Source organism: Leopardus geoffroyi, chromosome X (assembly GCF_018350155.1).
Source record: "Leopardus geoffroyi isolate Oge1 chromosome X, O.geoffroyi_Oge1_pat1.0, whole genome shotgun sequence".
Classification (NCBI taxonomy): domain Eukaryota; kingdom Metazoa; phylum Chordata; class Mammalia; order Carnivora; family Felidae; genus Leopardus; species Leopardus geoffroyi.
This window is the reverse complement of record NC_059343.1, coordinates 93,421,386-93,493,474: the sequence shown is the minus strand read 5'-3', so window position 1 is coordinate 93,493,474 and position 72,089 is coordinate 93,421,386. Positions and strand designations below refer to the sequence as shown.

At 40.1% G+C, this 72,089-nt stretch overlaps 1 pseudogene; it reads right to left on the bottom strand.

Annotated features, from left to right (window-relative positions):
- Positions 1-17,514: 17,514 nt before the first annotated feature.
- LOC123594422 lies at positions 17,515-55,367 on the bottom strand (annotated as a pseudogene).
- Between the last annotated feature and the right edge of the window lie 16,722 nt (positions 55,368-72,089).

Here is a 72,089-nt window from a genome sequence, read left to right as displayed (position 1 = left end):
CTACTATTTAGTTTTATCTTTTCTTGTTCCACAAAGCGTCATTATTAGTATTGTTTAAATACTCTGTGAATGTTTATTTTTACCTATAGACTTACCATGTTGCTTTTTCATTATTCCTTCTTGCTTTTCCAACCTTCCATCTTGGGTCATATTTGTTCTGCCTGAAAGATGTTTTTGTTGGGAAGAGAGTTTCAGTTTGTCAGTTTCAGATCTCTTCAAAATTCTATAAATTCAACATAATATTCTAGGTGATTTCTTTTTTAAATCTTGCTTGAGATTAGTTAAGCTTCTTGAACCCATGTGTTGATGTCTTTTTTAATTTTAATTATTATTTTTTTAGAGAGAGAGTGTGAATGAGTGGGGGAGGGGGGCAGAGGGAGTGTAAGAGAGAGAGAGAGAAAGAGAGAGAGAGAGAGCAAGAAAATCCCAAGCAGGCTCCTGGGATCATGACCTGAGCTGAAATCAAGAGATGCTCAACTGACTGAGCCACCCAGGTGCCCCATGTATTGATGCCTTTTAATAGTTTTACAAAAAGCTCAACCGTTGTGTCTTCATGCATTTCCTCTGTGTTACTCTTTTTCTTCTCCTTTTGGATCTGTTTAAATGTATAGTAGATCTTCTCAGTCTGTCCTACAAGTCCATTAACCACTCTTTTATTTCTCATCTCTTTATCTTTTGGGGCTGTATATTTTCTTCAGTTATTTGTTAGAGTTCACTAAATATCTATTTAATTTTGTGTAACTGATTTTTTTTAATTTTATGTTTATTTTTGAGAGAGAGAGAGAGACAGACAGACAGAACGTGAGCAGGGGAGGGGCAGTGAGAGCAGGAGACACAGAATCCGAAGCAGGCTCCAGGCTCTGATTTGTCAGCACAGAGCCCGATGTGGGGCTCGAACTCATAGATTGTGAGATCATGACCCGAGCCGAAGTCAAACACTTAACCACCTAAGCCACCCAGGCACCCCTTGTGTAACCCATTGTTAAAGCCATTCACTACGTTTTCAGTTTCAGTTATAACATATTCCATTTCTATGGGTTCTGTATGGTTTATTTTCCCACCCACTTGTTCTTTACTCACATTTTTAATTCTTTGTTTATTGAAATAGAGAAAACTTCTGAATTTGATAGTTACACAGATTAAGTTTTGTGGATCTTATTCTGTTGTCTGTTGTTTCTACTGGCTCTTACTCATGGTGACTTTTTCCTCTTGAATTCAATGATTTTTTTCCCCTTATTTTCCTTTGACCTCTATCTGTGGAAATTATCATGTGCTTGGGATAAAAGGTGGGTTCCATCAAGAAAGGATAGGAGTTTGGATCTGTCAGGCCCTTGGAGGAACCATCGGTCTGGATTGGCTTTAAAGTAAGTACTCAGCTTTAGGTTTTCCAGGCACTCATGTGTTGTCAATTTGGGCTATAAAACTATTTGAGGGTTAGCTTGCTGTTACAAAATCTCAAGGAAGGATTACCTCAAATTCCCACCAATGTTCATAGCAGATAGTATAGTTTTCTTTGAAGTCTCATGGATAAGGAACAGATTTATTTCTAGTTAAACCTTTAACTGTGAGTATGGCCCTTTGGGATCCAAGCTTTGTGGAAGTATCTCCTGTTAGATTCTCTGTCTTAGGTGGACCAGGGGCTTTGTCTCCTATTCCCTGACCTCCAGAGGGCTGTGTGTAACACATTTGTTAGGTTCGGTAAATGCTCTTAAGGTAAACGTTGGCTTTGGAGAGCTGCTTAGCTCCTTTAGGTCTCTACCTTCATTTGGTCACTGGATGATAATTTCTTATTTTCTTTTCACCTTATGGATGTATTCAAGATTTATAAAGTGTTTTTATTTGTTTTCTGTGAGGGAGTCAGTCTGGGCACCTAGTTTGCCCATTTACAGAAACAAAAATGATAGCCATTTTTTTCCGTGTTGTAATACTCAATTCTGGTAAGAATACAGTGAGACAGATACTCACTATATTATTTTGGTGGCCATATAGACAGGTATACTCTTCCTGGATAATAAAATGTATAAAAAGCCTTATAAATATTTATTGGGGTAAAATAAATGCAATTTTTTTTTATAAATTAGTGAGTTTTGTTTATGGCAGTATGGTTTACAACATGCCATATATAAGAACAATCTAAATATCCTATAGTACAGAAATCGTCAAAGAATGGTATACCTATTATAACTATATTTTAGAATAATATTTTGGGGCATACAAAAATGCTTTAGGCATAATTTTAACTAAAGTATTGAGATAGAAAATTATAGACAAAGCGTTCGATGCTAGAAAAAAGTGTTGAGATGAAATAATTACTTGACATTTTGTTGTCTTCTTGTGCATATATGAGTGCTCTTACAGAAAATTTTTAAATTACCTATCTTCAAAGTACTTTTTAAAATGAATCCTTATTTTTATAAGATAAAAAATAGAGGTTATTTTTCTTTGTTTTTAAAACAGAAGTCTTACACAATAAAACGGTCTTAAATGTTGGTACTCTGAAAAATTGACCTTCCCTAGTGTTTCAACAACACACTTCATTTTGCCAGCATTTAATGATTAAGAATGTCCTTTGTGTAACAGATCACACTTTTAATGAATGATTTGAAAAATTATACCTGATTAAAGGTGATTAAGAAACAGTCTGAAAAAAATGGTCAGTCTGGTGTTTTCGGACATTTTAACAAGCAGAAAGGATTTACTACAAAGGTGATCCCATTGATTATGCAAACGTGCAATCATTAGGTCTGAAAAAAACTTGACCTAAAAAAAAAAAAAAACCCTCTCTTCTGTAGCAAACAGTAAACTTGTACCAACTCCGTGTGCCTCTTCTCTCGCTCTCCCCTTCAATCTCAAAATCTTGTTATAATGATTGCCATGACATGGCCTCAAATATGACTAAATCCTGGTGGCCCTGTCATGTGTGGCACAACTTAGATTTGGGAAGTGTTTGCAATTAGAGTGTGATTAGTCTGTTATGAGCTTTCAAGTACTAAATAGGTCCAATCTATGCAAAGAATGGAATTTCAAATGCCACAGGAGCCATAGAGGACGTACCAAAAGTGGTAGTTTACTGCAAAATGAAAAAGAGAGATAAACTCAATATAATCAAAGAGTGATCCAACTACAACTGACCCTTGGAAAACCTGGGTTAGAAATGTGTGGGCCCACTTATGTATACATCTTTCTTGATAAATAAGGTACAGTGCTATAAATATATTTTATCCTCCTTACGACTTTGTTAATAATACCTTCTTTTCTAATAATACTTTCTTCTCTCTAATAAATTCTGTCTTTTCTCTAATACTTTTGCTTACTTTAAGAATACAACATGATACATAGAAACATTCAAAATATGTGTTAACTAACTGACTATGTTATTGGTAAGGCTTCTGGTCAACAGTAGGCTATTAGTAAAATTTGGGGGGAGTCAAAAATTGTATGTGGATTTTCAATTACATGGGGGGTTTGTACCCCTAAAACCCTGGTTATTCAGGGGTCAACTCTAATTCTACGTATTGATTGCCCAGAGGACCATTTTTAGCATCACAACTTTAGGTGGGCTACCTTTTCCCCCACTGAGAAATACTCTGGTACCAAACATTCTTTTTTACATACGTAAGTTCCATGAAGGCACAGACTGTTTTATTCATTGCTTAGTCTAGAACTGATATTCAGTCAGTAAACACTGGTACAACCTACAGGACTTCATGAGCTCAGATTGGTGGAAGCCAAGGATGTCCATGTTGTAACAACTGTTTAAAAATCTGGGGCGCCTGGGTGGCTCAGTTGGTTAAGTGTCAGACTTCATTTCAGGTCATGACCTCATGGGTCATGAGTTCAAGCCCTACACTGGGCTTTCTACTGTCAGCACAGAGCCCACTTTACAGCCTCTATCTCCTCTCTCTGTCCCTCCCCTGCTTATGCTCTCTCTCTCTCTCCTTCTCTCGCTCTCAAAAATAAACTATAAAAATAAAAATAATGTACATCACTCCTGTATGTATTCTCAATGCCTATTGCATTGCCTAGCACATATTAGGCATTCAATATACATGTTCCTAATATATATATGTATATGTGTATATACATATACATACATATATACACACATATATATACATATATATGCTATGTGCTATGCAATATACATTATATATTGCATATATATATGTTGCATATATATTGCATGTATATATAATATATATATATATATATTGCTATTGCAATTATTCACAAATTCTCCATCTGTCCTTTCCTGTCTGTTCCCACTATCATGGCATAATTCCATGCATGATTTTCAATGAAGTACCTTTAACACCATCCTATAACTTGCCTCAGACATCATCAATGCCAAACTCTGTCTACCTGTTATTCTATCACTAGAATAATAGTCTAAGATGCTATTTTTGTCAGGTCTCTCTCCCGTTAAAATGAAAACCGATAAAACACACTGATGCCTTTCTTTCATCTATAGGACAAAATCCAAAATTTCCAATACGTCAATTTGCATCCAAGACTCTCTAAAATCTAGCCCAAACCTATCTTTTCAATTTTAGCTCTGGAAATTCTCCTGCATCTTTGCTCATAATGTTCTTCGTTACTGGATTATTATACTTACTTTACCCATCAGCTCAAGTTCCATTTTCTCTATGAAGTTCATCCTGATTGCCGCAACCCATTATAAACTCTTCCTCTTACAAAATCCAATCTCACTTAAGTTTTATATTTTTGATACAAAGTATAACCTACCTCGTATTTTTTTAATATATATTTATCTTATTTCAAAATTGTAAACTGAGTACAGGAACATATTTGTTATTTCTTTGCTTCTTTACTCACAGTCCTTGACCAAATATGTGAAAATGGTAGATAAGAACACAATCCTAGAATAGTATTTGAAGACAGTAGATAAGAACACAGATACTTGCTGGTTAATTGGCTCACTCCTCCCTTACCTCCCTTCTATTTATCCAACAAATACTTTGTGTCTATTCTGTGCCTGGCAGTGAGGACATAAAAGTGACAAGAGGGGCACCTGGGTGGCTCAGTCAGTTGAGCGTCCGACTTCGGCTCAGGTCATGATCTCGCAGTTCGTGAGTTCGAGCCCCACGTTGGGCTCTGTGCTGACAGCTCAGGGCCTGGAGCCTGCTTCAGATTCTGTGACTCCCTCTCTCTCTACCCTCCCCCCCGCCCCGCTTGCACTCTGTCTCTCTCTCTCAAAAATGAATAATGTTTAAAAAAAAAATTTTTAAGTGACAAGACATAGTCCTTGATTTCAAGGACTCTACTGTCCAGATCCCTACCACCAAAGAATATGAAATCATCCGCTGATTGTCCAATGGAAGAGGTCTGAATTATAATTTCTTAACCTAATAACCACTGCTGCTTTTGTAGAATTATTTTTCTGTGGACACTTTTAATGTCACATTGTTTAAGGATACCTCTACTTTGAAACAGAGGTTAGAGGTTGAAGCAAAATAAGAGCCACGTAGAAAACTCTAGGCCAGTGGTTCTCAAACTTGGCTGCACATAACGATCCTCTGAGGAGCTCTTAAAAGATACCTAATGCTGGTACCCTAATGTACACCAATTAAATCAGAATGAGAAGAAGGGGCATATCTAGGTATCTACTTTTAAAAGCTTCCCAGGTGGGTCTAATGTGTATCAAAGGGTAAAAACCACTGCTCTCAGCTAAAGTAAAACTGCATTTCCACAAATTACAATTATGTTGAGAAAATAGTAACAAACGTGTAATTTGCATATTCACAGGAAAATAAAATCACGCCATCATATCCATTGGTTTAAACAGCTAAATGAGGTAATATCTCCTAAGGAAACAATTTCCAAAATCTTTACTATTTTTTACCAGTGTGAATAAAGACATGATCAGCTCTATAACATATCAGCTCTATATCTTTATTTTGCTAAATTCAATTATGAAGTGAAGCTCTTTCCACTTATTTTTAAAACACTGGTTTCAACCGAGAGGATCGAACAGTGAAATGTACAGGTCGGCTACGTTACGCAAAGCTTTCTGATTCACTGGGTCTGAGTTGAAGCCCCATAATGTTCATTTGTGACAAATTCTCAGGTGATGCCGATACTGCTGGTCCAAAGATCACTTTGAGAGCCGCTATTCTATATAGAGTAACAGCTCGTACTAGATGTCTGGTAAATAGTCGATCAATTGAATTAAGTCAAATGGTACATTTTGGGGTATAGGAGCCTATAGTATATTGCAATATGTGTAAGAATAGACCATATTGGGGCACCTGGGTGGCTCAGTCGGTTGAGTATCCAACTTCGGCTTAGGTCATGATCTCACAGCTCGAGGCCAGGGAGAGAGGGAGACACGGAATCCAAAGTAGGCTCCAGGCTCTGAGCTGTCAGCACAGAGCCCAATGCGGGGCTTGAACTCACAAACAGTGAGATCAGACCCGAGCCGAAGTCAGACGCTTAACTGACTGAGCCACCCAGGTACCCCTAAATCCCCATGTTTTTCTAATGCACACTAAAATTTGAGAACCAATGGTCTGCTCTCTTATGCATTTGCTTACACTATTGCCTTTTGCTAGATGCCCTTTCTCTCCATCTCTGCAGATATCCTGCCCCTTTCTGCAAACCCTAGCTAAAGACAGCTTCCTCTGAGCAGTCGCCCTTGATTTCATGACTACCACACACACCAGGTGGAATACAGGAAAATACTGGGTGTTCTGGGACAGTTGGAAGGGACCTATAGGATTGGCTCTGAGTTTTGCACACAGAGGTTATACATCTGACTTTGTTTTCAGGAGTGGGAATCTACAAGAGTTGTGAAGAGAGTAAATTCAAAAAGTACTTAACCCTGAATCTCTTGGCCAGAGTAACTATATTTGGGGCAGAGGTATGCTAGACATGCGTGGACAGGAAAGGGGGGGACAGAGGAGAAAAGAAGACCGAATGGCTACACATTGGAGAACTCCACCAGCGCAGTAGGGGAATGAGATGATAACATTCACTGTGGGGCCTTGCTTTAGCCGAGGGGAGGCAAAATAGGCAGCCACCTTACTCAGTGGGTCCTGAGCCTATGATGGGGGCATGGAGAAGTTAAGATCAAAGAGGTGTCAATGACGTCTGAGAGGGCTGGGGGCTATGCGTGGAGCTAATACGTGACAGAGGTCTAACTCTGGATTCAGCAACTTCAAAATCTATGGATCGCCCACACTTGAACAAACCCTTGTAGCCACCTTCCACTCAGCAGCCAATAGAAATTACACGAACTAATGCCACACATAGGATCGGATGACACGTATTTGGAGGAACGGAAGGGACTCTCACGGCTGCATTAAGCACTTTCTTCTACTTTTCATCCTCAACAGTTTACACGAGATAGGCAGCCCATCAACAAATACTTACAGAATGCTTCTGATAGATTTGCTATCACAGGAAAATGGCATCAATCGTCTGTTGTCTTAGAGATCTCATACGATTGTTTAAAATTGCTAAAACACCGGGTTGTTTGTTTGTTTTTTCCTGTAATGAGATTGAACCACAGAAGGGACTTAGAGATCATTTAATTCCATCATTTCATTCTGGACACATGGAATTGACTGAAGGCCAGAGAGATCAACGATTCATTCGTTCCCAGTTTACTATTGGGTGACACAGGCAGCGACTGGATTTCTCGTCTCCGGTCAGTCCTGTGCTTTCTTACATGTGTCAAGAATTAGTGAATATTCTGGCAGCCCATGTCTGTGGAAGTACCAGGCTTGCTGACTTCAGGACCATATACATAGTGGTGCTGAGATGGGGGTATAGTGTCAGGAATTCACATCAATGTGCATTCTGCAGAGCCTTCACATAAAAGATAGAAATAGGAAACTCTTTGCCATATACATTTATATTAATCGGTGCTTGCTGGGTGTAAAATTTATCACCACACCAACAAAAATCGATGGCTAGATTATCTTGCAAGCTAAGAAATACAAACAAGTTTAGTACATCAGTGCACTCTCCAAGTGAGATTTATTCTCTTCATTTGACAACTGACTGGTCACACCTGCTTTCTTTTCCATACTATGCACATGGAATTGTCTTATATAGAAAAGGGCCCACCAGACGTTCAATTAACCCAGCTGTCACACATCTGTTGCTAACTCTATAAATGTGGCAATTTGCTGGTAATTACCCTTCTGATAACAATCAAAAACTTCACACCTCCTTTTTATTTGTGATAGTCTCTTACTTCCTCCATCTAAACTGCTCAATGACTTTGTGATTCAAAGATTTCAGAACATATCTAACTATTTCAGGTTCAACAAATGGACTTGTAAACAAGTCTGGCATCTACATTTAGTCATTTGGAAGCTGATTCTACAAAATTTCATAGTAAGAACCCAGATTAGCCAATAGAGGTCTAAAGTAGTTATTCAACTCCAAACGGGACTATAAACTCACTGTGAAAGCATAAGTAAATTGCACTACTGCTTTGTACCTAAATTTTCTGATTTGTAATATGTGCAGGAAGACTGGGCTCTACTTTACAAAACTTCTGGAACATAGTGTATAATTTCTGTGCTCTGAATGTTTGTGTCCCCATCCCTCAAAATTCTTATTTTGTAAACCTAATGCCCAAGGTAATGGTATTAGGATGAGAAGTCTTTGGGTGAATAAATCATGAAGGCCAAGCCTTCATGGATGGCATTAATTCCCTTATAAAAAGAGGCCCCAGGGGGCGACGGGGTGGTTCAGTCAATTGAGCATTGGACTTCGGCTCAGGTCACGATCTCACAGTTTGTGAGTTCCAGCCCTGCATCAGACTCTGTGCTGACAGCTCAGAGCCTGAAGCCTGCTTGCTTCAGATTCTGTGTCTCCCTCTCTCTCTCCGCCCCTTCCCTGTTCACGCTCTGCCTCCCTCTCTCTCAAAAATAAATAAGCATTAAAAAAAATTAAAAAAAAAAAGAGGCCCAGAAAGCTAGGTCACCCCTTCCACCATATGAAGATATAAGAAGTCTGCAACCTAGAAGAAGTCACTCACTCAACCATGCTGGCTTTCTGATCGCAGACTTCCAGCTTCCAGAATTGTGAGAAAAAAAAAAAAATTACATTGTGTAAAAGCTGCTTGGTCTGTGGTATTTTGTTATAATAGCCCTAAATGGTTAAGACAATAGTTATATAAGTTTCCTGAGACATTAACTAGGTCATGGTAATAGCTTCTCCTGGAAATCTGAAATCTACAAATGTGGTAGCACAGCTGTTTTTCTTAATAATAAATATTACCATTTATTTGCATAGCAGGTTATATTATTCAAAAGGATTCAACCATAAGGCATTAAATACATGCTGTGCCAGACACTGTGCTAAGTGCTAGAAACTATAAACATGATTTAAAAAGGACTACAACCTGGGAATGCAAACTGGTGCAGCCACTCTGGAAAACAGTATGAAGGTTCCTCAAAAAACTAAAAATAGAACTACCCTACGACTCAGCAATTGCACTACTAGGCATTTATCCACGGGATACAGGTGTGCTGTTTCGAAGGGACACATGCACCCCCTTGTTTATAGCAGCACTATCGACAATAGCCAAAGTATGGAAAGAGCCCAAATGTCCATCGATGGATGAATGGATAAAGAAGATGTAGTATATATATACAATGGAGTATTACTCGGCAATCAAAAGGAATGAAATCTTGCCATTTGCAACTACATGGATGGAACCGGAGGGTATTATGCTAACTGAAATTAGTCAGAGAAAGACAACAATCATATGACTTCATTCATATGAGGACTTTAAGAGACAAAACAGATGAACATAAGGCAAGGGAAACAAAAGTAATATAAAACCAGGGAGGGGGACAAAACAGAAGAGACTCATAAATATGGAGAACAAACTGAGGGTTACTGGAGGGGGTGTGGGAGGGGAGATGGGCTAAATGGATAAGGGGCACTAAGGAATCTACTCCTGAAATCATTGTTGCACTTAATGCTAATTTGGATGTAAATTTAAAAAAATAAATAAATAACTAAAAGAAGTTAAAAATTAAAAAAAAAAAAGGACTACACCCTTGCTTTTGGAGTCTTTGAGGCAGCCGCATAAATAAAATACCTATTTCCTGATCAAATTCTGAGCCAGTTGTATTGTCCTATGTAGATCTAGTAGAAAGTTAGATACCAAAATATGAACTTCATTTCTCATAAGACACATGTTCAAGAATATGAGGTTTCTAAAGCCAAGGAGATATCATAATCTGAATCAAAGAATTAATTATACACTTAACCACTTAGCAGGATTAGACCTAGAAAAACAGTCAGTCACTGAAGAACAGAGCAGGCTCCATACTCCTTGTAAGCAGCTGCTCCCAAGGAGGCAGGGCAGAGGAAAGGGCTTCGAGATTCATCCTTAATTTCTACATCCAAAAATCACCAAACGATTTACTCCTAACCCATCCCCAGCGAAGAATGAGTAAGGAATAGAGGCCACGTGTGTTACACTAATGGAGGTCCTTCTACCGGGAAGGAAATATTGGGAGTGGAGAGGAAGCGTTCCCCTACCCTAATACCTGCCCTTCAAGGACCTCATCTCACTGATATTCACAGAAACCCTGAGGGGAGGATACCTGGGTGGCTCAGTGGGTTAAGCATCCAACTTTGCCTCGGGTCATGATCTCTCAGTTCATGAGAGTTCACACACACACACACACCCCCCCCCCATTGGGCTCTGTGCTGACAGCTCAAAGCCTGGAGCCTGCTTCAGATTCTGCGTTTCCCCCTCTCTCTCTCTGCCCACCCCCCACTCATGTGCACGCGCGCTCGCTCGCTCTTGCTTTCTCTCAAAAATAAATTAAAAAAAATTAAAACCAGAAACCCTGAGAGGTAAACAGGAAATTTTTTTACCAGTTTTATGTAAGAGGAAGCCGAGTTCTGGATGAGTCACACAGTGAGGTTGAAATCAAGAGAATAATATCTCAATTCTTTATGGTATGAATTTGGACTTTATGACCAATGAAATGAGATCATGGACTTGTCTATACAGTACTACATTTTTTTTCTCTTGCACGTGAAACACAGGCTTTGATTCCAAATGGTTTTGTGACTAAGGTTTTGACGAAAGCATCTACCATCTTGTGTATAGATGCGGTTATTTACAAATTTGAATTGTCTGCCATCAAAGCAGGTAAGGTTTAAAAAATTGAATGCCACTATTATGAAGTTTTATAGGGAAAGCGGCCAGGCAAAAGTGAGCCAAACAGATAAGGAAGACGAAACAAAACATAGAAGGTAGTTATCTAATGCTCAATATGAAAAAGAATGCTTAATTTGGTCAAGCACGGCATTGCTATAACAGTTACGAGTCGTTAATAGTTACTAAGCATCTGATATTTAAGGTTCTGGTTAAGCACTACTTATGTGCACAATGTCACTTAATTTTTTTTTCTTTTGTTAATATTTATTTTTGAGAGAGGGAGAGAGAGAGAGCCCATGTGCAAGTGATGGAGGGACAGAGAAAGGAGGAGACAGAGGAGAGCCCCGAAGTGAAGCTCGAACTCACAAACCATGAGATCATGACCTGAGCCAAGGTCAAATGCTTAACCTACTGAGCCACCCAGTCACCCCCTTTGTTTATATTTATTCATTTCGAGAAACAGCATGTGAGCACACGCATGAGCAGGGGAGGGGGAGAGAGAGGGGAGAGAGAGAACCCCAAACGGGCTCCATGCTGACAGCCTGCCTTGCACTCTATCAGGATTGGGGGATGCTGAGAGTGTGGAGTCCCACACGGGGTTCCATCTCACGAACCGTGAGATCCTGACCTGAGCCAAAATCAAGAGTTGCACGCTTAACCGACTGAGCCACCCAGGTGCCCTCTCATCACTTAATGTTCACAACACATGTACAAGGAAGTTATTTTTCAGATAAGAAACCAGTAACTTAGATCAAATGAGTTGTCTGTTTTCACATAATCGCTAACATGTGATAGTGTCAGAAGGTGAGCCCGAGACTTCTGACTCCAGAGCCCAAACTCTTAACCAGTACATTTTACTGGTCCTTCAGCTAAGAGCCTAAATTAAATTGCCTCTGGATGCAACACATCCAGTGGGCGACAATAAAATCCATCTAAGACAACACTTTTCAAGTGTATTAAACAGTTATAGGTATACAGGACACAAATATTAAAAAGGCTAGCAAAAAAAAGTTTACAGTGCACAGGTGAGCACACAGGAACATGGCTCCTGAGAGGAGCTGAAATGAAAACGTGATCAAAAGCAAGAGTGAAACCGACAAGCGATCAAAAGCAAGAGTGAAACTGACAAGCACGTGCTAACAATCTGATCTGTTTCAAGATGGGTGAAGCTGCTTCAGGACGTAGTAAATTCTCATCAAGTGAGGGGGGTTTCCACACAGGCTGGATGAACAAATACTTTGTAGATCAAACTGGATTGTGGGGGGCAGGGGGTGCCTGGGTGGCTCGGTCCTTGAGCGTGCGACTTCGGCCCAGGTCATGATCTCTCAGTTCCTGAATTCAAGCCCCACGTCGGGCTCTGTGCTGACAGCTCACAGCCTGGAGCCCGCTTAGGATTCTGTCTCTGTCCTCCCTGCCCCTCCCCCACTCGTACTCTGTGTCTCCCTCTCTCAAAAACAAATAAGACATTTTTAAAAATTAAAAAAAAGGGTTGTGTTAAATAGCATCTACAGTTCCCCCCGATCCTGCAATTCTGTGACTTAGTCAATTTATTTTAAATAGCCACTGTGTGCCTACTACCGAGATAAGCTCCTCTCACAAAAGAGACTAAGACATACCTTCAAGGAGACCGTAGTCTAGAAGACAAATAGCACAAACCCAGAAATGCAGAATGAAGTGTAATATGGCATGGGGGCCAAGATGATCTGCACCTAACTTACACTGGAAGAGGGAATTAAAAAGGGAAATCCGATGTTTCTTAGGGGCAATGCCTAAACTACCCCTGGAAGAAAGAGTACAAATTAGCCAGGTGTTCCACTATCTGTTGCAACGTAACAAAGCATCTCTAAAGCTTAACACAACAAAGACCATATTGTATCTCATGATTTGGGTACTTACTTAGCAGCTGGGTTGGTTGGTAGGCTGCAAGACAGTTGCACTCACATGCCTGGTACCTTAAAGGAGATGGCTTTAAAGACTAGTCTCTGCTAGAACCTTCCTTCTCTCCATGAAGTCTCGGGGGTTCTCCATAAAATCCCTCCAGCAGGGTAAGTGGACTTTTATAAGGTGGCTCACGGCTCCAGGAACTACTGCCCGGAGCGATCAAGGTAGGGGCTGCAAGGCTTCTTATAACAGCCTAAGAAGTCAGGCAGTATTGCGGCCAATACAATTTATTGCTTACACATGAGTCCATGTGGGAGGGAACACGTAAGTGTAGAAACCAGGGAGGCGTGGTTTACTCGAGACCATCGCGGAGACTGGTCACCAGACCAGGCTAAGAGGTTCGGAGATTCTGAGGGTGCAATTTTCCGCTTAAAGGAATAGCATGCACAAAGTAATGCTGCATATAAGAATACATTCTGAGAAACATCAGCAGAGCAGTGCAAAAGGAAACAGAGGGGAGACCCGGGCTGCAGCCGGCTGCCAGCTCCCGAGTCCCGGGCCCCACATAGATGACCTTAAAACTATAAAAGAGGACTCCTTCCAACAGCCTGCTAAAACATGATGAACAAAAACAAAAACAAAAACAAAAACAAAACAAACAAAAAAAACCCATGTTGAGCTACTCTGCAGTTCAAGACTGCAAAGACAGTGGGATAAGCGGCTTCAAATCTATATCAACTTTTACTAAATTTGCTAGCGGCAGAAAAATTACTACCAAGAGAATTGTTAAGAACGGTCAAGAAAGAGTAGAAGTTGAAGACAGCCAGTTAAAATCCTTAACAATATATGGTAAGGAGCAGCTGCTATGCTTGGATAACAAGTAATTCAATGCAACCAATGAACACAAATGTTAACTGTAATAGGTACCATGTGAGGATTAGCAAGAAATTTTTTTCAAGATTTCAAATGAACTTCACTCAGTGTAACTGTATCTAATCTTAACTATTTATAACCACAACTCCTAGGAGCCCCTATTTCAGACATTTTGAGTATGTCGTTTGGACCTCATAGGACTATTTTTTTTTTTTTTTTTGCTTTAAAACTGTTGTAAATCTTTGCCTTTTTCTTTTTTTGTGTTAAATGTAATCCAAGATGGCCATGATTCTTTCATGCATTAATACCAACATGGACCTATTTTCTCACTGTGTTTGCAATGTGAGGCAAGTAGTCTCAATTTGCTATGTAGTTAGCATTGCCAGGATGAATCTGCTACAAAAACAATTTCATTTTTTTCAGTATTTAGTAAACATATTAACGCATTAATGGTAATACATTAATATATCAATACAAATAAATTAATTGCAAATAAATAATACAAATAAATAAATTTAATAATAATAAAATAATTATAGTTTTACTATAAATATATTTAATAAAATAATTATAAAATTTATAGTTATTATAAATTATTAAGTAGTATAAATTGAGGATGTTTTAAAATCATGCATGAATGCCGGCAACTTAGCTTTGACAATTGTTTAAATATATAATGTTAAACTCAGGCTGAAAAAAGTAAAGCTGGTAAACTGGGTCTTTGTTATTTGCCTTAAAAAAATGTGAATGTGTATTTGGTGTATTAAAAAAAAAAATCCTGAGAAACACCATGCCAAGAAGCTGTATAGTGTTGTGCTTAAGAGTGAAGGCTCTAGAGTCAGAATTTAGAGTCAGTTCGTCTCCAGTGCAGATTTTGTATCTTAGAACTAAATTGTCCAAGGTTATTAAATTTAAGTTAATTATTTAAATTAGTTAAATTAAGCATTCAGGTCTGTAGTTTCACCTCAATCATAGTGGCCACATTTCAAATGCTTAATAACCACATGTGGCTAGTGGCTACCATATTGGACAACACAGATATAGAACATCTTCATCACAGAAAGTTCTATTCGACAGCAGTGTGCTAGAAACTCTTTTAATAGACTACTATTTAACTAACTTGCCTCATTAACTCTGTATTCTCATTGCAAAGCATATCAATTGATACCCAGTGCATACTGAAACTCATGGGTAACCACACATTTTTTCACCCCCCCCCAGTTTAATTGCTTATAAAAAGCTAGTTGTATTTGTTCTCAAACCTGTGTATTCCAGTATACTTATAAAGTAATTACATGACTTAGTTTAATTTGTCAACAGATAAAATATGGATGGAAAAAATCTTCTATGCAAATTAAATAAAATGCCTTATTAAGAATCAATAAAGAGAGGCACCTGGGTGGCCCATTCGGTTAAGTGTCTGACTTCGGTTCAGGTCATGATCTCACAGTTTGTGAGTTTGAGCCCTGCGTTGGACTCTGTGCTGAGCGTGGAGCCTGCTTGGGATTCTCTCTTTCTCTCTCTCTCTCTCTCTCTCTCTCTTTCTCTCTGCCCCTCCCATGCTCTTGCTCGTTCTCTCTAAAGTAAATGTAAAAATATATGTAGATATAGATATATTTAGAGAGACGATCAGACATTGTATGCTTCCTAATGGAAGAAGATAATACCACATATAAAGTCCTGAAAAAAATCAAATCTAGATCCAAGATCCAATTACCATATTTATTTTTTTAATGTTTATTTACTTTTGAGAGAGAGAGGTGGAGAGGGACAGGGAGAGGAAGACAGGGGATCCGAAGCAGGGTCTGTGCTGACCGCACAGATGCAGGGCTTGAACCCATGAACGGCAAGATCATGACCTGAGCGGAGGTTGGATGCTTAACCAGCCTAGCCACCCAGGCCCCCTGCCCCCCATTACCATGTTATAGGAAATACAGAGGACAAAGAAACTTGTTAAACTACCCCGTGGGAATGCAATCAGCAAAATCCACACTGTGGGAACTCTACAAGACAAACGACCTGGTTTCTTCAACATATTGCAAAGATAGACAAGCTTATAAGATAGAGCAACCAATCACAATGTGTAGACCTTATTTGGAGCCTAATTCATATAGAATCTGTAAAGTATTAACATGAAAAATTGGAAATCTGGACAATGGCTGACTTTTTGACGTTATTAGGATAATTATTATTAATATTATAGGTGAAGTAATTGTCATGGTAAAAAAAGAGTCTCATTCTTTTAGAGATACATACAGAAATATTTACAGATATGATGATTGAGACTTGCTTAAGTATACTCTGGGAGGGGATAGTGGATGGAGGTATGGATGAAGCATGATGAATCAATTATTATTGGGGCTGTATTATTATTATTATTATTATTATTATTAGGTATATAGGGATTCATTATACTATTCTATCTACCTTTTATATATATTCCAAATTGTCCATAACACAACGTTTTAAAAAGATAATGTGTCATTTTTCTCACCAATTTTTTTCTAAGAGGCCAACTAAGTCCCAATAGCATCAGATGAGGAAAGTGAGCGATGCTTGGGTGGCTCAGTTGGTTAAGCGTCCGACTTTGGATCGGGTCATAATCTCACGGTTGGTGGGTTCGAGCCACGTATAGGGATCTGGGCTGACACCTGGGAGCGCAGCGTCTGCTTCATACTCTGTGTCTCCCTCTCTCTCTCTCTCTGCCACTCCCCCACTTATGCTCTCTCTCTCTGTCTCTCAAAAGTAAACATTTTTTTAAACTTAAAAAAAATGAGGAAAGTGAAAACAAAGCAATATAATAAAGATTAAGAAAGTTCCAGTAGTTTTCCATAATGTCCCCCTCTTAACATCAAACCAAATTTTAAAAAAATATATGTGTGCCTGTTTCAAAAACTGGTTGAAGGCATGAAAGTCTGCCTACTGGGAATTCAGCACTGATTCTGGAATCAGCACTGATTGTAATCCCAGTTTTGTCACAAACTAATTGCATTACCCATGGCCCAAGTACTCAATTTTTTTAAACCTCAGTTTCCTCATCCGTAAAGTAGGAGTAAGAAGAAAAGTACCTGCATTACAAGCTCATTATGAAAATTCAATACTAGAAGCCAATGTAACATGTTGAGCTTGTTTGCCACAGAGCTCACACTGGGACCTAAGAGAACACGCAATGGAAACTGCCGAGTGTGAACGATACGGAGAACAGCTTTGAAGGTCATACCGATAAATTTGGATTTGCTCTATTACATGAATTGGAAGCATTCTAAGCACTTGGGTGAGAGAAAATAAGGTTTGAGGAAATTGATTTTGATGGGACAGTAATAGAAGGTAGAAAAACCCCTTCGTTGTTGCAATTTTCGCAACAAGATGTACACTTATGTGGTGGCTGTAGAAACAGAAAATAAAGGGCATCCAGACATCTGGTGAAGAGGTACTAAGTTACAAATAGCAAGCTGTCTGTTTGACTCCTGACTCCTAATTATCAGGGAGCACCATCTTCAAAGTATTCACCTCAGGTGGGTAGAAACACAGAGGAAAAGAGATGGCAAGAAAGGTGAGGACAAAAGTAGACATCAGTCTCGTGTTTTAAAGACTGTTGCCTATTTTTCACGTTGCTCAGTGCTTACACTAAAGATGTCAGGTGTAGAACTGGACAAAAGAGCAAAGTATCTAATAAGACCTGATTGCTCGAGATGGAGTGAAGGTTCAGGAAGATGCCCAGTGCGGTTTCCTGCAGATGACTGAATTTCTTTTTCTCTTGCCACTCTCAGCTTCCTCCCTTGCCTGGAACTCCCAGCTGTAAACCGAAAAAGTAAGGCAGCTAATTGCTCACAAAGGGAACTACAAGAAAATCTAAAAGTCATTTACAACTTCCGCTGTTAGTCAACAAAATAGACTGTTTTCCTGGGGGAAGCGGCATTCTTTATAAAGTCATAATTTCCTAAGCAAACTGTCTCAGACCACAGCAGTAAGGAATGCGTTCAAGATGCTCATTCCTTCCTAACTCCAGTCATCCCCAGTGTTATTTCTCCCTTTAACACTGAGCAATACTCCAGCTTTTCTTAGATGATAGAGCTGGTCTTGTGGTGTTCGGTTGGGTAGCTTCGAGGTTTCCCTCGGGCTACTTCATCGCTGTTCCCCCTGATCAGCTAATTAAAAGGAAGCTAAAAAAAAAAAAAAAAAAAAAAAAGACAAGCTTTCCACATCTAGACTCCTAAGAGAAGACAGCAGGGAATAGGGTGTTCTGTCCCTGCCAACCGTCCTGATGATAGGTGTCTGCAGGGGACCCCCCACAATTGTGCTCCCAGGATGCCCACTTTCAACAGAAGGTCTATTAACCCTGAAAGCATCATGGGGCTTGATTAATCAAACTGATTTCTTTGGGTAAAATGACTTCCGGGAGCATTAAGCACTGTCATGTGATGCAGAAAAAGACTGAACTACACCCAGCAGAAAAACAATGCTGGATTTTTTTTTTTTTTTTGAAGGGACTGTGAACCTATAAAATGAGCGATTTAGAGCTCACAGCGCAGCTCCTCCCAAATGCACTTCTTTTTTATTTGATCACTTTCTCAGCTGTGTACCTTTACAGCGTATTCAAGTGTAAATCAAATCAGCAAGACAATGAGTTCATTCACAATTCATAGACTGTCCACATCCACGTAAAAAAAAAAAAAAAAAACCCTGCTGCTAATAATAAATAGGAATAATTTCTGCATCCCTCTGAATTCTTTAAGAAAGTATGCTCAAAGGTTGTTTCCTAAACTCTTTTTCTTGTCAAACAATGACACCTTATCAATTTAGATTTCTGAGGAATTTACCATCACTTCATCACTTTAGTTTTGCAAAATCTGTCCCCAAGTAGTTTTTTTTTTTTTAATGTACTAAACACATAACCCTGCTATGAGAACATACCAACACCAGATGGCAGTTGTATGCCACAGCCCCCAAGACTTGAGCTGTAAGATATAAACTGAGACTTGTTTGAGATAAAAGACAAACATTCTTTTGCACCTTGTTCATCTCAAAAGCATATTGTAAACTTAAATAACAGCTAGATCCTGGGGCGCCTGGGTGGCTCAGTCAGTAAAGCGTCGGACTTCAGCTCAGGTCATGATCTCGCGGTCCATGAGTTCGAGCCCCGCGTCAGGCTCCGTGCTGAAGCTTGGAGCCTGGAGCCTGCTTCGGATTCTGTGCCTCCCTCTCTCTCTGCCCCCTGCCCCTGTTCATGTTCTGTCTCTGTCTCTCTTTCAAAAATAAACATTAAAAATAATTAAAAAAAATAACAACTAGATCCTAAAATAATACTTTAGGGCAAATGTCAAACAACTGAATTCCAGAATGCAACTTTATTTACCATTTCTCAAAAGTTACCACACAACCTTCAACCATGTAAGTGTTTGATTAGAATGCTAATCTTCATATCCATTATCACTTGCACTTAACTGCTCTTCCTGATTTTTTTTTTTTTATCTTCAGTATCAGGTTGTTTTGCACCCTCCCCTTGACCTCGTCAAGCATGATAGAGCCTCCCTGCCTAGTTATCCCAGCTAATGAAAGGAACAGTCTTTCTTGTGGTCTCTCCATCATCCTGCAGCTTTCTGATTCTCCTGCCTGCTCTCCCTCTCTTCCTCTTTGCTTAGGGAACATGATTATCGGCAAAAGACTTGAATAGATACTTCTCTGAAGAGAGTACACAAGTGGCCAATAATCAAATGAAAAGATGCTCAATATCTTCAGTCATTAGGAAAATGCAAATTAAAACTACAATGAGGTCCCACTTCACATGCATTAGGATGGCTATAATAAAAAAATATGTGGGAAATAAGCCTTGGCAATGATGTAGACAAATTGGAACTCTCATGCATCGCTGGTAGGAATGTAAAGGAGCGCAATCACGGCAGAAAATAGTTTGGTTGTTCTCACAAAGTTAAACACAGAATTACCATATGATCTGGCAATTCCATTCGTAGGAACACACCCAAGAAATATGAAAGCAGGGACTCAAGGAGATATTTGTACCCACATGTGCAGAGGATCTGAATCGACATTTTCCCAAACACATCCAGATGGCCAACAGACATATGAAAAGATGCTCAATGTCACTCATCATCAAGGAAATACAAATCAAACTACAACGGGATACTGCCTCACACCTGTCAGAATGTCTAAAATCAACAACACAAGGAACAGCAGGTGTTGGAGAGGATGTGGAGAGAGGGGAACCCTCCCGCACTGTTGGTGGGAGTGCAAACTGGTGCAGCCACTCTGGAAAACAGTATGGAGGTTCCTCAAACAGTTAAAAATAGAACTACCCCATGATCCAGTAATCACACTACTGGGTATTTACCCCCAAAATACAAAGCCACTAATTCAAAGGGATACACGCACCCTTATGTTTATTGCAGCATTATTTACAATAGCCAAACTATGAAAGTAGCCCAAGTGTCCATCAACAGACGAATGGATAGAGGAGAAGTAGTAAACACACACACACACACACACACACACACACACACACACACACACACACACAAAATGGAGCAATGGAGTATTATTGAGCCATGAAAAAGAATGATATCTTGCCATCTGCAATGACATGGATGGAGCTAGAGATAAGTCAGAGAACAACAAATACCATATGATTTCACTCATATATGGAACTTAAGAAACAAAACAAACAAACAAAGGAAAATAGAGGCAAACAAACAGACTCTTCACTATAGAAAACAAACTGGTGGTTACCAGAGGGGAGGGCAGGTGGGGGATGGGGGAAACAGGTGATGGGGATTAAGGAGTACACCTGTGGTGGTAAGCACTGAGTGTTGTATAGAAGTGTTGAATTACTATATTGTACGCCTGAAACCAATATAACACTGTATGTTAACGATACTGGACCGAATTTTTTTTTTTTTTAAAAATTAGCAACAAATAAGGAAAAATATTTTAAAGCTTTCTCCCAAACCACTAAATCAGCCTGATTAAGTTACAATTTGATTTAGCATTCACAAAATTATATTACATACTAAACATATGCCTGTTAATCAAAGACTAAAATAATTCCCGGGCAAATGGCACAATGTTAGCATACGCCAAAGCTGACCTTGAAAAATCTTTCAGATATGGCTCAATGCGATTCGAAGTTACATGGGAATATGTTTTCCTAAGGATTTATCAGTGATTCCTCAGTGTATGTTTTTGAAATACAATGTATCTGAGTAGCAACAACAACCACAAAAAGTACCCACAGGCCACTTGCTGATAATGAAAGGCTAAATAGAAATTATCTCGATTTAATGAACAATATGCCACCAAGCAAGAAATTTTGAATAAAGGAAGAGCAAACAGAATTTTACCCGGCAGTATGTATCACAACCAGATTAGTTCAGAATTTGTGCTAATTCAACCCCAGGCTAGGCCAATGTTGATATTTAAGTGTCTACCAAAATGTCTTACCAATGTAAACAAGGGACAGGATTAATCAACTTAAGAGAACAGCAATTTACAAGTTCTTTAGCATATTTACGGTCTACACAGAAATGGATATTACTAATTATAAGTAATTGCCCCAAAGTTGAATTTCCCATAAATAGGAGTATTTAGGGTCTCTCATTATGTAATACAACGTTGTTTATTCTGTGCGTTCCTCTCACTTATCTGAAACATTTTTGGTTTACTGTTTCTCTGGCATGATGCAGTATGTCTTACCTCTCTGAAAACTGTCTGACCGGTGTGGAGCTGGGGGACCCTCTTCCTCAGTCCTAAATCCACTAGCCTGCCTCCCCGGCAGAGAAAAGAACCTGAGTTATTTCCACATCACTCATAATGTATTAATATTGCCTACCATGAACTGGGCACCCAGTTTGCCAAACCACTGCGCTAGTATTTTTCCTATGTTATTTCTAATTCTTCAAACCCTGGGAGACAGACATTGGTATCTATTCGAGAGATTCAAAAACCGAGTCAATAGCAGTTATGTGTCTTTGATCAAGGCTACACAGCACCAAAGCCTGGGCATGGCCATTCTGATACTGTGCCACCTACAAAACACTGGCTTGTTACAATCAGACAAGGTATATGAGGGTTTGTGCTAGTCCCAAAGGCACAAAGACGCATTTCCTTCTGTAAGAATGTATAATTTGAGCTTTTTCCCTTCAAGTGGCCTTGCTCTTTAAATTTTTCTGATTGAGTGCAGTTTGACTGTGAAAGCCTTATAGCTCAAAGGTCCCTCTGCATCCGCAATCTGTAGTTCTCAGGTTAATGTTAGCATGTCTCAGGGGACAGCTTTCTTCCTGATGACCTTGGCAGGAAAAGAAGTTAACCCCCCTCATCAACTCGGTCTGCACACAACACCAAAACATGCGAGTGCCTCAGTTTTTGCTTCAAATATCTCTTTATGTAAATCCCCAGGGCCCAGCCAAGCAGCGTACGGGGTAAAGCAAATGGCTTTGGTGACTGCAGAGAAGAAAAGTTTCCAGGAAGCCACGCATCTCACAAGCTGCCCTCAGCCCTTCTGTCAATGAACAAGCAAAGGAATCAAGAACAGATAAGGAACAAGCAGATAAGGGAATTTCCAGTATAGCCTAAAACAAACTAACAAAGACAGAGATAAGATGTTTGCTGAAAAAATAACCTTTGGATGTCCAAAGGGCTAGCCTTTGACAAAATTGTGAAGGAGGTTGTCTGTTTTCTCTTTTTCTCCCTCTGCATTCACCTCTCCTCGCCTGATTCTACTCCTCCACCCTAGCTAGTCCCGGAACTAATGACAATCCTTGAGTGCATGCCCAAGCCTCAGCGCATGGGGCTGTCTCCTCTCTGCTACCCCCTTCCAGTATTTTATGTTACACCATAGGCTGCCTGGCTGGCTCAGTTGGAAGAACATGCAACTCTGGATCTCGGGGTCGTGAGTTCGAGCCCCACGCTGGGTATAGAGATCACTTTAAAAAGTAGGGGCACCTGGGTGGCTCGGTCAGTTAAGCATCCAACTCTTGATTTCAGCTCCGGTCATGATCTCATGGATGGTGGGTTCAAGCCCCGAGTCAGGATCTGAGCCGACCGCCCAAAGCCTGAGCCTACTTTGCATTCTGTGTCTCCTTCTCTCTCTGCCCCTGCCCTGCTCACATTCTGTCTCCCTCTGTCTCTCAAAAATAAATAAATGTCAAGCATTTTTTTAGTAAATTAAAAACTTTAAAAAAAAAAAAAAAGCATTACCCCTACCAGATTGCACATTTGCATTGCGATGGTGCTTTCGAAAACTTAGACCCGTCTTTCCTCCTAAAGCCATTTGCTTCTTCCCCTTCTTGCATTTGTGAACCCATAAATTCCACCATGGTATTTTTACAACCCCTCCAACAGCCGCGAGAACGTTTTGACTCTAGGAGATAAAGGACTAATGGGCATAAGGGAAGGGGCATCTGTTCGTAAATATTAATGGAGCGATGCTCAAAAGCCCGGTCCTCCCTAACTTGCAGAAGCTTAGAATTTAGCTGGGGGGACAAAATTAACACCTATGAAAAATCAAACAACATAACCAAATATGACCGCCTTCCTGGATTTGATTATTTGAAACACCAGCTGACTCCAGTGGGCTGATGCTATCTAGCAGAGGTACGAGGGCAGAGGGAAAGACCCAAAAGCAGGATCCTCAGAGCATATGGTGACAGTAACTAAATGGTGGAGGGTAAATGAAGCAGTTCAGGGGTCACAAGTACAGTGTGAAAATAAGCCCATAACCACAGCAAGTACTTCCATCAATGCCTGTGTGTGCTAGATTATTCCGGCGGTGAGGGTGCAGGTTCCAGGGAACACATGGGTGAATCACTGTGTGATAAATACCTCCTGAAAGCTGCCTTCCATCATTTTCCTGTGAACACATTGGAAATAGAATTGATGGCTTTTTAATTAATTCTGTGTCTGATATCCAGATGGTAAGTTTAGCAATTACACAAAACAATTTCTTTAGGTTGAAGCTCTGAAACCATGATTTAGTAACTGAATTTGCAAAGAAGATTCTTAAAAGCACAACTTAACAGCAATGGTTCTCAACCGTGGCCAAAAGGGGCTGGAGGGTGTTGAGGAAAGGGACACTTGGAAAGAATTATCTATTATGTTTTTCTTTATCCCTCCAAATACAGGCATAGAAGAAACATCTGCATACATCCTCCTAAATATGGAAATGGTGGTAAAATCATTCCAATGGTCCATTTTCAATTATTTGAATTTCTGTCAAATTTAGGTTAAATATTTATTTCCAAAGTACTCTTCTCTGCCAAGTATAATGTCGTCCACATAGGAGAAATTCAACAAATATTTTCCCATCGATTGGTGTGTTCTGGGAGAGATCCCAAACTTTTTTGTTTTTTACGTTTTGTGTCAATTTATTTTTGCGAGAGCACAAAACTGGGAGGGGCAGAGGGGGACAGAGGATCTGAAGCAGGCTCTGTGCTAACAGCAGTAAGCCCAACGCAGGGCTCGAACACGCGAACCGTGAGATCAGGATCTGAGCCAAAGTCAGACGCTCAACCCACTGAGCCACCCAGGTGCCCCAAGAGCCCAACCTTTTTAAAACTGTTCTGGCATAAACTGCGATTTTCCTCGCTTCAAGCTCGGTTTCAGAAAGCTGTCTCAGAACTGACTGCGCCCTTTCCTACTAAGAGGTTCATTGAGTGTTAACCACCAGTTTCCATTAGATGAAGATAAGATACTGTCTAGAAAGAGAGGAAGAGGATGGAGTAGGTTTCCCTGCAAGATAAAGGGAAGAGGAAAACAAAAAGATGGGTGGGGCAATAAACCCTTCCTCCTCTCCTTGAAGAGACGTATCATGTGACCAGGAAAACTTACAGGATTGCAACTGTGGTATATACAGGCACATAACTTTGTGTGCCCCTGATATAGCCCAAAGTCAAGGATTTGTTTTTAAGTTAGCCTTAAAAGGACTTTCTCCGGAAGGCCTTTCTTGGGTCCTCTTATTTAATTGCAATCCTACCTCATCACACTCACCCCCACACCCTGTACCATTTCCCTGCTACACGTTCCTCCCTAGCGTTTGTCAATACACGCTGTACTTATGTCCTTATTTCTTTGGTTTCTTATCTGTTTGCCCCCCTAGGATTGAAGCTCCCTGAGGACAAAGGTACGCTTGTCACGTTCGCTACGGTTAAAATGTTCTGAAAAGTGGCAAAATCGTGACACTCACCCCCAAACAGAAATAAATATGTGTCAAAGATTTTATTTAGCTCAGGAATGGGGCAACTGGTAAAGTGTCAAGTGTCACCACCAGTTAAAAGCAGAACTCAAAGAACAGACGCCTCTAGAGATCAGGAATGCTGAAATGAACGTATGGATGGGAGGCAACACTATTTTTTCCACAGAGGGAGAGATGTCCCTCCAGCTGACATAGAAATAGATTTGCTTGTTTCTAGACAAGCATTATTGTCTACAAACAAGAATTATTTTGCATTAAGATCACTTATCCCCAATCTACAGAGTTGCAAAATAGCTACCACTCAAGCAGGATTAGGTAACCCTGAAGGTCTGCTACGAACAAGGCCTAATTTTCCACCGAAACACAGAATCTCCCTAGAACACAGCTGTGCCTAACAGAATGCCTGGCACACAATGGACACTTGAGTGGTCAGCCTGAGGGCCAATATTATCAACATGAACCTCATTCTCCAAGCCAGAAACTTGGACATCATCCCCGATTGTCCTGTCTTTCACTCTGTCCTCCCTCTGAGCATTCACTGCATGTTACCATTTCTGTCATCTGAAAGTATTTATTTTACTGCATAAGAAAAATCTGTTCTAGGGGCGCCAGGGTGGCTCAGTCGGTTGAACGTCCGACATAGGCTCAGGCCATGATCTCATGGTTTATGATGTCGAGCCCCACGTCAGCCTCTCTGCCGACACTGTGGACCCCTCCTTGGATCCTCTGTTCCCCCCCGCCCCGCCCCTCCCCTGCTCACGTGCGCGTGCTCTCTCTCTCGTTCTCTTTAACAACTGATGCTGGGAGAACTGGACAGCAACACGCAGAAGGATGAAACTAGACCACTTTCTTACACCATTCACAAAAAACAAACTCAAAATGGATAAAGGACCTGAATGTGAGACAGGAAACCATCAAAATCCTAGAGGAGAAAGCAGGAAAAAAACCTCTCTGACCTCAGCCGCAGCAATTTCTTAGTTGACACATCTCCAAAGGCAAGGGAATTAAAAGCAAAAATGAACTACTGGGACCTCATGAAGATAAAAAGCTTCTGCGCAGCAAAGGAAACAATCAACAAAACTAAAAGGCAACCGACGGAATGGGAAAAGATATTTGCAAATGACATATCGGACAAAGGGCTAGTATCCAAAATCTATAAAGAGTTCACCAAACTCCACACCCGAAAAACAAATAACCCAGTGAAGAAATGGGCAGAAAGCATGAATAGACACTTATTTCTCTAAAGAAGACATCCAGATGGCCAACAGGCACATGAAAAGATGTTCAACATCGCTCCTCACCAGGGAAATACAAATCAAAACCACACTCAGATATCACCTCATGCCAGTCAGAGTGGCCAAAATGAACAAATCAGGAGGCTATGGATGCTGGAGAGGATGTGGAGAAATGGGAACCCTCTTGCACTGTTGGTGGGAATGCAAACTGGTGCAGCCACTCTGGAAAACAGTGTGGAGGTTCCTCAAAAAATTAAAAGTAGACCTACCCTAGGACCCAGCAATAGCACTGCTAGGAATTTACCCAAGGGATACAGGAGTGCTGATGCATAGGGGCACTTGTACCCTAATGTTTATAGCAGCACTCTCAACAATAGCCAAATTGTGGAAAGAGCCTAAATGTCCGTCGACTGATGAATGGATAAAGAAATTGTGGTTTGTATACACAATGGAATACTACCTGGCAATGAGAAAGAATGAAATCTGGCCTTCTGTAGCAACGTGGATGGAACTGGAGCGTGTTATGCTAAGTGAAATAAGTCAGGCAGAGAAAGACAGATACCATATGGTTTCACTCTTAAGTGGATCCTGAGAAACTTAACGGAAGACCATGAGGGAGGGGAAGGGAAAGAAAAGTTAGAGAGGGAAGGAGGCAAACCATAAGAGACTCTTAAAAACAGAATAAACTGTGGGTTGATGGGGGGTGGGGGTGGGGGGGTGATGGGTATTGAGGAGGGCACCTGTTGGGATGAGCCCTGGGTGTTGTATGGAAACCAATTTGACAATAAATTTCATATTTAAAAAACATACACAATAAAAATTTTTTAAAAAGAAAGAAAGAAAAATCTCTTCTAATGTGTGAATCCCATGATGCCATTCCCATGCCTAAAACCCATTGCTCTCAGACTAAACCTTAAATACTTTAGAACCAAAGGCCTTTCACTCTGGGAATATCTAACAAAGAAGCAGCACAGGAAAAGATATAGACACATCACCAATTTAGCATAGTTGCTGGTACATCATGGATGCTCAATAGCTCTTTGATTAATTAGTTAATTAATTGAGTTATTCAAAGCGGGTCCTGTATAGCTCATCTTCCCCCTGAATGTTTTTTCTGATTATAATTACAGTTTGTTCTATAAATACATCTTCTTTTACTTTTTCCACTTGAGATCGTACCTCATTTAAAAAAAGAAAAAGAAAAAACGGATACTTGGATTCTATGACAACTTTTACCTTGAATCTAAGGTACTAGTGTGTTAAAAGTATACTTAGCATCTCCAGTCTGACAAAGTTTTACTGACTTATACACCCCACCCCACGCCCAAGGGAGTCTCTACATGGTATTGCCACAGCTCAGATTGTTGTAGTGAAAATTAAAGGCCACTATAATATTTCGTAAATAGATAAATTATTTCTAAATTAACTGGAGCTGGCTGGAATAAATGACCCCCCTGACTTTCCTATGACTGATGTTATTTGGTATTTTGTTCTTTTTGAAGGGAGGCTGATGTCTAAAGAAACCTTCAGAATCAAAGGCCAAGAGGCAGCTTGACTTTCTGGCTATGTTCTCTCCAAGAGCTCGTGTTTTTTCTTGGGGGAAGTTCCCTATAGTTACCATGCACGAAAGCTCACTGGAAAAGAAGATATCAATTTATTTATCTATGTATTTTATTTGAGAGAGAGAGAGAGAGAGAGAGAGAGGAAGGCAGAGAGAGAGGGACAGAGGATTCAAAGCAGGCTCTTCGCTGACAGCAGCGAGCCTGATGTGGGGCTCGAACTCACGAATCACGAGATCATGACCTGAGTGGAAGTCAGACACTTAACTGCTTTTTTAAAAAAATTTTTAACGTTGGAAAGAGAGAATGTAAAGCTGACCTTAGAAAAACTGTAAAGTTTGATTTGGTGTCTTCCTGCCTTCCCTTGATTGCCTGTCCCCAAGAATACGTTCCATATTTCCTTGCTAGATAGCCAGGGTCCCTCATGTGGTAGCCATATGAGGTGTGCCCTTCTTGGACACTGTCCTGTCCTTGGTCTTTGACCTACCCTTACCTCACCGAAACTGATCTGTTATGGGCCTCTCAGTGAACTTTCATGTTGGAAAATATCTAATAAACTCTACTGAAGAGGTGTAATTCACTTATTAGGTTATGAAATTCTCTTATCAAGTACAGCTGTATTTCACCATTTTTTTCAATCGAAGATGAATAACCAAGGTAGATGTTGAGGCATTATCAACAGGATGCTGTCTGTGGGACTAGAATTCTTCCCGATGGCCCTCAAAATACACAGAATAGGCCTACTCATTGGAGCAGCCTATGATTATCAGCTATATCGACACTATACTTGATATGAAATTGTCTTGTCGTTTACCTTGTTCTTTTAAAATACAAGTGAATGTTGGGGCGCCTGGGTGGCGCAGTCGGTTAAGCGGCCGACTTCAGCCAGGTCACGATCTCACGGTCCGTGAGTTCGAGCCCCGCGTCGGGCTCTGGGCTGATGGCTCAGAGCCTGGAGCCTGTTTCCGATTCTGTGTCTCCCTCTCTCTCTGCCCCTCCCCTGTTCATGCTCTGTCTCTCTCTGTCCCAAAAATAAATAAACGTTGAAAAAAAAAATTTTTAAATACAAGTGAATGTTTCCAAAAAATCCTGTTAATTGAAGGTTCAGGTTAGTTAGATTCAGGTCGATCAAGGTTGTACTCTGACAGAATTTACATAATGTGGTGACTTTCAGGCATGAAAAACATTTTTGATTCATCAGTTCAGTTAGCCTGTAATATTGATTTAATGACCTGTTTGAATGAGTCACGCTAATTGAACTAAACTGTGTTGTTTACAAGAGCAGCTGGTAATGAAAATAACGTATCCTACATCCTTCTACCAAAGTAGACAACGCAGCTCATTTTACTTACTGCTTGTACATTAATTTTTCATTTTCCTTCATTTCATACTTTGTGTGTCCTTTCATATATCACAAGGTGAGCTGATTTCAAGTGGAAAACTAGCATCATGAACAAAAAGGTGACAAGGTAGTCTTTTTAAATCTTGTCCAAAAGTTTAGTTTTAATTTCTGTGATAGTCCTACAAAAAAGGGGTCCTTTGTGCTGAGATCGCAAATGTGTTATTTTTGTCTGGAAATATAATTAGTCAATAAATTAAAACATTCAAATATTAAGGTCATGTCACTACAGCTTAATAGATTGTAACCATCTATCGCTCTGCATAAAATGGTGTTTTTCTTCCCAGCCCATACCCCAGCCCCATTTATAAGATACTATGAAAATACAGAAAGGAGCAAGGGGTCATTCTAAAGCAAGAGGATAGCCTAAGCCAAAGGGCTGAGAACAAAATTGGCATGGAATATATCGGAACGGGGAGGAGAAGAACCATGATCCTGACACGGCTCTAACGGTTATATTGTCCATAGTGAGAAAGAAGGTTGCATGAGTGATATATTTTGTCTCACACGTGGGATAATTTGCTCAAGAACAAGAAACATGTTTATTACGTTTTTTGCCTACTTTTTAAGACCTATTTCAGCAAAATATATGCAATACATGCTAAATAAAACCTGGCCGAAGAAATGAATCAGAAAGGATATGATCACAGATTCCTGAGAAGCTGGGCTAAGAAACACCCTCTGGGAGGCATTTGGGGGAGGGGGAGGTGGGAATGAGTCGGTTAAGTGTCCGACTCTTGATTTTGGCTGTCTCCCTCTCTCTCTACCCTTTTCTCTTCTCTTCTCTCTCTCTCTCTCTCTCTCTCTCTCTCTCACACACACACACACACACACACACACACACACACACACAAACAAGATAAATAAATAAACATTTTAAAAAAACATCTGGAGTTGGGATACAATGAAAAAGCAACAGGGCTGCCAACTTCAGAAATTTTTCTACCAACTAGAAGGAACTAAGAGAGGGTTTGTAAATATTTTGCTGATGACAAGGTACAAGATCTGCCTACCCAGCTGCTACTTGCTTTTACCCACATGATTAACCCCTCTGCCCGATTAACTTTCCTAGTCTGGTCCCTACCCTTACACATCACAGCTTGAAAATTGGGTATATACTGCATCCATGGACTTCTAAACATTTGGACATTTCTCAAAGCTTCTTACAGATTAGTAGTCCTGAGAGATGTTAGTAGGTGTACCTTAATGCCACATAATCCACTAAGTTTGGGAAACTCTGCTGACTCTATCACCAGTTCAAAGATTTCAAATGAGTAGTTATTCGCATATGAAAATGTTCTAAAATGTCTTACGGTAATATGTTTTAAATCGTTTACATTGTCTAAGGCACTATTTCTCAACCACACTCTACCACAGAAGTCTTTTTGCTTGTTTTAATGGACCACCCATCACACATCTGTCAGAAGTCTAGGATCCCAGCTTGTGAAAACCTGCTTCCACAGATAATGACTAGATGTACAAGATACGTCCCTTTAATCTCTGTTTTTAAAATCATAATTATGAGGGGCACCTGGGGCAGTTAGGTGACTTTTGATCTCAGCTCAGGTCATGATCTCAAGGTTCATGAGATCAAGCCACAAGTTGGGCTCTTGTGCTGACAGCACGGAGACTGCTTGGGATTCTCTCTCTCTGCCTCTCTCTTTTCCCCTCCCCCAATCGTGCTTGCTCTCTCTCTCGAGAAAAATATATAAACTCTTTAAAAAATCATAATTATGTTGGGACACCTGATGGCTCCATCGGTTAAGCATCTGACTTCGGCTCAGGTCATGATCTCGCGGTTTGTGAGTTCGAGCCCCGCGCCGGGCTCTGTGCTGACAGCTCAGAGCCTGGAGCCTGCTTTGGATTCTGTGTATCCTGTCTCTCAGCCCCTCCGCTGCTCATGTTCTGTCTCTCTCTGTCTCTCAATAATAAATAAATGTTAAAAAAAAATTTTAAATCATAATTATGTCTAAAATTTTAAAATAATATAGAGCAAGCTATTTTTCTAACACTGAGATAGTTATTAAAAGCACATTTTTATATATCAAAATGATTTTATTTTTAATGTGCAAATGGCAGCTAAGAAGGTATTTATGCTAAAAATGAAAAAAATCATGTACTACTTTCAAAGGGTGCATCTCTAAGGTTGATAAGGGATAGGATTCTCTCTTATTTTAGAGAAGAAAAAGCCATTCCCTTTTTTGCATGTATTCACAATTTCTCAGACGTATTTGAAATATATAGGTCATTTCCTTTTTGAATTTATTTGTAATCTACATACAGTAAAATTCACTTTTTTGATGTACTTATCTTCAACTTCTAACAAACGGAGATGGTTGTATAACCACCACCACGATCAAGATAGTGATGGTTTCATCACTCCAAAAATGCATAGAGCATTCTGGGTTTCTTTCAGCACTTTAAACATACCATTCCACTATATTCTGTCTTCCATGGCTTGTGATGACAAGTATACAATCATTCAAATCACTGTTTTCCCCATACGTGATATATTGTTTTTCTTGTTTTTAAGAGTTTTTCTTTTCTTTGATTTTAAGTATTTTGATGGTGATGTATATGACCACGATTCATGTTCATTCTGTTTGGAGTTTCCTGAGCTTCATGAATCTATAAATTTGTATCTTTCACCAAATTTGGCAAGATTTCAGCCCATTTCTTTCTCCTTATTCTGTCATCTCTATTCTGCTATTAAGCCCCTCCAGTGAATTTTTTCCTTTAATTAATATACTCTTCTATACTAAATTTTAAGTTATTTCTGTTTTATAGCTTGTATGTCTTGGCTGAAAACTTCTATCTTCCCATCCACTTCAAGAGTGTCTAGCCTTACCACATGAAGGATGGATAAAATAGCTGTTTTAAAGTCTTTGTCTGATAATTCCAATATCTGGATTATCTCAGGTTTAGCATCTCTTAGCATCTCGTAAACATTATCTCATGTTTATTGTCTCTTAACCAACAATTGATTCTAGACGTTCTGAATATCATATTTTTACTTCAGATCCTGTTAAGGTTCTCTGGAGAATGACTGGTTGGTCAATTCATTTAGGTTCAAATTGTAAGTTCTTCCTTGCCTGCTGTGAGCAGTGGTTCTTCTTCTTTTTTTGTTTTCTTTTTTTCTTTTTTAAAATTTGCATCCAAATCAGTTAGCATCTAGTGCGACAATGATTTCAGGAGTAGATTCCTTAGCGCCCCTTACCCATTTAGCCCATCCCCCCTCCCACACCCCCTCCAGTAACCCTCAGTTTGTTCTCCATATTTATGAGTCTCTTCTGTTTTGTCCCCCTCCCTGTTTTTATATGATTTTTGTTTCCCTTCCCTTATGTTCATCTGTTTTGTCTCTTAAAGTCCTCATACGGTCCTCATATGAGTTCAGTTTTCCAAATCGTTGCTGTGCTATTTGGGTCTACCCACATACGCACCATTCAGGCTTACTCTGGGTCATGGCCAGTAGTTTCCATTGCATTGCAGTTTTCAAAGCCTTTTCGATGCTTCTTTGTGTTTGTTCCCTGCATGTGCAGCTTGGGTGTAAGCTCAGTTTAAACCCCGAATTGGAGAACCCCCTTCTTCCATACTTTACTATCTGGGACTTGCCCCACAGTCTCCAACTCCAAAACACCTGTTTTCCCAGTTCCTCTGTCTGGAATACAGGGGTTTCTCTTGGGGCGCCTGGGTGGCTCAGTTGGTTAAGCGTCTGACTCTTGATTTTGGCTCAGGACACGATCTTGGCTCAAGTCATGATCTCGCGGTTCGTGAGACAGATCTCCACGCTGTGCTCTGCACGGAAGCATGGAGCCTGCTTGGGATTCCGTCTCTCATCTCTCTCTCTCTCTCTCTCTCTCTCTCTCTGCCCCTCCCCTGCTCACTCTCTATCTCTCTCTCTCTCTTTCTCTCTCAAAATAAATAAACATTAGGGGCTCCTGGGTGGCTCTGTCGGTTGAGCGTCCGACTTCGGCTCAGGTCATGATCTTGTGGTTCACGAGTTCGAGCCCTGCGTCGGGCTGTGTGCTGACAGCTCAGAGCCTGGAACCTGCTTCGGATTCTGTGTCTCCCTCTCTATCTGCCCCTCCTCCACTCACACTCTGTCTCTCAAAAGTAAATAAAAATAAAAAAAAAATTTTTTTTAAATAAATAAATAAATAAACATTAAAAAAAAAAAAAACAGAATACAGGGGTTTCTCTGATAGTTTTACGCCTGTTGTGGAGAAAGAAAAAATAGTCAGGATCCCCACGCATGCTTTGGTCCACCAAGGCCCCTTTCCTTGATACGTCTAGAGTCATGGGAATTATTTTTGCCTCGGGGTTTGAAGTGAGTGCCATATCATTACGGCACTGCAACTTTGTGACTTAGTAATAATCTCAAGCAAGGCCTGGAGAGAAAAAAAAGAAAGAAGAGAAGAGAAGGATTTTCCTTACATTCTCCAGACCATTTTCTCAGTCCTCTGCCTAGAAAGGGGGTTACTCGATTTTCTGTTGTCCATACTCACTGCCCAGTTCTGGGACACTCATCACCCTTGAGTTAAAGGCAAACAAAACAACAAAACAAAATAGTCAACTCATCATTTTACTGATCATTCTTCAAGCTTTTACTTCCCTCCCCATTGAGAGAAGGAGTATTGTTAACTTTTCAGAGACTTCAATTAGTCACATCTTGTGTTTTGTCCACAATTTTTAGTTGTCATTAATGGGGGGAAACAGGCCATAGAGGGCTTACGCTGTCTCGTCCAGCACTGCAAGTCCCGGGCAATCTCTTTTGGTTGGAAGAAAAGACAAATATAGGGGAATCACACATATTGGATATACTGGACTACCATCTCGTATGTCTCCTTCCGAAGCATATAAAATCATCAGATAAAAGAACAAAAAATTATGTAGATAGAAATAAAACAAATCAGGAGAATTGATACTAATACCAAAGTAGAATTCAAGGAAAAGGAGCATTATTTGACACAGAAGATAATTTGTCTTGATTAAAATGTATAATTTACAAAGAGGACGTAACACTAATGAACCATAACAAAATAGCATAGTATCTCTACCACTACATAAACATAGAAGCAAAATCGGTTATAAATTCAAAAAGAAGGACTCCTGGGTGGCTCAGCTGGTTAAGCATCCAACTTCGGCTCAGGTCATGATCTCACATTCGTGGGTTCGAGCCCCACATCGGACTCTGTGCTGACAGCTCAGAGCCTGGAGCCTGCTTTGGAATCTGTGTCTCTCTCTGCCCCTCCTCCACTCACACTCTCTCTCTCTCTCTCACTCTCTCTCTCAAAAATAAATAAACATTTTTAAAAATTCAAAAAGAAATTGAGAAAGCATAATTTCAGGAAGAGATTGATGTATCATATCACTCAATCTTTTATACAAGAAAGTAGAAAAAACCTAATACTGGAGAAAATTTGAAAATATATTTTATACATTTGAATTATTAGATACAGATCTAATAAAATATCCCCAAAAAGGAAGACACATTCTTTTCTAAAGCTCATGATCACTTCCAAAATTCGATCATAATCTAGACCAGGGAAATCTACAGACTTTTTCTCCAAAGGGCCAGAGAGTAAATATTTTAGGTTTTGTGGGTCTTACGGTCTCTGTCACAAGTATACAACTCTGCCATTGCAATGTGAAAGCAACCACGAACGATTCACAAATGAGTGGGCACGGCTTTGTTCCAATGAGACTTTATGTACAAAAATAAGTGGTGAGCCAGATTTGACCCACAGGCTGTAGTTTCCTGACCCCCTGATCCAAATTGGTCAAAGGAACTGGGAACTCTAAAGATTGCTTTAGTAGGAGGCTGCCAGATAGGTTAAATAACAGAAATGGCTCTTAAATCAGATACAAACTCAATTATTCTCAGCTGCCTTGATGGGTGAAGAATAAAGTAGCCTGATATAAGAAAAGGCAGAGATACAGTGAGTTAATGTCATACATTTTGTATATGCATGTGTATGTGTATTCTAGAAGAACTCAAAATGATGAGGAAACTTAATCCTGTAGTATTCTAAAGGACACAGTGTTTACAGCCAGAAAACCTGAGTTATGATCTCCCATTTCCTATTATCTGTATGACCTTAAGCAACATCACTTCCCTAGGAACGGAGCGTGACAGAGGATCTCCAAGTTCACTTCATGAGTCGTACTTTGTTGGCATCTAAATCAAAGTAACAGATTAAAGAAGGCAAGTAGAAACAGAGACTGGAGAAATAAAAAACGGAAAGAATAAAATAAAAATGAGTTTGTGGGGGAAAAAATACCATACCTCATATTTTCAATAAAGCTAATGCCATCTCAAAAAAAAAAAAAAAAGAGAGAGAGAGAGAGGCAGGGATATTTTGATACAGATCAATGAAAGTTTAGAGGAGAGGAATCATGGCATTAGGGTAATTATATAATTATATTACATCTGACTCTTACTCTATGAGAGTCAGTGTGAGTTGATAAAGGTATTCTACTAATTCCTAGGCAACATACAAGCTAAGTTCAATAAAATTTTCTAGTGGCTAAGATTTACTAAACTAACTAATCATGTTCATACAGATGCCCACTGGTTTTAATAGGAAGCCACTGGCTTAAGAACAGTTAAGAATGGAGCTAATTGGGGGTGCCTGGTTGGCTCAGTTGGTTAGGCAACCGACTTGGCTCCAGTCATGATCTCACGGTTCGTGGGTTTGAGCCCCACGTGGGGCTCTGTGCTGACAGCTCAGAGCCTGGAGCCTGCTTCTGATTCTGCATCTCCCCCTCTCTCTGCCCCTCCCCTGCTCATGCTCTGTGTCTGTCTCTCAATAATAAATAAACGTTAAAAAAACTTTTTCGAAAGAACGGATTTAGTTGGGATTTCTGTCACCAATTAGCTGTATGTCCTTAGGCAAAGCATTTAGTCTCTTTTGGCCTCAGTTTCCTCAGCAAGTAATGAGGGACATGCAGTGAATAACTACTTATATGCCTTATAGCTAGAAAATTGTATGATTTGGGATGCCTGGGTGGCTCAGTCAGTGGATCAAGCATCTGAGTCTTGATTTGGGCTCAGGTCATGATCTCCTAGCTCGAGTTTGAGCCCCGCTTTCGGTTCTCCGCTCCCAGCACAGAGCCTGCTTCGGATTCTCTGTCTCCATCTCTGTCTGCCCCTCCCCCACTCACGCATGTTCTCTCAAAAATAAAAAAAATAAAAATAATTTTTTTTAAAAAGAAAATTCGATAATTTATTTAAATTTTAGTCTGTTATCACTCTAAAATTTATTAATAATACTTGTCAGTGTTTAATGGTCTACTTAGCTATTTTTATAAATTACTTATATTTATTTTTATTTTCACTTAACTTTTATTTATTTATTTATCTATTTTAAGAAAGAGAAGGAGACAGAGCGTGAGCAGGGGAGGGGCAGAGAGAGGGGGGGGAGAGAGAATCCTAGGCTGGATCCCAGGAATTGAACCCTGAGATCATGACCTGAGCTGAAGTCAAGAGTCTGATGCTCAATGGACTGAGCCACCCAGGCATCCCTACTTATCATATTTAAACCACAATTACCTGGCAATCGATTTATCCATTAAACAAGTCATTAACCAATGCACTTCCACTGCAAACAAAGCGATAGAAATTAAATGAATGGCTTCTGGAGGACTTGTCTTAAAATGCCATATCTAAAAAGTAATGATAAATGTCACAGAGAATAACTGCAAAGGAGTAAAGGTGGCAAAGGAAGAAAACTAGGTAATATGGGAGGATATGATAGAGAGAAAATGTATCAGCAATTGTTTCCAGCATCAAAGGCTGTCTACAGAAATATGGAGTCCCGGTGGGGGATGGTGATTATATTTTTATTAAGGAATAAACCTGCTATACATGCAAAATTTACATGGTGAATAAGTTCTCTTAAAGCGATGAAATAAATTTTATTCTCTCTAGTGCTTTTTGCATTTTTTGTGTTCTCTATGCCAATTATTTGCAAGCATTACCACTTTTAATTCTTCCAATAAACTTATGACATAATTACTAGTCTTTTCCCTTTCTTACAGCAGAAAAAAAGAGAAGCACACACAGAAAAAGAATTTTGCCCAAACCCGCACAGCTATGCTGCAAAGCCATGATTTAACCTTGTTTCTCTAATATTGTTTTAAATACTGCACTATGTTGCTTCCTAAGTCTGAAATTCTCCTTTAAAAAAAACTGCATCAACAAACCAACTTCTTACAGAGTACATTCTATGTAACTAACTGGAATTAACAATATTGGATTCAGTGGTAGATCCCCCAAATAAGTCTATAATCTATTGAGGCAAATAATGAAATATTTTCAAAAAGAGAATGATCACTTAAAAAAACCAATTGATTTCTTTGGGGAATCTAGTTCTAGATTTTCATATTTTACCGTTTTGTCAGCTTTCTTGAGGTATAATGTATATACAGTACAATTCTAAAATGTCAAAAACAAATGTATCCAGTTGTATACCGCCACAATCATTGTATAGAACATTTCCATCACTCCAGAACATTCCCTTTCAGACCCTGACACTCAGTATCCTCCACTAACCTCAGACCGAGCTGGCAACCACTAATCTGCTTTCTGTCACTGTAGTTTTTGCCTTTTCTTGAACGTCATATAAATTGAACTTTACTGTATGGAGTCTTTAGTGTCTGGCTTCTTTCCCTTAGCATAATACTTTTGAGAATTACCCATGTGTTGTGTCTCAGTAGTTTGTTTATTTTTATTCCCGAGTAGTTTTCCATTTTATGAATGTACCGCAATTTGTTTATCCATCCATCTCTTGGGTTGAATCTTGGTTTTTGACAATGTTGAACAAATCCCCATAAACACTTAGGTGCAGGTCTTTGTATGAATAAATGCTTTCGATTTTCCATGCAAAAGTTTGCAATATATAACAGAAGTTGATGTGTAAGAGGAGATCCATGATAGAGAAGTTCCTCCATAGAAACAGAAACGAATTCGATACTTTGATACTTTAAGTACATATGCCTTAGAGAGTCATATGTCTCAGAGTAAGACCAAGAGGCTGACGAGTGGGAAAGTCATTATGTGAAACTATTATCAGAACATCAGGATTTTGGGGAAAGAATTTCTGTACAGTTGCGAAAATAGAAAGCAGATTTTAAGGAGTACGAAGAAGCAGTAAGGAATAAAAACTACAAGTACAGCCTATTCTTTTAGAAGTACTGGCAGTAAAGGGTGTGGGAGGGAAATGAAATGGCAGTTTGGGGAGATAGCCGGTTTCGAAGAAGATTGTGCAGGATTCTGGGGGAAGCTGATCTTATTTGTGGGAAGAGAAGAGATATCGACATGGTAGAGAGGGCATCCCTGTACAGCAAGATGTCAGAGGAGTGTGGGAAGGATGAGAACAAGAGGTACCTACCTACCTTGACCAAGTGTCTCTTCCAAGACAAAGACAGGATGTTAAATGATAAGATACTGGTGAAGAGGAGAGTTTGGCAATAAAAACCTACTTAGAAGGAAATGAAGAAAGGACAGGGAGCCATATCAAATGACCTCAATCCTACCCAAGGAATTAAGTAGTGAGCATATTTAGAGCTGAGATAGCAGGGCCCGCATAAAGTTTGGGCATCTACTATAGGGAATGTTCAGAAAAGGTCAAGAAAGGATAAGAGAACTAGCAACCAAAGTACAAAATCCAGCTGAATTTTAGCAGCGCACATTTATTCTAACTTGGTCATCATGATTTTGTGATTTTCGTCAGATATTAAGGTCTAGGAGTAAAATCGGAGGAAAAGAATAACAAGATGTTTCTTTCCTGGGTTAAGAATGTGTTTTATAGGGGCGCCTGAGTGGCTCAGCCAGTTCAGCCCTTGACTCTTGGTTTCCGCTCAGATCATGATCTCATGGTTCGTGAGTTCAAACCCCACATCCGGCTCTGTGCTGACAGTGCAGAGCCTGCTTGGGATTCTCTCTCTCCCCCTCTCTCTCTTCCCGTCCCTGCACATTCTCTCTCCCCGACCCTCAAAATAAATAAACAAAAAGAATGGGTTTTATAGATTTAAGAAGCGATCGACAAAATAAGGGATTATTTGCGTTAATGAGGAGATCCGTTAAAAAAGCTGGTCAAGGGTTGCAGGATGGGTAGGCAAGCAAATAATGATAATAATAACTAAATGAAAAATTCATCTGAAGACCTAAAGAGACTGGAGGTTATTGGTGGGATGGTGGCGAAAGGAAAAAATCGGTAGGCGTAAAGGAGTAAGGATAAGGAAGGAAATATTATTGCGGTCAGAGAGTAATGACAGCTGATTCTTAGAAACGACTTACCGAAGAAACAGTGAGAAGGGCCAAGCAAAGAACGTGCTGAGGAACAATCCGCTGGAAATCGAATTGCTAAAGATCCCTTACTAAAGATAAACTACTGCAAGACACAATGAAAGACGAAATGTGATGATCAACTAAAGATCTATTAAGATAGTTTTAGCTTTCTCTGCAACAACCCAGACTGCCTCCGGAAAGACCGAGGCTCTGTCACCAGCAGCACATCAAATCAGAGAGCAGGGACAAGCAGTTACCAGTTCTTTGTGCACCGCTTTTCTTTACAATCCATTTATCAGTTTTAGTGCATGCTGCTGCCATGCTTACTCTTTCCATTGCTGCCACAGTCATAAAACAGTTGCCGTATAGTACATTTTGATGGTCCGTCACAGCCCCCAAGTGTATAGAGTAATACCTTTATTATAAACAATGCCAACATGGTCTTGCTGACCGTGGCAGAAACAAAAGCATGACGATACGATACTAAAAACATTCCGTTGCAAAATGCGGGGTACGAGATGAGAGCTTGCAACCAGAGATCAAGACAAAGCCCCGTTAGGGGCGCCGGGCTGGCTCAGCGGGTTGAGCGTCCGACTGTGGTTCGCGTCGTGATCCCATGGTCCGTGAGTTTGAGTCCCTCCACGGACTGTGTGCTGACAGCTCGGAGCCTGGAGCCTGCTTCGGATTCTGTGTCTCCCTCTCTCTCTGCCCCTCCCCCGCTTAGGCTCTGTCCCTCCCTGTGTCTCTCAAAACTAAATAAATGTTAAAAAAAAGTTGACCACAAAGCCCAGTTACATGAATCTACAAGTTATAAGGTCCAACTCAGAATCATGGCAGCAATGGTGAGATTTGCTTCCAGGGAGTATCTCTGGAGAGCAAAGCAGGGAGGGAGGAGGTGGAGAAAGAGACTTTCGCTTTCACTCTTTATACTTTTATATTTAGGGTTTTAATGCCAAAGCATGCATAACTGTCAGAAAAAAATTTAAACTGAACAAAGAAGAAGAGGAAGGAAAAGAGGAAGGGAAGAGGAAATTTACCACCTGTGTAACCTTGGGCTGTATATTTAACCTGAATATCAATTTCTTCAACTATAAACTGGGAATATAAGGATCTATGATGCCTGTTTGTTCAGTCAACAAATATGTCTTGACTGTATGTATTGTCTTCGCTGCTGTGAGTTGGCAATAATTAGTGTCACTGTGAAAAACTGAATGAAATGATTCAGATAATGTGTCTGGCACCAAGAAAGTGCTCGACAGATGTCATTATGTTCCTTCCATTTCTCTAGTAGAAAAGCAGAATTAGTCTCGGAATTTTTTCAAGTAGGCTCAACGCCCAGCATGCAGCTTGAACTCATGACCCTGAGATCAAGAGTCACATGCCCTACTAACTGGGCCAGCCAGGTGCCCCTGGTCTCAGAATTTGAGGCAAGTTTAAAGCAGTCTCAGGTGTGGGGATTGGTGAACGAGGAAGAACCCTGGGCAGGTTCCATGTGAAATCTGTCTAACTCCATGTTGCCCAGGGAAGCAGACTCCTGAGAAGCCAGAAAAGTCTCACTCTTGCGCCAGTGAGATTCAGCTTCAAGCCTGACATCTTCTTTTCATCCCCAAGAACTTGCTTTCTGGAGTAGGTTAATCTTTAGTTCACTCCGTCAAAAACTGTACCCTACAGGTAAATGTATCATTTCTTGAAGGAGTTTACTTGTTGGATGAAGGGTCTCGAAATCTTAGCTGTTCAAGTCTAATTTTAAAGGATAAATAATGGCAAAAAAGGCTAAATGATAGTCAAAACCTAAAGTGTAATATTAAAGAATGCAAAGGCCTCTAAATATTGAATGCCAGGTACAAGAAACAAAAACGAAACAAAACAAAAACATGATCTCCTGTGGAATGTCTTTAGGGAAGAAGGGGATGGCGGTATTGAGAGGCATCAACTCATCATCCATCAATCACCTCATTAAATAAGGTTGTAAGGAATCAAATGAAATGACTTGGGTAATGTGTCTGACACCGAGTAATTATGTCTGGCACACCAATTATTGTTAAGCTGCCAAATTCAGTCAGCTAAATCTAGTCTCGTCATCAGTTACTCTATGATTCTGGAATAAAAGACCATTAAAAGCCACCTTCTCCTTCTCCTTCTCCTTCTCCTTCTCCTTCTCCTTCTCCTCCTTCTCCCTCTTCCTTCTCCTTCTCCTTCTCCTTTTCCTTCTCCTCCTCCTCCTCCCCCTCCCCCTCCCCCTCCCCATCCCCCTTCTCCTTCTTTTGCAATCTCATAGTAGCATCTACTAATGACTACATTTTGGGGGAAAAAAATCAACCCGGGGCGCCTGGGTGGCTCAGTTGATTAAGTATCCAACTCTTGATTTCAGTTCAGGTCATGATCTCACTGTTTGTGGGATTGAGCCCTGCGCTGGGCCCTGCGCTGACAGCGTGGAGCCTGCTTGGGATTCTCTCCCTGTCTCTCTTCCCTTTCTCTGCTCTCTCTCTCTCTCTCAAAATAAAATAAACATTTTTAAAAAATCAGCCCAGTCCCATATATTACAAAGAGACTCCAGTATTCTTGTCTCAGGGCATTAGAGAGGACAAAACTGAGCTAGAAATCCTATATGTAGAAACAATGTAATATGAGGATTAGATCTGAACGTCAGATAAATATGGTTAGGAGGAAAACTTTTAAATAAAAATGTTATAAAAGAATCTAAGTCTTAGAGATAAATTAGGTTTTCTTACTCATGAAAGACTCTACATTTTACTAATGCTATTCTCTTGGAATCAGAATACCTTGATTTCTGATTTGTGAATTCTGGCTCTGCTGTAGATTAGGTTAACTGCCATATAATCTTGAACAACTCACAGACTCACGTTTTCCCCTTATGAAATGAGGATAGTGTTAGCTGGCTTGCCTAACTCATGGCGATGTGATAAAGCTTAAATGAGATAATATATACAAATGCATTTGGAAGGCTGTAAAAGACTATCAAAATAGAAAGAAATATTCTTTAATTTCCCTCTATTCAATTCAAGCCTTCTTCTACAATTCTTGCACATACCCTTTTGGCCCTTCTTTAAACATTTAAAACAACAGATTTCAAATATTTGTGTTTATTTCTAATCAATGGCACTCTTCACTCAAGGGAAATAATGGGAAGACCAAGGAAATCCAAAATGTAATATAGCTAAAACAAGAGCTATTCCACTGAACCTAGAATATGAGTTCAGCTGGCTCTCCATTCCTTACCCACTGCCTTAAGACCCCTGGGGTAGACCCACTGAACAGAACCAGAAAACCACTAACCAAACTAATGATTGCAAAAGGATTACTACCTGATTTACTCCCGAAGTATTCAAAATCTTTATGCACATTTTGCTTACCACTTAGTTTGTCAGCATTTCAAAGACAGGAACCATGTTCCCTAATTATTCTGTATTTGCCTTGCAAAGCTCTATTCTGACCCTCATGTCATAGTTTCTTACCTTGATATATTATTTTGTAAGCCACAGATTCGCAAAGATGAAAAGCATCCATAATATTCATTATTGGCAAGAGTATGGGAAAACAGACTCTCTCAGATACTAGGTTCAAATTGTAAGTTCTTCCTTGCCTGCTGTGAGCAGTGGTTCTTCTTCTTTTTTTATTTTCTTTTTTCTTTTTTAAAATTTACATCCAGGGGCGCCTGGGTGGCGCAGTCGGTTGAGCATCCAACTTCAGCCAGGTCACGATCTCGCGGTCCGTGAGTTCGAGCCCCGCGTCGGGCTCTGGGCTGATGGCTCGGAGCCTGGAGCCTGTTTCCGATTCTGTGTCTCCCTCTCTCTCTGCCCCTCCCCCGTTCATGCTCTGTCTCTCTCTCTGTCCCAAAAATAAATAAACGTTGAAAAAAAAATTTTTTTTAAAAATAAAATAAAATTTACATCCAAATTAGTATACATGTATTCAGTGAATGTCTGCTATGCATAACAAGAAAATAAAACCCAAAAAGGCTCCACCCCCAGGAGAGCTTACATACTTACGAGACAAAATAAACAAATTAACCAATGAATGTACATTGTGTCAGGTACTGAAAAATATCATGACAAAAAGATTAAGCAGGATAGTGGGAAAACAGTAGCAGGAGGTGCTATCTTAGACTGGGTGGTAAGAGAGGTCCTCCCCGAATAGGTAACACTTAAACGGAAAAAATGAAATAACGAAGAAAACAAAGGTTAACCGTAAGAGCAGAGGGGGCATTCAAGGGATGGCAAGGAGCCCAGGGCATGTGGAACAGAAAACCATGAATTTAATAGATGCACTGGGAAGCCACTGGAGGATTTGGAAACGGCACTCGCATAGCTTTATTTGCATTTTTTTATTTAAGACAACTTTTTTAAGTGTCTTTATTTATTTTGAGAGAGACGGAAACAGAGACAGCGTGAGCAGGGACGGTGTAGAGAGAGGGAGAGGGAGAAAGGATCCCAACCAGTCCCTGCACCATCAGCACAGAGCCCGATGTGGGGCTCGAACCCATGAACTGTGAGATCATGACCTGAGCTGAAACCGAGAGTCGGACGCCTAACCAACTGAGCTACCCAGGCACCCCCTTGTTTGCATTTTTAAAGGGTCACTCATTCTATGGTGCATAGAGTCGAGGGGCAAGGGGGACAGCACTGAGGAGCCAGATGCAGTAATTCAGCTGACATATGATGGTGTCTTGGATTCTGATGGTTGAGGCAGAGATGGTGAGAGGTTGTCAGATTTGGGATATATTTTGAACGTAGACCTAAATGAATTTGCTGCTGGATTAGATTTAGATTAAGGGGGAAAGAGAAGAATCAAGGATATTTCTCAGTTTTTGGCTTAAACAATTGAGGGTGGGGAAGATAATAAATGAAGAGCACTTTGAAGAGTGGAGTAGGAATCAAAATATTGATTTGAGGCAATATTTAAGTTTCAAATGCCTATTAGCTATCCAAGCAGAGAGTCTGGAATACAGGGAAAGGTCAGGGCTGGAGATAGAAAATTTTTTTTTTTAATTTTTTTTTTCAACGTTTATTTATTTTTGGGACAGAGAGAGACAGAGCATGAACGGGGGAGGGGCAGAGAGAGAGGGAGACACAGAATCGGAAACAGGCTCCAGGCTCTGAGCCATCAGCCCAGAGCCTGACGCGGGGCTCGAACTCACAGACCGCGAGATCGTGACCTGGCTGAAGTTGGACGCTTAACTGACTGCGCCACCCAGGCGCCCCTGGAGATAGAAATTTGGAAGTCATGGGACGAGGTGCGATCATATAGAAAGCCACTGTAGATGAAGAAGAACTCCAAGGTCTGAGCATTTAGGTATTAGGAAGAGGGAAAGGATCCAGCAAAGGAAACGGGAGGGTTAATGGATTAACCAATGATTAAAAGGAAACGGGTTAAAAAGAAAAGCCAATGTGTTAAAAGGAAAAGCAAGAGAATAACAGCACCCCCAAAGCCAAGGAAACAGTGTTGCAGAAGGATTTACCAAACTGCCAACAGTATATCCAAAGTCTCAAGAATGTTTTACCCACTGACCATCTCCTAACAATTTATCCTGTCTAAATATTCATGTATGTGTACAAGGATATAGCTACAAGAATATTCATTAGACTCTTCAAAGTAGTGCAACTGAAACTGCCAAACTGTTAACAACACAGATTTTTAAAGAAATAATTAGAATTCCTCCACTTGATGACAAAACAGTATGAAAGCTAAAAATCAAAATTATGTTCTTTTATATATTTCCTTGAAAGGATATCAAGAAAAACAAAATAAAAATACATGTGTTGCATTTATATCAAATGGGTATCTATAGCACAATACCACTTTAAAAATAAGCTATAATCTATGTGACTTTACATATGTATAGAAACAAATCCTAAAGAATTCGCACCACATTGACAGTGATTTTCCTTGGGTGATTTTTACTTCTTTAAATTTTCTGCATTGTTTGACGCTATTTCCATTTTAAGAAAAAACTTCAAATGCTCTATTGAGACTTCAGGCCTTGTACTGAAAGTGAGAAGCCAATATCCTTCCTCGAATCGACTCACAGATGTCACATTTCACCACTCTATGAATTTGCATCTCAGTCTAAAGGCAACGCATATATTATGCTCTTTCCTTGTACACACGCGCACTGGAAAAATACAAACGCCTGTAGATGGAACCATATGAAATCCTGATATTCAACCACTTTTGGCTTATAAAACAAGCCATTTCATGTAGTTCCGTCTATTGTTTGAAATCTGACCGAATACTATGTTTCAAGATCTGGGAGACTCTAACTCTAACAGATCACTTCATAAATACTGATTCTTTCTCTCTGTCCGTCATCCTCGGAGATTCCATCCCCAACCCAGAGATGCAACTGTGCTGTAACGAGAAGAGCTCTCGGCGCCGGGGTGGCTCAGTCTCTAGGTAGAGCACCTGACTCTTGATTTCGGCTCAGGTCATGATCTCATGGTTCAAGTCCCAGGTCAGGCTCTGCGCTGTGCGTGGGGCCTGCTTGGGATTCTCTCTCTGTCTGGCCCTCCCCTGCTCATTCCCTCTCTCTCTCTCCCTCCCTCACTCTCTCCCTTTCTATCTCCTCTCTCTCACTCCCCCTCTCAAAATAAATAAATAAATAAACATTTGAAAAGAAAAGAGCTCTACACTGAAGGTCAAACAGGTCATTTTTAAAACTCTGTTGAGGCCTAATTGAAATAAAATAAGATGCACATAGCTGAAGTATAAAATCTGATTAGTTTTGACCTATGTGTACACCTATGAAAACACAACACCATTAAGATAAGAAACATTTCGACCATCCTAAAAAGATAACTCGTGCAGCATTTCATCCTTCTTTCCACCTCCATTCCCAGGCAACTACTGACCTACTTTCTGTCACTATAGATTGGTTCGCATTTTTTAAAATTTTATATAAATGGAATCATAAAGTATGTACTCTTTGATCTGGCTTATCTTACTGATCACAATTAATTTGTATCCACCGATGTTCTTTTGAGGATCAGTACTGAAAAAGTTAAAAAATCAGTAGGCCATTAGGTTCTTTATTGTTGATCATTCATGACAATATGGACTCATGGATATTTATTTTATACTGTGGGTTATAATCTGACCCTATTTCATTTATCTTGTTGCTTAAATTATTTCAGCTTTGGCCACTGGGACCTCTTTGAATTAGCTCCTGTGTCTCTCTTTGACATATCCCTATTACCAGGGTTTTTGTTTGTTTGTTTGTTTGTTTAGTTGCTTGTTTCCTCACTTTGTGGAAGTACAGAATGTTCTAGGCTCATATCGTATATTTCTTCCCTGGTCCTGCAGTCATTTTTGCAAAAGCCTAGAGTGTATTAGTAACCAAGATGTGGGCACTGGATATACTCATTTTTTTTTTCCTTTTGGCATACTGTTCAATTTTTCAGCCACGATTTTTGAAAATACTATTTTTGCCCATTTAATTGACTTTGGAACTTTGTCAAAATTCAATTTGCCACAAGGAAGGAAATCCTGACACGTGCAACAACGTGGATGAATCTTGAGGACATTATGTTACGTAAAATAAGGCTGTCACAAAAAGACATATACTGTAACATTCCACTCATAGGAGGCATCTAGAGGAGTCAAATTCGTAGAAACAGAAAGTAGAAGAGTGGTTTCCAGGGGTTTGAGTGAGAAGAAAACCAGTTGTTTAATGGGTATAGAGTTTCAGTTTTGCAAGATGAAAATGTACTGGAGATTAGCTGCACAACAATGGTTAGGTTAGACATGGTTAAGAGGGTAAATTTTATGTTATGCATTTTGACCACAATACAAATATTTGGGGGGCACCTGGGTGGCTCAGTCGGTCAAGTGCCTGACTCTTGATTTTGGCTCAGGTCATGATCTCACAGGGCTGACAGCATGAGGAGTCCGCTTAAGATTCTCCCTCTCCCTCTCCCCCTCCGCCAGTCGTGCGCATGCACAGGCACTCTCTCTTAAAAAACATTTAATGCATGAAATGAAAAAAATTGAAGTAGATGTAACAAAAATCAATTGCCCATATCTCTGTGGGTCTGTTTATATACTTTAGATTCTGTACCAATAATCTGTGTGTTTATCCTCTTACCAATACCGCCACGTCTTGATTACTGTAGCTTTACAATAAGTCTTGAAATCAGCTCATGTGAGTCCTCCAACTTTTTCTCCTTTTCAAAGTTGTTTTGTCTATTTGGGTTCCTTTTCATTTCTACATGCATTTCTGAGCCAGCTTTTCTACATCTACAAATATCCCGCCATGATGTTATTGTGATTGAATTGAATCTATAGATCAATTTGGAGAGAACTGAAATGGAACATTATTGAATCTTTTATCACTGTTTACTGTTTTTCAGCAAACGGATAAGTATATTTTGTTAAATTTATACATAAGTATTTCATGCTGTATGTACCATTATAAATGGCATGGACTTTAAAACTTTGCCTTCCAACTGTTCATTGTCAGCATTGGGAAATACAATTATTTTTTGTATACTGACCTTGTATCATACATCACTAATCTCATTTATGGAGTTTTAGGAGCTATTTTTGTAGATTGCTTGGTATTTTCTTCCTTTTCTTCCTTTTTCTTTTTTGAGTAGGCTTCACACCCGTCACGGAGTCCAACACAGGGCTTGAACTCACAACCCTGAGATCAAGACCTGCATTGAGATCAAGAGTTGGACACTTAACCCACTGAGCCACCCAGGCACCACCTTGGTATGTTCTATTTGGAAAATCATGACATCTACAAATAAAGACAGATTTATTTCTTCTTTCCAGATTTGTATACATTTTATTTCTTTTTCCTGCCTCATTTCACTCAAGAGGACATCAAGTATGAAGTTAAATATGAGTTTAAAGTGGACATCATTCCTGATTCCCGATCCTGGGTAAAAAGTATTCAGTCTCTCACCATTCAGTACATTATTACCTGAAGAATTTTTTCTTGTTTTGTTTTTAGGTGTTTTTTTTTTTTAAATAAATTCTCCTCATCAGGTTCAGTTCCCTTCTGATCCCTTGTTTGTGGATAATTCTTAATATCATGAAGTGATGTTGAATTTTGTCAAATTCTTCCTCATGTGTTTTTTGGTATAATAGTATAGCTTTTCTTCTTTAATCTGTTGTTATGGTGAATTAAATTGATTGATTTTCAGTAATGAATCATCCTTATATTCCTGAGATAAACTTAATTTGGTTCTGATATATTATCATTTTCATTTATTATTGATCTTTATTTGATAATATTTTATTCAGGGCTTTGCATCTATATTTATTATGGATATGGGGCTCTTAATTTTCTTTAACGTTTTGTCTGATTTTTTAATGTTTATTTATTTTGAGAGAGAGAGATAAAGAGCACGAGCAGGGAAGGGGCAAAGAGAGAGGGAGAGAGAGAATCCCAAGCAGGCTCTACACTGTCAGCACAGAGCCCAATGCAGGGCTCAATCCCACAAATGGTGAGATCATGACCTGAGCTCAATTCAAGATTTGGACACTCAACCAGTTGAGCCACCCAGGCACCCCTGTCTGACTTTTATATTAGGGTGACATTGACCTTTTCTTTCTGTAAGAGATTGTATAGATTTAGTACCAGTCCTTTCTGAAATGATTGACAGGATCCTCCAGTGGAGCCATCTGGACCTGGAATCTTCTTTTTGGAAGTTATTTAACTATGAATTCAAATTCTTTAATAAATATAGGACTATCTAGTTACTTATTTCCTCTTGAGTGAGCTTCAGTAGTTTGTGTCTTTTAATAACTGGTTCAATTTAAGTTTTCAGTATTACAAGAATAGAATTATCTTTACTATTCCCTTAATATCCTTTTATGTCTGTATGCTCTGTAGTGATATCCCCTCTTTCATTCCTGATATTAGCAATCTGTGTCTTCATTCATTTTTTTTGTTAGTGTTGCTACAAATTAATCAATTTTACTGAAAATGTCAAAGATATAGCTTTTAGTTTCATTGATTTTCTCAATTGTTTTTGTTTTCACTTTCAGTGATTCTGCTCTTATCTTTACCATTTCCGTCCTTCTGTTTTCTTTGAATTTAATTTACTCACCTGTACTAGTTTCTTTTTTTTTTAATTTTTTTTTAATGTTTTATTCATTTTTGAGACAGAGAGAGACAGAGCATGAACGGGGGAGGGGCAGAGAGAGAGGGAGACACAGAATTGGAAGCAGGCTCCAGGCTCTGAGCCATCAGCCCAGAGCCCGACGTGGGGCTCGAACCACGGACCGCGAGATCGTGACCTGAGCCGAAGTCGGCCGCCCAACCGACTGAGCCACCCAGGCGCCCCACCTGTACTAGTTTCTTAAGGTAGATGCTTAGATCCTCACTTTGAAACCCTTTTCTAAAAGATGATTTAGTGCCACACACTTCCCTTGAACAAGTACATTAGGTGTATCTCACAAATGTTGCAACTTAAATTTAATTTAATTCAAAATATGTTCTAATTTTCCCTTGAGTCTTTCTCTGTAATTCACTGGTTATTTAGTAATGTTTTCCAAATATCTGAGGGTTTTCCAGGTATTTTACATCCCTTTTATTTCTATTTGGTTTAACATCATTACGTCAGCAAACATACTTTGTATGACTTTGATATGCGTACAATTTTAAGGTATATTTGTGGCCCAGAGCATGTCTCGTGTGCACTTGACAAGAAGATGAATTCAAGTTGGTGATAATGTTATTTAGGTTTTCTATATTCATCTTCATCTGGGATACCTGTACTGAAGTTACCATATACATCTATGGATTTGCCTGTTCCCTCTTTCAGTTCTATTACTTTCTATCAGCTGTACTTTGAGGACCTATTGTTAGCTGCATATACATTTATAATTGTTATGTCTTCTTGGTGAACTGATTCTTTCATAATTATCTAGTTCCTTCTTTATTCCTGGTAATATTTACTGCTCTGAAGTTTACCTCGTCTGATATCAATATAGCCGCATCACGGCATTCTTTCAATTATTACGGGCATCATATATCTTTTCCATCATTTTACTTTTTCAAAAACAGGTTTATGTTTTAACAAAACAAACTAGTCTGGTAGTTCCACGGTGTAAAAGCAACCAGTTTTGAAGTGATTCATGATAACAGCACACACATCGATCCTTCCTCAGGGGAAGAGTCTCCTCCCTGATGCCCTCCTTGGTCATGATGCAGATTCTGAGTGGGACCTGCTCCACGTTCTTCGTGTTCTTAAAACCAACCTGGTTGTCAGGCAGGCACTGGTTTGTAGCATGGCACTTGCCGAGTCGTGCACAGCTCTGTTCCCTTCTTCATCCGGTCCTCCAACAATGTTGTAAGCACAGTATGGAAAGAAGCACCTTGAATAGATGATTGTAGACAGCATTGCAGCAATCGCTCCCGTAGTCATGGTCTTATTCGTACATCTTTAGTCTTGCTGCAATCATCTTTGTTGGGGAGAGACGGTCTCCACGAAAACCGCCGCATCCGAGGACTGTTTGGGCTGTTAATCTGCAACACTTGGGGCTGTCTCAGGTGTGAACCGAAAACCCTTCCCTTAATCAAGTATCAGAGGCAACAACTGAAAACTCTTCTCAAGCAATTGCCAGTACGGTACCTCCACTGACAGCACAGGGCAAGCAGTGCTTTCAGGCTCCGCCACCGGGTCTAGGCCGGGTCCCCAGCACCTCTGCTGGGCTGGGGCTATTTCACGGCGAGAGGGCTTCATCATTTTACTTGTAACCTATATATATCTTTATATTTTATATTTAAAGTGCATTTCTTTTCTTTATTATTTTTTTAATGCTTATTTATTTTTGAGGGAGAGAGAGACAGTGTGAGAGGGGGAGGGGCAGAGAGAGAGAGAGAGGGAGACACAGAATCCGAAGCAGGCTCCAGACTCTGAGCTGTCAGCACAGAGCCCGACGTGGGGCCCAAACTCACAAACCACGAGATCATGACCTGAGTTGAAGTCAGACGCTGAACTGATTTTTTTTTTTAAAAATTTAACATTTATTTTTGAGAGACAGAGAAAGACAGAGCACGAGTGGGGGAGGGGTAGAGAGAGAGGGAGACACAGAATCGGAAGCAGGCTCCAGGCTCTGAGTTGTCAGCACAGATCCAGACACGGGGCGCAAACCCATGAACCATGAGATCATGACCTGAGCCAAAGTCAGACGCTCAACCGACTGAGCTACCCAGGCGCACCCCCCTTTTAAAAAAAGAGAGAGAGAGAGAAAAAGACTTTTTTTATCCATGTATTTGCCATCTTTGATGCTCTTCCTTCATTCTTGAAAATTCCAGTTTTTCCCTAATACACTTTTCCTTCATCCTAGTTTAGCATTTCTTATCGACCATGTCTGCTGTTGACAGTCTCTTAGTTTTCCTTTTTCTGAGAATGTGTTTATTTCACCTTTACTCATGAAGCATATCCACACTAGATGGAGAATATTTGGGGTTAATAGTCCTTTGTTTTCAGCACCTTAAAGATGTCCCACTGGCTTCTGGTCTCCACGGTTTCTGATGACAAATCCACAGATGTTTGAATCACGGGTCCCATACATGCAAACATATGATGTTTTCCTTGGCTGCTTTAAAGATTTTTAAAAATTTATCTTTGGTTTTCATCAATTTGATTATGATATGGCCAGGCATGGTTTTCTCTGAGCTGTTCTCTTTGGGTTCACTAAGCTTCTTGAAGTGATAGATTTTACATTTCACAAAATGTGCGAAGTTTTCAGCTAATATTCTTTAAAATATTTTTTTCTGCACCAATCTCGTCTCTCTTTTTGGCACTCCAATGATATGAATGTTAGGCTTTTTGATATTGTCTCACAAGCCCCTGAAGCTCTGTTCATTTTGTTCAACCTTCGAATCTTCTTTGTTTCGGTGTTCCTCAGATTGGATAAGGTTTATTGACCTATTTTCTTTTCTTTCCAGCTTTATTGAGTTATAATTGGTAAGCAAGTGTGTGTATTTAAGGTGTTTCGTGTGATGGTTTGATATACATATACACTGTGTACATATACATATACATATATGATATGTATATACACTGTGTACAAATGATATACATATACACTGTGTACAGATTTCAAGTACACAACACAGTATTATTAACTATAGCCACCATGCTGTAGAAAAGATCCCCACAACTTGTTAATCTTCTGACTGAAAGTTTGTAACCTCTGATCAACCTCTCCTCATTTTCTTCACCCTTCAGTGCCTGGTAACCGCTATTCTACTGTCTGGTTCTGAACTCCACGTTTTTTTAGATTCCACACATAAACGAAATCATACAGTTTGTTTCTCTTATTGACCTATTTTCTAAGTTACTGGTTCTACTCTAGTCTACTGCGGAGTCCATGTGGGGAGTTTTTCATTTCAAATGTTGTACTTTTCCGTTCTAAATTTTCCATTTGATTCTTTTTTTAATATACTTTTTTAAAAAGTTTATTTATTTAGTTTGAGAGAGAGAGAGAGCATACGAGAGTGCAAGTGGGAGGAGGGCAGAGAGAGAGAGAGAGAGAGAGATTGAGAGAGAATCCCAAGCAGGCTCTGCACTGTCAGCACAGCGCTGGGTGCCAGGCTCGAACCCACGAACCTTGAGATCATGACCTGAGCCAAAATCAAGCGTCCAATGCTTAACCGACTGAGCCACCCAGGCCCCCTATCTGCTTTTTGTTTCTTTATTGAAATATCTATCTATCCATGCATTTCAAGTGTTTTTTCCTCAACTTCATGGACCATAGTTATAATTGATGTTTTAAATATTTTGTCTGATAATTCCAACATCTGGGCTTTCTCAAGGTTTGCATCTGCCGATTGTCTTTTCCCTTGAGGATTGGTCATATTTTCCAGGCTCTTAATATGTCTGCTATACATAGTCTCTCAGACATTTTGACTATTAGGTTGTTTAGACTCACAGTCCTGAAACCTCTGGGATTTTTTGAGAATGGTGACCCTTTTGTTTTAGCAGGAAATCATCCTGTTAGGTTTAGACCAGAAATTCTGTCTTGCCTTACATGAGTGGCAGTACACATCTTAACTTGAGAATGTGGAATAGCCACACAATGAATACTTTTCATCCTTAAAGAAGAACAAAACACTCATATATGCCATAATATGGATGGACATCAAAAACATTTTGTTAAGTGAAAACAGCCAGATGCAAAAGACTACATATCGTACGATACCATTTATATGAAGTGTCCAGAGAATGCAAATCTACAGAGACAAAAAGTAGATTAGTGGTTTCCAGGGGTTAGAGCTGAGAACAGAGATTAACTATAAACAGAAAGACGAGGTCTCACAGGGGTGATGGAAATGGTCCTTAATTTCCTCGAAACAAAAAAATCACTGAAGTATAAACATAAAACAGATGAACGGTATATGTAAAGGACACCTCAATAAAGTTGCTACAATATTAAATCGTATTTTATTTCTCTAGGAATTTGCTCTGCTTATTTGGTTCTGTGCCATATAGCCCTCGTTCAGGGTTAACCTGAGACTTGTGTGGATGACCCCAACCTCAGCTCCAATTCTCCAAGCCTTAGCTGTGTTCAGTGGGGTCCACCCTACACACACATAGCTCGGGAGCCCAGCAGAGACTTCTACAGAATTAAGGGGCCCCTTCTCCAGCTTTGTCCCCACTGTGATTCCTCCCACACTATCCAGCCCTGTGGTGTTCCTATCCCTTGTCCTTTGGGTCGGAAAGCTCATGAGCTTTCTATCAGAGTTTTAGTTTCCAACACCAGCCTACCACGGTGTGACTGAGACCCACTGTAGGCCCAAAGCAGCACAAGGGGAAAAAAATAGAAACTCACCCCCCCCCCCAAATTCGGGTCACTTCTCCAAGTTTTGACTCCTCTCCTCTGCTTCTGCTAACTTTAGAGTCCTCAAATAGCGGTTTTTACATGTTTCCATATTTTTCTGTTGTCATCAGCCAGAAGGAAGGGCCGTAGTCACCTCACATAAGCTATAGCAGAACTACAACTCTGACAGGTCTGGTTTTTGACTCCTACATTCAATGAGTATGACATTGGATAAATCCCCTAATTGCTCTGAGTCTGTTTTACTTTCATCTATAAACGGAAAGCCTTTCGTACTCCTAAAAGGATAGAAAACATGAGCAAGGGAAAGCTTCCCAAAGATAATTCCATTATCATTAGCTACCAGAGAGGATACACTCCCCTTGCCTAAATGTATTCCTTTGGTTTCTGAAAAGGAACACTCCTTATACTTTATTGTAATGACTCATTTAAACCGTGCATCTTCTCTACTAGAATACAGGTTCTCTGAGGTCAGGAATGGTGTTTTCCTCATTTATGGCTATATCTTCAGAACACATTGCCCAGAATAGGTATTCACTATTCCTCCAGTCGGTAATGATCCTTGTGGACAGTCAGGCCGCTCGGCGCCCTACATTTATAGGTCTTAGCCTCCACACCTGGGCCATTTACCTCCACTTTACTTCACTAACTCACAGCCATGGAAGCCCGTCTAGACCTTGCCATTATCGGAACTGGTCTACATCAGAAATCCTTAACTCCAATATCCTACCTTCTGACCTCCATCCCTTAGGTTCCAGCAACCCTTTACCCTTCCGGCTTCACTCCCACTATACATACTCTAGACCTCAGAGTGACTCGTTCTTTTCTCCTGTCTTTTTGGTAGAAGGCTTGGAGCCCCTTTGACACTATAAAACACGCTTGGAGACATGTCTCGGGTTGCTTGTCTGTTTCCTTTAGGCTCCGTCCATCAGGTGGGTACAACAACATGTCTCTGTAGCTATTTTATGCATTAGGGGTACATAAATCGAATCCATTTTAGAAAATTCATATCTTAGCCTGAAGAACTATATGTTTCGTGTGCTACACAAAGTGCCAAGCTCTGAAAAGCCATGTTAGGTTATTGGTACCTGACAGAACTCCATTTCCTCAAAAATGGGTTCTCGTGGAAGATTGTCTCTTGTACCATGTATATTCTCCATATACTCATTTATTCATCGAAATTTCTATTTTCATGAAAAGCATTATCTTGTAACTACATAGACTTCTTCCTTTTTTAAAAAAGGCATGGTGGGAAGATGATGTTTTTGAATAAGTAATTTTCACTCAGTCATTGGAAACAAATGTTTCTGTGAAACTAGACAAATCAATACAGTCTATCTTTTGATTCTGGGTTGGTGTTTGGGAATCAATTCCTCATAAGTCTCTTTTGGTTCTTGAATCTCATTAACCTGGGACACTGGCAGGTTTGCAAGTGATTTACATGAGTTGGGATAAATGTATGTCTTTCTACTTTCATGTGTTAATGAAATTTTTACATGCTTTTTATTTTTTTCATGTTTATTTATTTATTTCAAAGGTGGGAAGGGACAAAGAGAGAGAGGGAGAGAGAGAATTCCAAGCAGGCTCTTCACTGATAGCGTGGAGCCTAAAGTGGGGCTCAATCTCACAAACCGTGAGATCGTGACCTGAGCCAAAATCAAGAGTCGGACACTTAACTGACAGAGCCACCCAGGTGCCAACACCTCTGTGCCTGAAAATACCAATTTTTATGATGATTTTGAATCATGAATTCTAGTTAATAATAAATTCTTCTTTGGGGAGGGTGGTTCTCTGGGGTGTAGGGAATGAAGGAGAGAGAGAAGGGGGAAAGATACTTCTGCTTATTGGTAAAGCAAATGCCGGCCCTGGTTTTTTTTGTTTTTTTTGTTTTTTTTTTTTAATATATGAAATTTATTGCCAAACTGGTTTCCATACAACACCCAGTGCTCATCCCAAAAGATGCCCTCTTCAATGCCCATCACCTACCCTCTCTTCCCTCCCACCCCCCATCAACTCTCAGTTTGTTCTCAGTTTTTAAGAGCCTCTTATGCTTTGGCTCTCTCCCACTCTACCCTCTTTTCTTTTTTCTTTTTTTTTCCTTTCTTTTTCCTTCCCCTCCCCCTAGCCCTGTTTTATTTAAGCCTTAGTCTATTCTTGAACTAAAACCTCTCCTGGTTTTCTTTCCCCCAATTCTTATCTGGCTAGAAACACTGAATCTTGTTTATCCTAGCTCTAGAAGGACCATTTAGTTTCTCAAGAAATAGATCACAAACATCATCTACCCAACACAAAAGCTACCGACTTGGGCTGAAGTATGTGATCTAAAAACCATAAAATGAGGGGTGCCTGGATGTCTCAGTCGGGTGAGCGTCTGACTCTTGATTTCGGCTCAGGTCATGATCGTCATGGTTGTGGGATTGAGCCCAAATGACGGGTCTGCACTCCCAGTGTGGAACCTGCTTGGGATTCTCTCTCTCCCTCTTCTTCTGCTCCCCCCCTGCTCGTGCAGTCTCTCTCTCTCTCTCTCTCTCTCTCTCTCAAAAAAAATAAAATAAAATAAAAAGTATATAAAATAAAATGAGATAAAAACCATAAAATGATAGAACTGAGAGCAGACAGATAATATAATCCAACCCCTCATATATTTTACAAATGATGAAACTGAACACCTGAGAGTTTGACTGACAAGCCCAAGGTCACACAGCTATATCATTGTTTTAAATTGTACACTGATTCCGTGACAAATATCTGTTCATTGTCAGCACAGCCAGTTGGCTGCTTTAGATCATAAGCACGAGATTGCATCCACTTGATGTTTTGCTTTTCATAGCTGCAAAATGCAGTTCCATTAAATGCCATTGATTCATTTATTCAGCAAACTTTGCAACTCTGTTCTTGAGGCTAGAGACCGAGGGTAACATAGGAAAAGGGGGTTACAAAGAAACTAGGAGATGCGTTCCTCAACGCCTCTGAAGAGCTTGGAAACTAGCTGGATGGGGCGAGGGTCCTAAATCTACAGAAAATGACTGAAGAACAATGCAAAACTATATGCCTGAGAAGATGAACCAGAATAATGGTGAGACCTAAGTCATAATGGGGCTAATTAGGCAGTTTCCTAAAAAAAGGTGAGTTTTGTGCGAGATTAGGAAGGTAAATGAAATCTCATGGCATATAAGAGTGAAAAGCACTCTTTGTGGGATAATGGAAATAGTGTAAGCATGGGACTGAGAGGCTGAGTAGTGTATAAGGGCAGAAAGGAAATCAGTGTGGCCACAACAAAGGGACCTATCCTAACTAGGCCATGGCACACTAAGCGTGCTGGTGGGTGGGATAAATACAGGAGTCAGTTCTTGAATGGTAGGTTGAAGGCTCTGCATGTTACCTTCTAAGCAGATCTCTATCCATTAATTCAATCAGTGGTTATTGAATACCTACTATGTACCAGGGCTTAGCTCAGGCTGGGTGCAGTGGGAAGAGCTTTAAAAATGGCCTCATTTAGGGTCGCCGGGGTGGCTCAGTCAATTAAGCATCCGACGTCAGCTCAGGTTTTGATCCCATGGTTTGTGGGTTTAAGGCGCATGTCAGGCTCTGTGCTGACAGCTCGGAGCCTGGAGCCTGCTTCTGATTCTGTGCCTCCCTCTCTCTCTTCCCCTTCCCTGCTCATTGTCTCTCTCTCTCTCTCTAAAAATAAACATTAAAATTTTTTTAATTGTCTCATTTATCCCTCACAACAGTATTGTCAGTTTTTATAAAGTTCACTTATTTATTTTGAGACAGAGATAGAGACCACAGGCAGGGCAGGTGCAGAGAGAGAGAAAGAGAGAGAATCCTAACAGGGCTCTGCACAAGGCAGGGCTCAGTCTCACAAACTGTGAGATCATGACCTGAGCCGATATCAAGAGTCAGATGGTTAACCGACTGAGCCACCCTGGTGCCCCAACAATATTATCAGGTTTAATATATTTCCCCACTTTGTTTATAAAGACACTGAGCCTCAGAGGAAATAAAGGACATTCCCAAAGACACACAGCTAGCAAAAAGTAGAGGCTCAGACCCAGAACTTCTGTCTCTACAGCTCTCACTTACAACACCAAAGCTATAGGCATTCTCGTCAGGATTTTGAGCGAGAGAAGAATATAAAGAAAATACAATTATTGGTAATGGATTATCCCAACAGTTATGTGAAGGATGAACACAAAAGGAAGGTTCATAATTTTTAAATGGCTCATATGGAGTACTATTAAATTAGTCACAATTAATATTCAAGTACCTACAATTACCCCAATCAATTTTTTTAAATCATATATATGAGTGTTCTGACGTGAAAAGGGAAAGATTAAAACTTAATAGCACCCGTTGCCTATTTTCAGCTGTGCTGAATAATGAGAATAATACACACGAATTTCATTCTCTTGCCTTACGTTCCAACATTCAATGAGGTTTTATTTATGTATTGCATGCATTTATTTAATTTTAATAAGACATAAAATCCCAGGCAAATACTTTTTCTCTATATATATCTAGCAAAATTATATGGCAGTCAAATGTCCCTTTGCAGCACTTTCAGGATTAAAAAAACAAAAACAAAAACATCAAAATGAATGGTTCAATTAGTTTGTGCCTCAAATAAGAGTTATAGGCTCAGGTCAAAGAAAATTTACTCTTACTCTCACAAAGTTACTTCCACTGCCAGTAGTGAAGCATCTAGATCAGAAACATAAAAACCTCAATAGAAATCTCTGCTGACCATCACTGCCTATGGCCGCTGAACACATATACGTTGAATGCTTGCAATGAACCAAGCACGGAGCAAGGTGCTTTTGGTTAATTGGTTCGTTTCTTTCCACAAACATACCCAAGACATGTTAGAATTTGTTGAAGATTATAGAAAGACGTATGCTAGAACCTCAAGTACTAGACCAATTCTGCTCCATTTATTTGAAATGCCATATAAATTGTTGCAAATTTTTCATGAGCTCAGATAAACTCGTTTTGGTATTTTAATAGTCGACTCCCTTTCCCCTCAAAGATTGATTCACAGTAAATATAAACTTTGACCCTAGGCCTCAGCTGCCCCATTTGACAAATGAGCTATGAAGGTCTTGGAGATAACGAGTCTAACTCCCTAAGAGAGTTAGGATAACTGCTAAGGAACTGCTAAAGTCTCTTCCAGCTCCAACATTCTCAAATCTACAAAATGGCAATGGGATTGTATGATATTCTCTTCCTGTAGTCATTCTTCCGGGTAACATACAGCCATCTCTATTTACTTTTGTGCTAAAAATGCAACCTGCAACCTAGAAGAAACTCCAAAAGAAGGAAGCTCGAAGTCATCTGCTTTTAAGACAGTACTCCTAGGGGCGCCTGGGTGGCGCAGTCGGTTAAGCGTCCGACTTCAGCCAGGTCACGATCTCGCGGTCCGTGAGTTTGAGCCCCGCGTCGGGCTCTGGGCTGATGGCTCAGAGCCTGGAGCCTGTTTCCGATTCTGTGTCTCCCTCTCTCTCTGCCCCTCCCCCGTTCATGCTCTGTCTCTCTCTGTCCCAAAAATAAATAAACGTTGAAAAAAAAAATTTTTTTAAAAAGACAGTACTCCTAGTCCCTCCCCACCCCCCGCCAAAAAAATTGTAACATAAAGTATCAACAAGGTAGAAAGAAAATGAGCATCTCTAAGATTAATGTCTGGCCTATTCGTAAAGCCAATCCAGGAAGGAAATTCCTACAGTCTTCTTGAGAAGCTAACAGAATAGTACCAAATATTTACATTCTTGCTCAAGATTGACTAAACTTTGGCTCCTTGAAAATGTTACCTGTCTTCAATATCCTACGGTACTTCATGCTGTGCCACATTCCTGATGGGCTCTTTATACCTATTTTTAGATGTTGATCAAGACCGTTTTTCAGTTTAAGGCTCTGGTGACCTGAGAAACTCAGCTTTTGCAATCGAGTTTAACTTGAAAAGAGTTTATAGTTTTGCATGTACTGGAGGGGATAGACCTAGAGCATTTCATTCACGTCCTCATGTAGCTTTTCAGAAATATGCTTAGCATACAAGACATGACCCGAGCAGATTAAACAGTCATTTCAAATGCTACTACAGGCCAAAATATGTTGAAGCTGCTCATTTTCCAAGGTCTGGCTGGTTTAGGGAATTGGATTATCAAAGCAATAAGATCATTGTCCAGTTTTCAACCCTTTTCAGCTAAAATTGAATCTGAGCCTTTGTTACTTTTTCAAAAATCTCTGACACGAATCGACATATTTGGTAAATTCAAATATAATTTTGCATAAACGTAAAATGTAATGTAAATCTGTAGATTCTGCATATAAAATAAATATATGCATATTCAATTATCTGTGTGCAAATTACATATACATCTATGCTTATAAATATACACAGTTATAGCACAGGGTTCTCAGATTACTGTTTTGTTGTTTTTTTTTTTAATATAGTTTGGTTTTTCCAAAATGTTCGTAACACCTCAGGGTTTGATATTTCTTCTCCCTCTTTTTTCCCACTCTCAAACATTATAGGAGATACTACTCATAATAGCAGTGATTTCTAGAACAAATTTGATAGAATTAGAATATCCATTTGCATAGAATCATTATTCTATAAAATAAGAGCTTGAAGGAAGGGCAGAAACAGTATCTACCAGTCATTGGCCCATATCTAGCCTATGTTTTAATTGTTGCAATGTTTAAAAAAAAAAAAAAAGATAACACGTTTTATAAAAATCCAGATTTCTGGGGTGCTTGGCTGGCTCAGTCAGTAGACCATGCATGATCTTGGGGTTCTGAGCTTGAGCCCCATGTTGGGTGTAGAGATTACTTAAAAATAAAATCTTGGGGCACTGGGGTGGCTCAGTTGGTTAAGCATCCGACTCTTTGTTTTGGCTCAGGTCATGTTCTGGCGGTTCATGAGTTCGAGCCCCACGTCGGGCTCTGGGCTGTCAGCCCAGAGCCTGCTTGGAATTCTCCCTCTCCCTCTCTCTCTGCCCCTGTCCTGCTCTCTCTTTCTCAAAATAAATAAGTAAACATCTAAAAAGCAAATAAATAAAATCTTTAAAAAGGATGAAAAATAACAAAATAAAACTCCAGATTCTTGACTTCTCTGGAAACATCAAAACATCTGGCAACACAAGGCATACATTCCAACATGATCACAAGAAATAGGAAACAAATAGCTGCTGCTCCTTTCAGATAGGGCCGTGCTCTTCAGTATATCACAGCCAAATGGGCATCTCAAGCATGTGCTACATGCTTGACTCTGTACTCATTTGAAGTCGCAACTACTGATTGGTCCAACCTTCCTACCTCGTAGAGATGGACCAACTTGGAAGTTAAGTAACTATCTATCCTAAAGTCATCCAAGGGGAGAACACTGTGAGTAGATAAAGTCTTTGCCCTCAACGACCTCATAATCTGCTCCAAGGGAATACTGAATTCACTATAAAGCATAGAATATGATCAGCGCCATAATAGAAAAATACACAAAATGCAGAGAAACGTGCAAGAGATGCCCTCTTGCTAAGCACGTCAAAAAAGGCTTCATGGAGGGAAGTATCTTTCCACAGACTAGAATATCTCATCAGAAGCCAGATTTGTCAAGTTTCTCAGTACAAACTCCAGCTCTAACAGGTAAGGCTTTGTGACCGAAGCTGTTACTTAACTTCTCAGAGCCTTACTTTCCGCATCTGTAAAATGGACGTCATGATAGAAGGTACTGGACAGGATTGTTGTGAGAATTAAATGGCAAAATAGATAGAGGTAACCTTGCACATGGTAAACACTACCAAAACATTCTGCTTGTTAATGTTTATATAGAGAAAGTAGAGTATTTCCAGATGAAAAAGGAAGCGGTGGGTCTCCCCTTCAGAGGGAACAACTATTTGGAAAAGTATAGAATATGGTCAAAGAAAAGCAAGTACAAAATAAGGTTGAATTCTAAGTAAAGGTCATAGCCAGGTACTTCCCCAAAGTTGGGGGGGACTCACTCCCAGAGATAACTCGTGAGGACACGAAGGAAAAGCAAAAGCCTGTCGGCCCATCCGGATGGCAACACCTTCCACCTTGCTGCCTCTCTGGCCCACTGGGAGCTCCCACCCTCCCAGCTACACACCCATGTGATAAGCATAATAAAGAGATGCAACAATGGAACAGGAGAGTGTACTCCGGGGGAGCTGATCAAGTGGAGGAAGTCATAAATGTATTTCTTAAAGAAAAAACAAGTTCAGACTTGAATGATGACTGTGACCTGGCCAGAGAAAGTGAAGCAAGTGCATTCCTAGCCAAGACATTAAAGCATGTTCAAAGGTCCTGTGACAGGAAGTAGCATAGAGAGAATAGGCATTAAAGGAAGGCCAACTGGGCCTTCCATGAAAGGAAGGCCAATTGGGAAACAAAGAGCTAAATCAAGTCCAGGGTGACAGGACACTGAAGAAGGTGAGAATGGTTCAGGTCATGTGAAAACTGTTACACTTCCCTCAAGATCAGTGACAAGGACAATCACATGTTCATATGTGTATTTTAAAATGGCTGCACCTCAGAAAATGGATTCGAATGGGACAAAGGTGGATGCAGGAAGATGACTTAGAAGAAATGGAGAGAGTTCGCGATGGATTGGAGGTGGCAAGGAAAAGAGAAGAGCAAAATATGAGAGGTGACCTTGGCTTGCATACTAGAACAGAAGAAGGTGGCCTATTTGCTGGAGACCATTAATCGGACAGGTAAATTATCATTTTATTTCTGAACGTGGTGAGTTTGACTGCCTTGAGGGTAAGAAGATACATCATGTAGGTAGCTCTAAGAGCCTGGACCGAGAGAAATAATTTCTGCCAGAGATAAAATTTAAAGTCATCCGAATAAGGTGATAATTCAAGTGTCAGGCCTGGATGAGCTCTCCGAAAGAAAAAGCACAGATTGAGAAGCGAAGAGGTTCTAAAACTGGCCAGGTAATATAAGATGAACCTGTAGGCAAGAGAGAAAAAAAAAAAAAAAAAGAAGTCAAAGATGTAGGTGGAAAACCACGAGTCTTGCATCAGGAAAATTAAAACAATCAATCCTTTCCAGGAGGCAACAGTTTAAACTATAGAATGCTGGCTCTCAGTGTCAAAATAGCCAGCATAGCTTTTTCTTTTTGCTGTTAATCATACAAGCTCCTCAAGTCCCCACCTTGTCGGCTTTACGACAGTGCAAGCTTCAGCATGGAAACTCCTCCACTGCTCTGTTGTTATCTAAAGAGAATTCCGAGGTATCGGAGAAAACGGTGAGAGCCAAGAGATAACCGAAAAGTATTGCAACTTCCTCCATGTACGCTTGAAGGGTTTCTATATCCAATTTTGCTATGAAGGAAAAAAAAAAAAAAACTTAAGAAGCTGGACTCTTATGCAACTTGTGGGAAACTTTTTCCCTTCTCCTTTTGCTGTAATTGTGATCGCCTCTCCTCAAAACGGAGCTAACTCATCAGATGGCTGCATCCTAGGAAAAGTAAGCGCTGCTGTGCCCATTACAATAATCCCCAATGAATGTTCGCACAGGCTTCGTGACTGGATAGTGTTCTCCTTTCTCCCCTCTCCACACAGCAGATGCCGAAATGAGTTTAAAGTCACTATTTGCACCGCCGTTATGATTTCTAGTTATGCTATCCCATCGCAAAAGAAGAAAAGAAAACGCAGAAACAACTGCTAACAGATGCCTCCAGATTCTGTGCTTGTTGTTCAATAAAAGTAACAATGAAAAAACATCAACAAACTGTCCACGATCCACACAATCCACAATCCACAATCCAAGATAGCCTCTTGTGTTGTAGGCTGTCAAATTTCCCCTTCAATTTTCATTCCGCTTTCAGCCATTGTTAACTGAGCACCTACTCTGTCCCAGGCGTTCTTCTCCGTGGTAACAATGAAGTTGTGAAACAGACATAAATCTTTGCCCTAATGGAGCTTCTCTTTCGCTTTTGCTTTGGTTTTGTGAGGCTAACTTCAACAAACACTTCATGCTCACTAGTGTAACTCCTTGCTTTTGAGACATTTGGGTAACTGGAAGAAAAACTCTCTCAAGGACCGTTCCCTCTCCTTTCTCCTTTTTTTGTTCCCACCGCCAAGAAATACATCCTGAGTCCCTTAGAAACTGTGGCAGAAAATTATTTGTGTGGCCTGGATCTCTGCATCACTTTTATCCTTCTTTCTCTATTCTTATTCTGTAGCTTTTTTTCATTTTTTCATTAAGTAGGCTGCACGTCCAACATGGGGCTTGAACTCATGACCCTGAGATCAAGAGTCTCATGCTCTTCTGAGCCAGCCAGGTGCCCCTCTTACTCTGTATTTTAAAAAGTCTGTGGTGGCATGTCCTCCAGCAGATCGGACTCCTGATAATCTGCACTCCCCAAATAAACCATTTACTCCGTTATGAAGAGTGAAAATAACAGCAGTACCAACAACAGAAATGCAGAACAAGAAACCTTTCCCCCTCCGATAGTCTTGCTATTCTCAACTCTGAACAGCTATTACGCGGTGACAGTAGAGAATATAAGAATCCAAAGGCATGACGAAGAACGTGTTTTCCTCCCTCTGCCAAGGAGGAAACAGAATTGTGACCTGAAAGGGTAGTCACATTTGAAAACCTTTTGATATTGCCAAATCACCTTTGAAAATTCTATCAAGTGGCACTGTCACCAACGGCTGAATGTCAGCATACTAATCTTCTATCTTCGCCAGCTTGACTGGCTAAACATAGGTAGTTTTTATTTTACTTCGTATTTTATTTTATTTTGTTTTGTGTTTTTATTTTATTTTGTATTTTTTTTTATCACTAATGACATAAAACTTCTTTATGTTCCCTGACCTTTTCTATTTCTTGTTTTGTGGATGACGTGTCAATGTTGTTGTGTCGGATTCCTGTTACTTTACTTCCCACCCACTGGCGGACACGTTAGATGCCTCCCGCAATGCCCCTCTGAAACTGTTCTCTACAAGATTATCGTCAACCTCCTTGTTACTAAATCTAATGGACGTTCTTCAGTGCTATCTTATACAACCTTTCAGCAACATTTGGAACAGTTCACCATTTCCTTTTTATTGAACACTAACTGCCCTTAGTTTCCATGGCACGGTGCTACCTTGGTTTTCCTCTTCCCTACCTCTCTTTCAACCATTCCTTCTCATCTCGAAGATTTTTCTTCCTTTGCATGTGGCAGAGCTCTATCGCAGTGTTCTGTCCTAACCCTCTTCTCTTCTCTTCTTACAGTACTCAACTGTCTCTGGATAAACTCATGACACATTGCCATCTATATACTAATGAGTCCCAAACCTCTATCTCCATGAGTCCTCCCACCTGGGTTCCAGACCCATATAACTGTCTTCCAGAAATTTCCATTTCCTTTAGACAGCTACAAATCAACATGTCCAAAACATTATTCACCATCTTACTTTACGAAGCCGTCCCCACTTCTTCTTTACCACCACTCCTGCTACGTCATATCAGTCACCAAGTTCTGCCAATTATACCTTCTAAACAAATTTCAAATCCATCCACTTTTCTCTATTACCACTGATGCCCTCCTTATGTAGTCCACCATCTTCTTTCTTCTAGGTTACAGAAAAATCCTCTTGAATGGACATCTTGCCCACTCCCAATCCAATCCACTACAGTCAGTCAGATTGGCTAAAGCCCAAATCTAATTGTAGTATTGCGTCCCTACTGAGAACATCTCAATGGCTTCCTTAAGAAAATCCAAACTTCTTTTTTTTTTTAATTTTTTAACATTTATTTATTTTTGAGAGACACAGACAGAGTGTGGGCGGGGGAGGGGCAGGGAGAGAGGGAGACGCAGAATCTGAAGTAGGCTCCAGGCTCTGAGCTGTCAGTCAACACAATGCCCGACACGCGGCTTGAACTCATGGACCACAAGGTTATGACCTGAGCCGAAGTCGGACGCTCAACCAACTGAGCCACCCAGGCGCCCCAAGAAAATCCAAACTTCTTAACACGGTTTTCAAAACTTGCATCATCTGACTTCTCTCCTTGTACTCTGTGCTTCGGCCATACTTAAGTGTCTTCATTTCCCCCAAATACGCCATGCTCTCTCTCAGTTCCAAACCTTCACGTATGTTATTCACTATGACTAGACTACTCATCTACCTCCATACCCCAGTCCACCTCTGTCTGTGTCTGTCTACATTCTACCCATTTTTCACCTTTCTTAGGTGAAAACTTAGAAGTTACTTTCTTAGGAAGCTATCCCTGGATCCCCAATATGAGTTAGGTATCTCTCCTATGTGTTCTGATTTTAATTTTATTGCACTAAATTATAACTTATCAACCTATCTGCATTTCCCACTAGACTGCAAGCTCCATGAGGGCAGGGAGTATGTTGTTACTATTTTGTAAATATAGTAAGCATCCAATATTTTGTTTTAATGTTTGTCCATTTTTCTCATGAGGTGTTCATCTTTTCTCATATATATATAGGGATTTCAATCTTCTGTAATTTTTTTGTAAGTATTTCCCTACTGAAGAAATTATTCTTGGGGCACCTTGGTGGCTCAGTCAGTTAAGCATCTGACTCTTGATTTTGGCTCGGGTCATGATCTTACAGCTTGTGGGTTTGAGCCTCTGTTGGGTTCTGTGCTGACAGTTCAGAGCCTACTTAGGATTCTCTCTCTCTCTCTCTCTCTCTCACTTGCTCTCTCTGCCCCTCCCCTGCTCTCTCGCTCTGTCTCTCTCAAAATAAATAAATAAGCTTTAACATATTTTTAAAAAAGAAACTATTCTTCTCATGTTTCCTGAACAAATTATTCCTTTCACTAACTGCATTCCTTTGTACGTGTTGTTCTCTGTTAGGAATATACTCACTCTCTATGCATTATTTAATACCCATTCAAATGGCGTTTTGCACATGAAGGCTTACCTGACTCCCTGGAAAAGAATTATTCAATCCTTCCTCTCTACTCCCATAGCACCTTGTTCATGTGTCAACTTCAAGAACGTAATGTTTTTCTTTCTACTTCTGCATGACTTTATCCTCCATTAGACTGCCAACTCCTTAAAACCAAAGATTTTCTTATTCCTTGTGGTATTTCCTATGTCTACCATTAAGTCTGAAATATAGTAGTATCTAAAATATTTTGCTAAACGCATGATTTTGGGCTTACAAATGAACATGCCTAATAACAAAAAAATATATAAAGACAAAATATTTTTCTGTGAATTCAGAACTTCAGGAAAGTCCTGCCTGACTAGTAACATCTTAGTTAGTGGAAGTGTCAACACCTATAAACTGGAAAGTCATAGCTAGTCACTAAGGATAAATCAAGGAAAGAACCTAGGTATACCACTCTCTGTGACTGTGTGTGAAGCATTCAGATAAAATAAAAGGGTCAGATATTAATTAAGGGCCATAATTCAGAACTTGATGAGTCACATATATTAACTGTAAACCTGAGTTGCAGGTTCAGAAGCATCATAGCCAAGAACTTTCCCTGTAATCATAGAGCTTACTGCTTTTAACCTCGGTGGTTTAACTGGTGGGGGAAGTAATAATTGACAGAGATTTATCCTCATTTAGTAAATTGTGCAGGAGAAAAACTTGAGATTTAAATTGTCTTGCAAATTACATTTAAAAACACTTTCTAATTGCCCCTTTTTTAAGAACTTGTTTTTGCATTTGTTTTGAGTTCCTTTCAGAATCACCTGTAGCTTTCTTACATTTCTAATTAGAGTTTACTCTTCGAAGCTTGGCATTTCTAATTGACTCTAGAAACTCTTTAGTTATATAACTCTTAAAAAAAAAAGAGTTTACTTTTTTCTCTAAGGTTTTTTTTTCTGCTTAGTTAAAGCAAGGGGCATTTGAACCTTGAGTTTTAGCATCATAATCTAGAGCTATATAGGACCAGTCACGATTAAGCTTGTTCAACGACCTTATATTTTATACAAGAAGCATTGAGATGCAAGGGGCATGTTAAGTGTCTCGATCAAGGTCGAACGCCAAGTAGCACAACCTGGGCTAGAACCAGATTTCCTGCCTCACATTTTCCACCAAATGACAGTGTCGTTTTCAAAGTTTGGCTGGCCATTTGGCCATGAGTCAGGAATTCAGGAAAGGCTGATTCATGATTCAACAAACATATATCGAATGCTTACAATGGGCCAGGTACTGTGCTAAGAGCATGTGCTAATTGCTTTAAAACTCTGCAACTGCTCTTTAATGCACAGGGGGTGCGGTGCGTAAATAAGACAGACAAGATCCCTGGCGCACAGTCTGAGGGAGATGCAGATACGTTCCTTCCTTCCACTACCCCACCCCTAACTCTCACTTCCACCAACCTCTCTCTCTATTAACACATTCAGCTCTCCCACAGGAAGAGGAATGACTGATCGGGTTGGTTGAATTCAATCACTCACTGAGCCAGGTTATCAGAGTGACTGATGTCCCTTTGATTCTAAAAGCAGGAAAGAGCCACTGCTCTGTCCTTTCCAGTCTCTGCCTCACCTGTGAGTAAGACAGGCAGCACCCTTACCACCTTTGGAATCCGCTTTGTCAACAGACTGCTCTTTTCCTGCTCCTCACTGGGGTGGGTAGATTGGTCAGATTAGCCCTAGGGCCTAGCGGGCGAGAGATCAGGAAGGCCCATTTTAGCCTTAGGCTGCCAATCTGTGTCTTCTAACAATTTCCCTGTACCTCTGGGTTATGGACCGCTAGTCTCCATTCTTCGTGTGCATATCCGATTGGTTAGAACCCAAGACGGGAAGCGGTGAATGATAATTAATTCTCTTTCGCAAACCAGTCTAGTAGGAAAGATGGAATCAAACTAATACCTAAGAAATAACTACGCTCATACTCAGCGCTACAAAAGACAAGTTCAGAATGCCACCAGGCCATATGTATCAGGGAAGACTTCTGGAGGCAGTGCCATTTAACTAGCACCTAAAAGCTAATTACAAGTTTAGGTAAGCAAAGGGAAGGGGAAGGAGGCAGGACAGTCCAAGCAGAAGGACCAGCATGTGTGAAGGCCCTGAGGCATATAAGACCCTGAGAACATTCAGGGAGCTGAAAGGAGACCAACAGGTCTGACTTAGTGTAGGAGAGTGCTATATCATTCACTATTTGAAAAATAACACTATGTTACAGGGCGCCTGGATGGCTCAGTCGGTTAAGCCTCGGACTCTTGACTTCAGCTCAGGTCATGATCTCACTGTTTGTGGGTTCAAGCCCCACCCGGGCCTCTGCGCTGACAATGCACAGCCAGTTTGGGATTCTCTCTCTCCCCCTCTCTGTGCCCCTCCCCCATTCATGCTCCCTCTTTCTTTGTCTCTTAATAAATAAATTAAAACTTTAAAATAAAAATCACACTATATTACTACTATTTCTTAATAATACACAGTCTTGACTTGCACTAATACAACTGCACACACATGAATAAAGCCGGCAAAGTATCACGCTCGCAAGGGTGCCCCTAGGTCAGGAAGCTTTGCTGCATAAACGAGTTAATGACAGTCAATTAAAACAATAACAAGCGCAGCTAACCAAAACGCCCTTATCTCCAACCAAACCAGCCAAGTGAGGTATGAGTCGAGGGTATCTGTCCACTTCCCTATCGCAAGGCTGGAATTCATAAAAGCTCTTGCCTAGCTCCCTGTTTATCCAGCCCCATTTTCAAACGTGAGAATCGATGTCGAATTTATTCACTTCTCCAGGGGTTTGTTTTTGCCAGCCACTAGTTTGCTTTTTTCAGCAAGACAAACAGAAATATCAAAAATAACATATCCTTTTTCTCACTCATTAACCCTTGGAAACAGGGTCCATATGCTTTTTTTTTTTTTTTTTTTTTGCCTGGCAATATGCTCTTCTCGGGGCGCTTGCTGAATTTCAATTTTTATCAGTCACTTCTGTTTCTGTAGGAGCCCCATCATTACTCAGCTTTTGTTTATCTGAAACAACCTGCTTTATTATTTTTTTTTCTAATTGCTGCAGTAAAAAGCCATTACGGCAGAATTTTAAATTAAGCCATAGCTCAGACAGCCACACGGTTATCTGCGCTGTTTGCCTTACACACCGTTTTCTTTCTTTTTGAAGCCTGAACCTTCACTCAAGGCTCTCTTAATTTATCTTCAGTGTTCTAGATAGTTGAGAGAGCTGGGGAAAGGGAAAATACACTTTTTTGTCTCATTCCCCACAGCAACAAAGCCCAGATTCATACAATTTATTGCTGAATGCTACCTTGGGGACTCGACCCTCTCCTCTCATGCCAACCTCAATCCCCCCTACTACTCCCTGCATTCTTGCTGTCAGGAAATGATCTATTTTCTTAAAGTGAAATCCCCCTAAAATGTTCTCCCTGATCTACGCTTCACATATCATGTTTATTTCTATAGTTCTTTCTCCCTTCCTAGAAATCTCCAAGGAACAGGCACCGCCTCACTTTTTTCTACCGCTAAAACATCCCTGACACTAAATTTTCTTTCTTTCCATCTTCCTTTGGCTGTTAATTTTCATGGCGATGGTGATGATAATAATGAGGATTATGAGTAACATTTATTAAGCACTTTCTCTGTGCCCAGCGCTGCCCTATTCCCCCTCCCCCCCCCACACACACACACCAACCACATGATATAAGACCTATTATTATCCTCATTTGACAAATGCAGAGACCTTGGGCCTCACAAATATCTGGATCTTAGATGACGTATACTTTCTTTGTATTTTCTGTGCCGTGTGGATGGTTGAAAATGAACCGTGCACAACCTTTAATATAACACACAACAGATACAAAACAGCTTTTTCTCAGAGAGGGGAGTGAATGCAACAGTCGGGACAGTTTACCAGTTTACCTCCAGTCTTTGATTCTTTCTCCACTACAACCATAAATGAGCCATTGTATCATTCAAAAAATATTTGAGTGTCTACCGCGTGCCAGGCCCTGTGAGGAGCAAAGCAACATAAGCAGCAGTTGAGTATTCTGAATCCCACGACTCTCTCTAGCCTCCCTCCCTGCAGAATACTCTGCTCTCCTGATTAAGAAGACAGTAACAGAAACTACCACTGGGGTGTGAACGCAATTAGGAGGATGTCTGAGCCCTGGCTTGATTATTTTTCCTGTCACTGGCTTTCTTGACAATTTTGAAGTCCTGACACTAAACCTTGTATTATTTCACATTCGGCAAACGTCCAGCTCGCTTTCAGACTTGACTTTCTTCGCTTGCGTTTAGGTTCAACTTGGAGCAGAAAGTTTGGCGACACATAAACCAGCCTATAGAACAGGAGACATAAAGTGGCACCTCCCTCAGTCTCGTCTCACCTGAATAAATTGCAAACTGCATTTGACACAATTGGAAGCACGGTGCTGGGCACATAAAAGGCACTTAATCACTTGTGAAGTGATTGATCACTCACTTCTATACCTTTAATTACCTTTCTTCCAACATTTCACAATAAATTACCCACTCCCAAAGAGTAAGGTTTCACAAAACTAAGGCAATTTGTCTCTGTAAAGATTTAGAGATTTAAATTATATATATATAACATTCTTTGAATGTAAGCTCTTTTCAGTACCAAAATAAACTTTATACCATAAATAAAGCCCATCAAGAAGCTGGGAACCTCACTATCCTGATCCCTTGATATATGTCTCTACAAAATCTAGATCAATTTAATAGATCAGAACATAAAAGTTT